A 70,066-nucleotide genomic window follows, 5' to 3' on the forward strand; every position below is an offset into this window, starting at 1 on the left:
CTTGATGAATTTCTCCTTGAAGACAGTGCCAGGAAAATTTTCTCTTTGCAGTTCGATTCCAAAGCCGTTGTACAATGAAAAGTGTATTCGCCAGCACATTCCCCTCTCCTCCAGGAAAAGCAGAGATAAATCCAGCCCTCGACTGCCGTAAACAACTCATCCCAGGTGCCCCACACACTCTGAGCTGTTTTCACTCTAGCTGTTCTTCTAGCCACAGTGCGCCTTTGGTGTTTTCTTAAACTCCTTTGGGAAATAGCGAGGTATAAATTATTTCTGAACAAAACCATGCATAGACACACATATGCTTGGCATGGACGAACAGCTCCTTCTCTTTCTCTTTCTCCTTCTCTTGCTGCTGCTGCTGCTGCTGCTGCTTTCTTTCGTTTTTAATTTTGAGACAGGGTCTCACAATGCATGTACACACAGGCTGGCCTCAAACTCTCAGAGATCTTCCTGCCTCTGCCCCTGAAGCGCTGGGTTTAAGAGATGTGCCACCATGCCCTGCTGTTGCTAACCCTTCTCACAGTCACTGCTACTACAACCATGGCCCAGGCTAAGTGCCAGGCACCAGGTGTGTGCTGAGGAAACATTTCTGGCCATAATGGAATCAGTTGGTCTGTGGAAGGTTCGGGCTGACCTGTTAAGATAGTGCCATGAATCAGACAACGGGGGTGGGAAAGGTGGCATAGCAGGTAAAAGCACTAGCCGCTCTTCTAGAGGACCAGGACTCCGTTCCCAGCTCCCACGTGGAGGGTCACAACCCTCTGTAACTCTAGGTCCAGGTTACTGTACCGCTTTCTTCTGGCTTCCACGGGTACTAGACAATACATAAAAGCAGGCAAAATGCTCCTACCTATAGAAATAAAAATAATCAATTAATTAAAACCAGAGAGCCTCGAAAAGGGCCGTGGAGTCCAATAGAGAGGAGACTGATTCTGCGATGATCTGTCAGAATGGTGATGGCCTCTTGGAGAGAGATTTCAGGATTTGCTAGGAAGGATGGGAAGGATTTCAGCAGCAGAGGTTCTCTGACAGAGAAAACAGTTCAAATGAGGACTTGTCGGGGAACAAAGAATTCGCCCTCTGCATTTGGAAAGAGCATCAGGAGTTGCTTCGGTGCAGTACAGGAAGCATTCACTTGAACAAAGTTTGGGAGATAGGCAGGCTAGCAGGATGACTCCCTTCTTTCAAACAGGTGACCAAGCTGCAGAGCTGTTAAAAAAACAGAAGACCAGGTCTCCCCTGGCCAACTTGTGCTTATTTCGTGACTTTAAGGTTTGGGACTGGAAATACTGGAAATACAGACGAGGTTCTGCAGGGCCTAGTGACTGAAGCTTCCTCTTGGAACTAGGAAGCAAAGTTTGGGATTTCTTTTCTTTTCTTTTTTTTTTCCTTTCTTTTGCTGAATGGGTGGATGAGGGTGTCAGGAGGAGGAAGGGAGGAGCCCCCCAGTACCATTTTAGGCTGTTTCCCTTAACAACCCCACGGATGGATTTCCGCGCAGCCTCATTCCCTTCCCGGTTCCTTTACTGTTTTCCAAGGGGAACAATGAGGGAGTGAGGGATAAGCAATGATGTTTATCTTTCCAGCTCAGACATTTCAACTGCTGAAATCCCCCAGGGCTGGGGAAGGGTGGGTGTAGTCACTTCCCACCGTTGCCAAGGGTGGGAGACCAGCACCTCCCGCTGGGGCAGGGGGTGCGTGGCTTCCTCATAAATAGGAAATGTATCTCCCGAATTGGAGTCATCAAGGACTTATCTCCTGCAGCAGACACCAAAGAGGAGCCCTGCCCTATCCTTTATTCCAAAGAGAGAAGCTTGCCAGAGGGGGAGAGGAGAGGGTCACTCAAGAGAACCAGTCCCAAGAGCTGTGCTGTCATTCAAGTGTCAAAGGAGACATCTTCCTGCCAAACTTCCCACACTGGCCTCTGCCCCTCCTGGAACACTTTACGCAGGAATGGGAGGAGCACGGGTCCCTTGTAGAATTGAGAGTCAAGGGGAATTTTGGTCCATTCCTTGGCATGAGTACAGAATTCTGAGCCGAACGTCTACATGCTTAGAAACTGCTCCTATTTGAGCAGCAAGCACTTTACTGACCCAGCCGCCTTCCCAGCCTGGGCTCTTAATAAAGACGTTGAACATGGCCAGGTATTTATTTCCAGGCTTTAAACTTGCCTTTGTGTATTCCTTAGCTTCCCAATTTTTTTGGCCTTCCCAAAGTCAGCAGTTCCTTTTTTCACTTCCCCAAACAGAGGGGGCAGGTTGAACCAGTCTAAACTACTCAGTCAGTAACTTGATACCAGTTTAATGAGCTCGAGGAAGTAGCTTAGGGAATACTTAGTTCTGTGGGCTTTGTTTTGTATCAGATTGTGCTAATTTTCCCCATGGAACTTCTGATCCATCCAGGTTCCCTGAGGAAGTTAGGCCAGGTTGTGTTCGCAGCCCAAATATCTAACAGTGAGGAGGGAGTGGAGGCAGAGCTGGGTCAGAGGCAGACACATGTACTGTTCTGACAAATATTTAATTTTTAAATTTAATTTTTAAGTAGCACTGATGGTGATGGTGGTGGTGGTGGTGGTGGTGTGAGATCTGGGTGGTCTCAGGGGTGAGGCTGGGGACTCTGGTTAACAGTAACTTGCTAGCACATGGCCATGTATATCCACACACTCCTAAGATCCCTCTGGAGCTGTCCCCTGATCTTTCTCTGTGCCTCTGCTTGTCCTTGCTTCTTCTGGCAGGGATGTGGTGTGATGCTATGAGCAATGGCACCCTCCGAAGCTCAGCATGGAGACAATGACTGGACTTGTTCCAGGAATCTGAAATATGCACCTGACCAACTGACCTCACCATGTTGTTGTAGGCCACACCAAGGCTCCCTTCCTTGGCAAAAGGTTTTGTAGCTCTGCAGGCACACTTGGGGGTGGCAAGTACCATCTGGAATACTGGGGAGAGACTGGCATCCCGTTGCTACTGAGTCTCGCCATGGTCCTGTACTGAGCCAACAAATGACTCTGCCACATGGCTGGAGAAACGTGCCAAGAAGCCCAGGATTACTGAGCACAAGTAGTAATGGGCCTAGGATATTCTTACACAGGGAAAGGATCAGGAAGACTGGCTGTGATCTCCCTGAGTTGATGGGTTAGAACTGGGTCAGAGAAAGTGTTGAGATGCGGCCAAGTTCAGGTTTTCTAGGCCAGTTGCTGTACAGGACCTCTTGCAGGAAACTTAGAGGAAGGCGATCCATACTGTACTATAAAAATCTCAATCAGAAAATTGAGTCCCAGTGATTTGATAGATTTTTTTTTTCTTTCTGATTGCTGTGGATGGGGACAGGATTGTGTCCTTGGTCGGAAAACACAGGGACACTGGCATAGTTTACAGATATCTCAAGACCCAGGACTTAAATGGTAAGAAGGGAGATGGGATCAGAAGTAAAGTTGGCCTTAGATTTGTACAATAGATTGGTAGGGAAGAACTCTGTCATTAAGGTTGAGTACAGTATGGAAATTCTATAAGCACAGAACATCCTGAAGTGGTGGGGCCCCGGAAGATAAAGGAAGGTTAATTAAGGTTTGCTAGGCCCAGGCACTTAGGGATTTGAAAGGTTAAAAGTGTCAACCCCACAGCAGCAAGGTAGCGGGAGGATTGAATCCCAAGGAAGTACATCATGGCGATGAAGGATTGCGCAGATCCACTCAAAGGCTTTAAGGCACTCATGAAGTACATGAGCAAAGTAGATATGCTTACCGTCTCTATTTCCAGGTAAGAAAACAGAAAGATGGAGGAGGAAAAGAAATGTACAAAGCCACCTAGCTAGCAAGTGATAGAGTTGGTTTCCAAATTCCCTTCATCCGGTATCGTACAGGAAGGTTCTTAGAGAAGAAATGGACATTAGATGTTTTAAACGGGAATGGAGCAGTTGCTACCAACATGGAAAACGAAGGTTCCAATCTTTATTGAATGCTAAAAGAGGCATCCACTGGTGGGAGCTTTTAGTCTGCTTTCTTTACAATTCTTTGTTTCCCAGCTAGTGGACGGGAGCTGGTTGGAAACCAGAAATCCATGGTGGGAAGAGCAAGGCAGCAGGGATTGTCTCATAAACCTAACACAGGTCTTGCCGGCTGAGACGGAAGTAATGCGTGATGCCAGCAGAAATGGCAGTTACTTTGAAGACAGCAAGGATTCAGAATCTTTTAGCGGAAGAATCAGTTAAACTGAGATGGAGTTCAATACCCTTGCACACCAAAGTGGCCCCGTCTTTTGTTATGAGTGGGTAGGGATGTGCGTATGATGAAGATAAATTCTGACTTTTCAAGAAGGGGTTTCTGATTGTGGCCTAATATTCTTATCTTTCCCATTTCTGCTGGGCTGCTCCAAATTTCCTCTCAAAGCAGCTATCCTAAGCTCCTTCTGTTAGGGCAGGCAAGGTAGTGGGGGCGGGGGCCGAGATCTAAGAACAGGAAAGATGGAAATACTAGCAGGGAGAACTGGACTGCTGTAATTTCCATTGGTTTGTTTGTTTCTGTGTTTTGTTTGTTTTCTGAGACAGAGTCTCTCTTTGTAGCTGGCTATCCTAGGATTCTCTCTGTGAACCAGGCAGACCTCAACTCAGAGATCTGCCTGCCTCTGACTCCCAAGTGCTGGCTTTAATGCCTCACCACACCCCGCCATTTCCACCATATTTTGTGACAGGGTGTTGATGTGTATTTCCTGTTGAGAACTGATGGGGAAGACACATTCTGAAACCTGGAACTTATGCACAAGTTTTTAAAGAGAGAGAAATGAGACTTCGCTGTGTCATAGGACATCAGAGTCCAGACTTTTCTGGACATTTTGAACATCTTGTCAGCAGGGCAGTGATAGAGTTTTGCCTTGCTCCCAACTGACGTCCATGGCAGGTGGTGCATGAGTCACATGCAGTGAAAAACAATGGGGGCAGGAGATGAGGTCAGATTGCCCTGACTTGAATCATGGAGGGAGAGCCAGGAGCTACGAGGAAGACATTCTTTCCTACAAGTGCAACATTAGCTGTGATGAAGAATGTAATATACCCAAGAGCAGAACAGAGCTCCCTTCTGAGCCTAAGTGAAAGATTCTAGAAGAATGGTTATTGGAGCTCACAACCTGAGGGAAAACATACAAAAAATGTGTTCTAAAATGTCTTGTATGTAACTTCATTTTTTTTTTAAGCCTGGTAAAATTATGGTAAGAATCATTTCACCACATCCAAGAACAGCTGGTAAGGAGTTGATGATGGCTTTCAGGGCTTGGGTTTCAGAGTTGAATTTCAAGAGCACTTGAGATTGTAGACTGGCTGTGAAGAGTAGAAAGCTCAAGTGAATGAAACAGTGGGATTCATGGCCCCTCCAGAGGACAGAAGGACAATAGTGAACAGGTTGAGAGTGAAAGCACTGGGACAGGCATCTTGGCTACTCTGTTTCTTCTGATATTAAATATATCATTATTGCAGCCACAAACCTCACGAGATAGATTCAGTGGAATAGTTTAGGGAAGAACTGACAAGGCAGACTCTGGAGACTTTTGGGACTCCTGACACCCAAACATGGTGTTTCTATTATCTAATCTTTGTAAGAATTATAAATATGTAGCCTATGTGTGTGTTCATATGTATTCTGTGCACGTGTGGGTATGTGTAGAGGAATGTGTTTCCCTAATTGGTTCTTGATTTTGTCAATAAAGGAGGCAGAAGTCAATTGCTGGGCAAAGGGAAAAAGGTGGGACTTACAGGGAGGAAGAAAAGGGACACAGAGAAAGAGACATTCGTATCAGGCTTTGGAGCAAGGAGGAAGCTGCAGACATTTAGGTCTTGGGACCTTGAGAGTTTGTAGCCTTCTCTGTGAGCAAGGGCTGAAGAGAAAGGAAGGAGTTAGTTGACCTGATTAGGGCAGGACAATCTTTGGCCAGTCATTGAGTTATCTGGCTAGTTTTAAAATAATTAAACTGTCTAGTGTTCTCTATCTGTGGCACTAATGTGGACAGAAGGAGAAATAGGGGAAAATGGCCAATTGGCTGTTGGAGGAGCTGAGTGAAACTGGTGGCGGAGCCTAGCTGAGAGTGCAGACAGAGGGCCTGAGAAGGCAGAAGCGTGCTTTTAAAAATTATATGTAACATATATTTGTATGCATTTTATATGCAGGAACATGTGTGGAGGTCAGAGGACAATCTTGATTGCTGGCCCTCAGATATCTTCCACTTCCTTCGAGATAAGATCTTTCACAGGCCTGGATGAACTCTGCCAAGGAGGCCAGGCTGAGGGTCTGCCAGAAGATTCCCAGGAACTGAAGTTGGGGATGGCTATGGATGCTATGAACTAAGCTGAAGAACCTCGGTCCTTAATCAAACCAAAAGCTGTCTCTTCAAAGCCTTCTCTGTCAGTTTCCTCTGCTTATAAAGTATGCATATAAGGAATTAAAAGTTCTTTCTTGCATCTAAGTCTGGCCAGGCCATCTCCTTTCATTGCATCCTATCAGAAGAACAGGTTGCCTGGGGCTGAACCAGTCTGTCTCCTCCACCTCCATATGTTGAAGTCTTTTTCTATGTGTAATAGAATTTGGAGGAAGATGAAGCTTTTGGAAGATAATCAAGCTTATATAAGACTCATTAGAGGCCTGATGGGTGAATGAAGATGCCTACAGCCAATAGCTGGGCAGAAGAGAGGTAGGTGGGGTTTGGGTTCCCAGACTTGGGTTCTGAGGAGAGAGAAGAGGGAGGAGAGATGCCTCGGGGTAGGTGAGTTATGAAAACATGGCCATGAGGGCTGGCCAATCGCATTAAGAGCAGCCCAGATGTAATACAGCTAGTTATAATGATAAAAGGTGGGGAGGAACCCCCCAGTTTGAAATTAAATAATTGGCACAACATGTAACCAAATAAGAAGCAAGGTGAGGTGGGAAGGGCCTGTTCTGACTCATGGTTAGAAAGCTTAGTCCATCGTGGAAGGAAAGCATAGTGCCAGGAGTGGCTCTCCACTGTGGCGCTGTTAGCACTAAGCCGCTTACCCTCATGTGGGTTGGGAGTGGGGTATTCACTTTCTCCTTTCATCCAGTTCAGGACCCTTGTCCATGGGATGCCACTGCTCACACTGAGCAATTATACCCTCAAGTCTTTTCTTTTTTTTCTTTCAAAATGTCATTGGAGGTGTACTCACTAACTCCCTATGCATTCCTTAATTCAGTCCAGGTGACAGTGTAGATTATTGTCACACTAGGGAAGCTGGTTTGCAGAAGCTGAAGGACAGTGATTCATCTGGGACCCACCTGACCCCAAGGCTCATTCTGGGCCTTGCATATGAGGGTGACAGGGAATCCTGTCCCTCAAGCAGTGGTACTGGGGAAATGAAGATTCATTTGCTACCAGCACTCAGGACTTAGGACAGGTATTTGAGGGCTTACTGGGGCCCAGGTAGACAGGGACTCAGAGACAAGAACAGGCAAAAGTTGAAGCCCGTGTTGAAGGCAGCCCCAGTGTTTGGTGGGTGGGTAGCTATGCACCTTCAGTGAACAAGAGCTATGACTGGAGTTGTGGAAGAGAGCATACAGTATACTGCAGTTGGCCCCGGGAAAGCTTCAAAGAAGGATGTTGAGTAATTCTAGGTGTAACATGTGGTTTAAAACACCTGCTGTGGACCATCCACAGCTCTACAAATAGTGTCAATGGGACAGACTGTGTAATTGGGGCTCACAGAAGAGCCCTGCTCACTGCTGAGAAAACATTGCCCAGAATGGGGATTTTTCAGAGAAAATACAAAGTGCCAGGCAATGAATGCAACAAGCTGAATCCAGTCTAGAGAGGTAGAGGGTACTGGACTTTGAAGATGGTTTTGATGAATAAGTTACAGGAAGAAGGGTGTTGAAGTGGTAATTCTAACAGAAGAAACAGTGAGGCTGATGATGGACTCTAAGACTTGGCATCTCATAGAGCATGTCATGAAATGTTTAAAAGAGAGAAACCTAAGACAACTAAACAGTCACTTAGTAAATGTGTGTGTGTGTGTGTGTGTGTGTGTGTGTGTGTGTGTGTGTGGTTTTATTTTGAGACTGGGTCTTGACCTCACTGTATAACGATGACCTTGACTTCTGAGCCTTTTCTGTCCTGGTATTACCAGCATCAACTACCACACCCAGTTTTCTGTGGTGTTGGGGATTATACTCCAGGATCCATGCATGCTAGGCAAATAACCTAACAACGTCTTTGATAAGCAGCTGGCTTTTCATCTCAGTGTTCTTCATGGCAATGGAACATTAGTTCCAGAAGCACCATTTGGAAATAGAGATCCACTTGTAAACTGGAATCTCCTTCTCTTTAGAAATTAGCATAAACTCACCATGCATTAAGCATTATAATGGTTTCATGAGGACATTTCCGTACATGCATGTGTAGTATTGTGCTTATAGTTTTCACCTGTTATTCTTCCATCGCTGATCTCTTCCCTCTTCCCAAGTAGTCCCCATTCTACTCTGATGTCCTCTTCTGGGGATGGAGTGGCCCAATGGTTTTCACTTGGGTTCCTTCCAGGGCCATGCCTATGTATGGATTTATATATAGGAACATGGGCTCCTCTCCCTTCTCCCAGCAACCATTTCTTTTGGGAGAGGATAGGCCTATTGAGTACCACTTCCCTAGCAACCACCAAATGCCTTAGAACCTCAGGGAGGGGAGGGGTCTCATGAGCCCCCTTCAAGTGGGATCCTGCAAACAGAGTCCCAAAGCTATCCTTAGTCCTGCACTGGTGTTTTGGTTAGGGATAACACGCTATATTTATGACTTGCCACAAGAGGGCACAATTGCCCAATTATGAAATTAAATTTATTTCTGAAGACTCAGGAAAGACCTGGTTCTGCCTAGCTGACTTTTGGTTGAGACTGAGTGTCCCACACAGACATTCAGTAGCTGCAAGCATCTCTGAGTGAGGTGCCTGGGAGCTGTGAGGAGAACTCTGACACCTGTGCTTGCTCTGACACCGTGTCTTCATAACAATAAGCAGAAACAGCTGCTGTGCGAGCATGTTTCACAAAACCTCCTGACACACAGATCCCAACAACCACAAGACACAGGTTTTCATACATCTTATTTTACATGTGAGGAAACTGAACCAGAGTTTTCGACTTTACCCAAGATCACAAGACAGGTAAGTTCTGCCCTTTGAGTCAAGGATATCTGACTCAGAGTCAATGATTTAGGTCACAAAACTAGCCATATAGTCTAAATTGTTTTGAATGTCTTGTAGTAATGATACCAGACTGAAAGCTACACACCAATGTGCCCGAGGTCTGTGACTGCTCTGCAAATAGAAAGCCACATTTTCCTGTTTTTTCCCCCACCCCCTTTACTCTCGAGATGAGTTTCATTTCTGGCTCCCATGCTGCCTTGGGCATTTCCCGGAACTTCTCTGTACTTGTCTGTGAAGTAAAAGCAAACCCTAGCTTTTCCTATTAGACTAAGGGAAGAGAAAAAGCAGGCTATTTAGGGAACTGAGTCTCTGACACACCCTTGTTCAGCTACTATCCTAGAGCTCTCTAAGTACCTCACTGCTCTGTAAGTACACGAATGAAGGCCTTGTATGCACAACACCTAGAGATTCTGTTTCTAAATAATAGTGATGATGATGATGATGATGATGATGTAGAGGATGAGAGAATGGAATCAACAGCTTAACTCTGCTACATAGTGAATGTAACCATCTATGTCTGAAAAACTTATATTTTTGTAAAGCCATAAAGACTAGGTTTCTTGATTAGGGAGATGGGCTGAATGGGCTGGTGGGAGACAGAGGAGTGTCTGTGAAGCTGGCGTTTGCTGAGGGAGAAAACCTTGAACTGCTTTCGAGTGGCCCTAGCCTCCATCAGTCATCAGGACAGGCATGTGGCTTTCTGTAGCTCAGTTCTACTGCATGGGTTCCAGAGACTCAGACTGGCCAGTGTATCCATACTGTGCTGCAGGCCCCATGACTCTTTACTGTGACAAGATTGAAGTTTCTGTCTCAACTCATTTGAGTTGAACCGTAGCGCCACCCCCATTTTATTTATCTGCTTGTTGTATGCAATTCAGGTTTGCCTTGCCTCTGCTTGAATAGAGGGAGAAAAGAAGTTTGAAATATGTTTTCAGTGTTTTAGCAGACACAGTTCCTCTGTAGCTCCAGGGCTTCTCTGATCCCAGAAGACAGAGCTTGAAGCTCCACCTTCATGCTGGCTAAAAGCCAGAGTCCTGTCAAGGACATCTGTGAGTCTCCAGCAGGCTTCTAGCCTTAGTTCCACCGCTCTGGGGTTCAGCTGCTTCCACAGAGTTCACCTCCTAAGTGGAAAACATGTTTTTGTCCTGCTCTCCTGGGCAAGGACATTTGTCTCCTCCTAGCCCCTGCTTCCTAATTCAGCTCTGAACCTGCCCTTGGATTTCCAAAGCCACCAGTGTGTTGTGAAAAAGAACAGGCTTCCTTTTCACAGGGCCAACCCAGCTTTGCTGGTAGCGAGGAAGAGGCTGGGCAGCAGGACGTTTCTTCTGAGGTTGAAACTTCAGAGCGTGAAGGAAGGGACATGTGGGTGATGCTTGCTAGATGGCCAGGTTCCAGGTGAAAGAATCCAGGAGAGCGTAGCTGTTCTTGGGGGTGAATGCTAGGTGCGCCTGGCTCGGGAGAGATATATGGTATTCATGTGGTGTTCTCTCCTGTAGGTGTCTAATGAAAACAGGAGGGGAAACCAGATGGAGACATAAAACCTTGGAAGACTTTTCTGCTATGTCAGCGTCATGTGTTCTTTTGTTTAGGGTGGGGCTAGATGCCCTGGTTGGATGAAGAGTGAAAGGAAATTGTCATTCGGTTACAGTAGGACCATTTTTGGTACCTTGCCTTCTGTATCAAAGGACTCTTGAGTGGGAAGTCAACTCCATTTAGTAATGCCCTCCCTCCGTTTGTCTAAGAATTTCATGAAGTCATTGTTTTTAATAGCTGAGTAGTACTTCACTGTGTAAATGTATCACATTTTGTGTATCCATTCCCACCCCTAGTCTGCCATCACTGTGTCGAAGGGCCTCCTCCTCCTGAGTCTATACAAAGACAGACACTAGGAGTCACTTATTTACCTGTGTCCCCAGGGCAAAACATAGGATATCATACGGCATGAGTCTCAGTTAAATTTATGGTTGTCCACAATCTCGAGATGTTAACTGGATTCTTTACTCATTCACTTCTGTGGCTCCGTCCCCACTGCTGATGCTGCTTGAATGTAGCATCCCTTCCTTTTGGTGTCTCCTAACAGCCTTCCTGACACGCCTGCCTTGTATCTGTACAACAGCCCTTAGCCACAGCAGATTTCTACAGCCGGACACTGCCCTTCACCAGCTTCTTTTGAGAAATTTCCCACTGCCTGTAGAAGAGGACCCATAGACCTTGATGCCAAAGGCCTTTTACCCTTACCTCTTTGCACCACCTTTTATTTTATTTATTCCACCCTGAATGGATTTCTGGCCCCTCTTTTCTTCTGGGCCTGCCTTTACTTCTGTGCCTGAAAGAATTTCCTTTTTTCTTTTCTTCTCTTTTCTTTTCTTTCTTCTCCCTTCCTTCCTTCCTTCCTTTTTCTTTTTTGTTCTTCCTGCTTGTGTCCAAATCTTATTCTTTCTATATTATCATGTTTTTTGAGCTTCAAAAACCACTGCATTTGCATTATAATTAGAATGTAAACTGTCCCCTAGTAGGCTTCTGTGCTGAAAGCTTAGTTCCTGGGTTGTGGTGTTATTTTGGAAGGTAGAAGTTAGAGCAGCCCGGTCAGAGGATGCAAGTCACTAGAGAGGTCCCCAGGATAGATAGACCCTGTCTGGGTCCCTGCCCATCTCTGCTTCCCATTTTCCATGAGATGAAGAACTCTGTCTCACCACATCTACAATGTAAACTCTTTATTATTTAACACTTGCGGGTCATCCCATGGGCCAAGTCTCTGTTGTGACTCCAGCAAAGTGAGTCCATTCCTCTCATGCACTGCATCTTTCACCCTAGATGTGTTGGAGTAGCTGGCACTGACCACGGGTTCCACGCACACCTGTATGTACTGTCCCTGTGAGCTGGTCTTGTGCAGCCCTTTGGTGACCACAGTTAGTCTAATGGGCTGCACAGCAACAGTGTTCATGATGGCGTCTCTCTGGCATGAAGCAGCTTTCTTTCTTTGAAATTGTTTCGGGAGGCTAGGCTGAGTGAAATGGGGATACAGCTGCCATCCCAGGCCTTAGGAATTATGCAAGAAGATTTCTTTCTTTTTTTTTTTTTTTCTTTCGGAGCTGGGGACCAAACCCAGGGCCTTGCGCTTCCTAGGCAAGCGCTCTAACCACTGAGCTAAATCCGCAACCCCGCAAGAAGATTTCTAAGCTCCAAGTTGGGGCTTCCCATAGAGCTGCAAGTCACAAAACAAAGTCTGTGGGCTGGGGATTTAGCTCAATTGGTAGAGTGCTTCCCAGCATACACAAAATCCTGTATCCATCCCCCAGCTTTGCACCCCTCATGGGGTGGTGTCTGCCTGGAATCCCAGCACTCTTGAGGTAAAGACACAAGGGTCAGAAGTGCAAAGTCATCCTTGTGTACACCATGATGCTAGCCTAGGTGATTCAAGACTCTGTCTCAAAACAAAACAAAAACAAAACCGAAACCACCCAAAAAACCAGAAAACATTTCAAGTATAGTCAGTGCTTCTCCTCCTCCTCTTCCTCCTCCTCCTCCTCTTCAGAATAAATTTTTATTTTATGTATATGAGTACACTCTAGCTGTCTTCAAACACACCCATTACAGATGGTTGTGAGCTACCATGTGGTTGCTGGGATTTGAACTCAGGACCTCTAGCAGAGCAGTCAGTGCTCTTAACTGCTGAGCCATCTCTCCAGCCCTATTCAGTGCTTCTTAAAATATTGAGTTTACAAGATGGTCCCGAGCAGCAGATTTCATGCTGAAATGAATGTGGGCTGTGTTGCATGCTTTTAGCTTGGTCATGGATTTCCAGGACATGCCTTGCACACAAGACTTTGAGAAGCTCTGTGATTAAGAATCCTACTCATTTCCCACCTTACATTTACTTGTCAACCAACTTCTTTGTTCTTTGTATCTGTTAACACGTTGCAGATTATTTTTGCCCTGCCTTCCAGAGTGCTAGCAGTCTAGTAACCTTCTTCCATTTCTACCAAGAGGAGAATTCTGATGCCCGGAGACAATCGTGCTTGTATAGCAAGTGGGAAAAACGGTCCTACCTGGATTTCTCAGTGTGACACTAGGCTGAGCTACATTCCATCCACATCGAGTAAGGATGTCTTTAATGCCTGTCTCCTGTTTCTCTTTCCAGTGTCTGAACTTTGTCCCACTTCTCTTGCCTGAACATGATTCTTTTCAAGTGTTTCTGTGGCTTTTCTTTCTTTCCTTTTTTTTTTTTCTACCAGATGTTTTACAAGTAAGTAATGAAAGACTCCAATGGAAGTTTCCTATGCTTCATCAAATCGTGAAAAAAAAAAAAAAAACAAATACTTTTTTTAGTATATGACTGCTTTATGTCAAAATCACAGTTGTAAAGCAGAGGGTGCGGGGGCCAGAGACAGATTTAGCCGTTCACACAAGGTCAGCAGTGAGTGAATAAATCAGTTTACATCTTGGTTTTGAGGGTTTTAAAGGAATGTAAATAAACAACTTTTGTAATCATATATACATATTAAATATTTTATAATCTCAAAAAGGGCCTGAGGGGCTTTGTCTTGTCCAAGTGATTGACAAACCCCTTTAGGTGACTGCCACAGGAAGGAGGAATAGTACATCTTTTTTCTTTGTAAGACATCTCCCTGATGTAAAGTAGTCCTGTAAGATTTAAGGGTCCTAGAGTCTGTTTTAAAAAGTTATCCATTGCTGACCTTCTAGGCAGTTATAGTGTCTCATCCCTTCCAGGGCTGGAAATAGCTCTCAGGTACTATTCTTCTGATGAGTAATTAAAGTCCTGCTAGTTTAGTCCTTATTTTTTCGCCGTTGCCTATGAGAGAGGGGTCCAGTTTCAATTCCCTCAGTGTCTCCTTGTTTAACACCCAGTCTTATGGAGAACATGGAAATACTTAAGGGGAACAACATTGACTTTAAAGTCAGAAATCAGCATATAGAGTCTTTGCTTTGGGATAGAGTACAGTGTGTGTGTGTGTGTGTGTGTGTGTGTGTGTGTGTGTTTTGAAACATGGTCTCATTGTATAGCCCTAATTTGCTAAGTAGATCAGGCTGGTGTCCAGCTCATAGAGATCTGTCTGCCTCTACTTCCCAATAGGGATTTTAAAAAGTTTTAAACTATGTGTACAAATGGGTATGTGTGTAGCTATGTGCACACGAGTACAGTGCCTGACAGAGGTCAGAGGCATCAGGTTCCCTGGCACTGGAGTTACAGGCAGATGCCAGTCACTCAATATGGATGCTGAGAACTAAACTCTATTCCTCTGCCAGAATGGTGCTTACTCTAACCACTGAGACATCTCTCTAGCAACCCCCATGCCTTTTGGAGGTAATTTTCACATAGCCCAGGCTAGCCTCAAACTTACTTTGTGTTTAAGGATGACCTTGAACTTCTGATCTTTCTGCCTCTACATGATGAGTGCTGAGCTTACAGGTATGTTCCAGCATACCTGGTGAGAGCAAGGATACCTCTGAGGGCCGGACTCTCAAGTGAATGGCTCATTATGCAAACATCAGTGCTGGGTCTTCCAGCCAAGGTCTTAAAGTGCCTCCATATCTGCTATTGGCCCTCCTCAAATTTCTGTTAGTATTATTGCCTTTAGTGAAGCCAGATCTTAATAGCCAGATTTGAATGGATCTGGACATGATGGACTAGTGAGGAATAACAGTAAATGATTTGTGGTTTTGGGGAAAAAAATCACGTTGAACTTTGTTTACAGGCCAGTCATTGCATGTGACCTCCTCTTCAGCATCTGTATTGACTTTTAACACTTTGGGTGATAGCGTAAGAGCAAATGAGACAGTCCGGAGATGTCCCAGCAGAACTGCAGGAGATTGGTTCCAAGAGAACCACACACACTGCTTTATAGTCCCTGTAATCAGCAGGAGACATACCTTCTTAAATAGGGACAAAATAGCACTCTGTAGTAAGTAATAAGCCAGCCACATAGTCATCTAGTGTCGCCGTGAGCCTAATGTGCCACCCATAATTGTGTGTACCCTGCTTTTGTTCAGTAGATGGCACACAGGGATCACCAAAAGCACGCGAGGGCTGCTCCATGGCTTGATGGCACTGCTGCGACGTCAATAGGCAACAGTTTGCTTTCAGATTATTATGTTCCCATGTGAGCACCTACCCAGGATGTCTGTTGTGCACTGTGTGCTACAAGGCTGGGTTTAGCAGTTTGAATCTAGGGATGCTGCTAGAGTCTGTTTCCAGTTTATTACATATTCTGAGTGACTTGTGTCTGATCCGACACAATCCCTGACTTAGCACCTTTAGGAGTACCGGACAATGTGGTGCTGGAGGGGCGGAGTCAGTGGAGCCACAGAGAACAGAATATTCCTGTTTTTGTGTCCAATGCTTCAGCTCAGGTCCTTCTAGGTCTACAAGGACACCTCTCCCCAAGCCAAGTTTGCCCAATTGTCACTCTCACAATCCCCATGGCAGTAAATGACTCATCCATAAGCTCCCCTAGATTGTCCTTCATCACTTCTTCAGTGGCTTGTGCACTGCAGTCTCCTGAAGCAATCTGTTTTCAGCATCTGGCTTCCCTTGATAGGCTGGGTTTGGCTCTCACCTTCCACTTGTTGCCTGTTTTGGGAGGCGCTGGACACTGGGGGATTGATTAGTGAATGTATTCAGTCAGCAGCCAGCACCAGGTGGTTCTACCTAACTGCCTATTCCTCCCACTCACTACACAATATCCCCTTTAAGTAACGTTGGCTAAAGCTAACTGTTGCTATTTAAAAATTACTATGAGTGCCTGTAAATTGCATGTTTGTCTTTGCATTTGGACATGGGAAGGGAGGGTTGCTATAAAATGTGTGAAAATACAGACTGTCATAGAGGTGTACACATAAACATTTGCTAACAGTAGTTTCTTCCTTTGGAAGCCGTGAAGTTTTAGTAATGCCCCTTCTTTCGTGTTCTGGTTTTCCAGTGTCTACAGTGAAGAGATGCTGTTTTGTGAAGTTGCTGCTGACCAGAATTAGGAAAGTAGGCTGCCGTTGAACCATGCTTCCACAGGAAATCTAGAGACACTCAAGTTCCACAGCACTTTACCTTAGATTCCGATCTCAGAAGCAAACGAAACGAGACAAACAGAAAAACCAAACAAGAAGAAGCAGAAGAAGCAGCAGAAGAGGAGGAAGAAGCAGAGGAAGAGGAAGAAGAAGAAAAAGAAGAAGAAGGAAGGAAGAGGAGAAGGAGAAGAAGAAGAAGGAGAAGGAGAAGGAGAAGGAGAAGGAGAAGAGAGGAGGAAGAGGAGAAGGAGAAGGGGAAGGAGAAAAAGAAGGAGGAGGAAGAGGAGAGGAGGAAGGAGAAGGAGAAGGAGAAGGAGGAAGAGAGGAGAGGAGGAGGAGAAGAGGAGGAGGAGGAGGAGGAGGAGGAGGAGGAGGAGGAGGAGGAGGGAGGAGGAGGAGGAAGCGGGGGAAGGAGAAGAAGGAGGAGGAGGAGAAGGAGAAGGAGAAGGAGAAGGAGAAGATCAGTATTTTATGCCGGTTGTAGGTTGCACAGTTTGTTATTCCAGCATTGGGAGGTAGAGTCAAGATCTCGCACCTCAAGCTCAGACTGTGCTACATCATGAATTCAAGACCAGCCTGGGGTTTGTATCCATACCCTAACCTAAAAACCCAACCCAAGAAAAACAACAGAAAAAAAGTTTCAAGATTTTTTTTCCCTGCCTAGGGAGCATTGGGAACAGTGTCCTCCCTAGGGGTTACCCAGATCTGCTTTGAGTGCTGGTCATCTGAGACAGTGGCAGTGGTGGGAGGGGCAGGGTGAGGTGGAGGGGGCGTGGCAGTCCAAGGCAGGACCAGCAAGTTTAGTATGCTGTCACTTATTGGCCAGCCAAAGAGACCTTGACCAACTGGCAGCTGCCTGGTCGTCATGGCAACGAAGCACGCTAACGCACCACGGAGGTTGGTGCTGGCTTTCAAGAGAGCAAGGGGCAATGGCGCGGAATGTGTATGGTCCTGGAGTGCGGATGGGCAACTGGAACGAAGATGTCTACCAGGAGGAGGTGCTCAGACTCCTCTCGCATCCTTAGGATCCCAGACCCTACCATGCATATTCTTTCTCTGCTGAGCATTCAGCATCCTCTCTCCCAGCCTCTACCCCAAGCACCTTTGCCACCCGCTGTCTCTGAGTACCCAGGCTCACTGGATGTCTCCCTTCATACTTTCTAAACCCAGAGCAAGAGCATCTTGCCGCCTCTTGGGCGCTCTGCCTTCACTAGGTTTGTGGCACTCTTAGGTCCTGGGAAGGTTCTGGATTACAAGCATACGGTGAGGTCTGGACTTTCCACATCCTCCCCACAGTCAGGAGGACCCCTGTAGAGTCTGCTGGTTTCCTATATACCTACTACTTCTGATTGATTCTGGATGAGATACGCAAAGGGGCCCTGTCCTTTTTTTCTTCGTGAGTTTCTCTTCTCATCCCCTTCCCCTCGCTCCCCCATACTCCCCGCCCCCAGATACTACGGTGACATGCTGCTGACATTTCTGCCATCCCTATAGGGATCACGTTTCCTTTTGTGTTCTTAAACTGTCTTTGAACTCGGGGTGCTCCTGAGGGAAATATTCTCAGTATCTGCTCCTCAACAGCTCTGTCCCGGATTCCTGTTCACTCAGTCTTTGCATCCCCAGGAGCGCTTGCGACACTTCTTAGAGAAGAGGGAAAAGGGAGAGCTTCTTATTCAGAAAAACAGAAGACTGAAGAAGCACATTTTGAGACCGGTAATGTTAAATTCCAAACCCAATTTCAAAAAAATTCTGTCTAGTTAAGTGTGAGTTAAGCAAAGAAAATTTCTATAAACAAGTAACCGTTTTGGAAACTGGATTTAAAAAAAAATAATCTGAAAAGTATAGTGTTTAGAACTCCTCTAGATTTTAGAAACATTAAGGGAAGTCTGCCCTTAATTCTGTGTACTTAACTGTGTTCACTTAATTGTTTGCGTTTTCCAATGAAGGGATGGATTAATGCTTTCACAAGTAAAGTGACTTTCAGTTGCTGGGCAAAACACGTTTAACAAATGTTGAATGACTTGGCAGTGGAATGCTATGCAGAGTCCAACAGCTTCGCATGATCTTGTTTGGGGTCGCGGGGAGCTTGAAGGACACTAACCAAGGATCTGAGGAAGGGAAGGCCTTACTGAGATGGCGCTAGTCTGAGAAGGAAAGGAGGTACACCTGGGAGGGGCCTTGGCCTCAGTGGCTAAGGAATTGAGTAGCTTATTGGAAAATTTCTATTAAAATTGCAGTTGCAGCTTTCAATATCTGAAGATGGCTATGTCCACTATGGTGACAAAGTGATCCTTGTGAATCCTGACCATGTCCTGACGGAGGAAGTTGGCATGTACATGAGAGGAGACCTGAGCCTGTGTATGAGCCCAGATGAAATTAAAGCACAACTTAACGATGACTTAGAGATACCATGTGGTGTGACTGGTGTGCCGACCATCGCCCCGATGGGCAGGAACACCTTCACCATTTTGAGGTAGAGACACTCAGATTCAGAGGACTGAACTATATGCTTGGATTTGTAGCTTGAAAACAGTCTGAGATGAGGAGACAGTGGTCAGTAAGTATTTGCCTTGTATGTCTGAGGGTCTCTAGAACCCTAATCAATCATCTACTAAAACTGACTTGAAGTTTTGAAAATGATCAACAGGACCCTTAGAGACATACAATCACAATTCAAAACTACTGATTTCACTTGGTTGATTTTGTGACAATGTTTCAGTGACAAGAATAGAAACTGTTGTCTGCATCTTTCGTTTAATTTTTCTTGAGTACAAAAATGGTTTGTGGTAAAGTTGATGATCATTTTTACTCCCTGGAAAATTATGAGGGAAGATTGTATTCAATGCTGCACAGGTATAACATTGGCTCTGTCTTAAAATGTCAGCGCACATGACCTTGGCTTATGCTAACATGGCATTTTTCGTCCTTTCTGGTCAAAGTCTACAGAGTTGGGAGGCCCTGGGTTTGACCTGTGGGGCAGGGCAGGGAATAGCATGCTAGCTAGATGTTAAGGCTGAAACAAAAAGATTTTTATAGCTGGCTGTGGTGGCTTACACCTGTAACTTCAGCACTCCCAGTAGGCTGAGACAGGAGGTTTCCTGAAAGTTCCATGTCAGTTTGGGCTACAGAGAAAGTTCAAAGCTAGCCTGGGCTTCAATATGAGACTCTCAAAACACCAAAAACCAAATCCATGCACTTTCCAAAATAAAGATACAAGTATAAGGTGGTGCACAAGAATATTTCAATGAATGTTGCACAATTCGATGATGGATTCTAGCCAGTGATTCTCATCGGCTTCTCCTGATGTTTTCTGGGATGACTGAGGTCTTTGCCAGGGTGAACAAAATAGAAGGAAGAGAAGCTTTTGTTAATTTAGTCCTGAATGTGAATATACAGTCAAGAAAAGTGTGGGAATGAGGTAGGCCTCACGCTCTCCTGTTGCTCTCACCCTCTAGTAACAATGCTAACAGCTGCAATATGGGCCAAGTGGTTGTATACGGGCAGGACTTCTGTCTGGGGATACCAGCAGGACTGGAAGGCAAGATGGTGAGTCTTCTCCTGTGTGCCTACTGCCACCTATCAGTCTAGTTTTCCAAGATGGCCAATAGCTACCCATTGAAGGGACCGTGCAGATGAGGGCTCTGTTTCTGCTGGATTCAACCTGTGGGTTCCAGTGGGCATTTTGTACCTGATTTTTTTCCTCTTTGTAAACAACAACAACAACAACAACAACAACAACAACAACAACATCCCCATCCATAAAAGCTAAGGAGTGAAGAGAGAAGTCTTTTTTATGTAATACAGCTGTCAAAAGTAAAAAAAATCTATATACTACTTTAAACATCAAATTAAACGACTGGGTTAACTGACATTTCCCATTTTCCATGAATACTAACAAGGTATATACGTTGCCCAGACTAATCTTGAACTCCTAGACTCAAAGTGACCTTCCTGCCTGTCTTAGTGTCTCAAATATGTGGGACTATAGGCATGGGTCATTGATCCCAGCTCTGGCAATTTAAACTTTTGATTAGCAAATCCTTTTTTTTTCTAATAAGCAATAAGGACAATATTAGTATGTAGAAGCCAGGAGGTTTGAGTTCCTAAAGTCCTCCTATACTTTGGAGATTATGGAGTGTAATAGGCCCGGGCAGTGGTGCACATCTATAGGCCCAGGACTTGAGAGGTTGAGTCTGGAGGATTGACATGGTTTGAGACTCACCTGGGCTACAGAGTGAGACCTATCTCAACAAAACACAGCAGACACCAGAATCAGATAAGCACATGCTTGGGTTTCATGTGGAAGCTGGGTCAAAGGGATTTGTGTAAATTAACCATTTGAGTACTCAAAACTTGAGCACCATGCAGGCAGTGCCGCCATTGCTTCACATTAACTCAATCTCTTTTCACGTGAGTCTCTGACAAGGACACCGGGAACACAGAAGTTAAGCTACTAAACAACAGAGCGGGGATGCATGTACTATTATGGCTTGGATGCAAAATGTGTCCCTATAGGCTCCTCGGTTTGAATACAGAGTTCTCAACTGATAGTGGTCCTGTGAAAGCTGGAGGAAGTGCTTTTCAGGGAAGGAAAGGTCTTATAGGTTACAGCTGCCTTAGGTTCTGGGCCAACCTCTCTGCTCCCCGGTCTATTGAGATGTAATCAGGGGCCTCACATGCACTGCCACAGTGCTAAGCTGTTCCCTCTGCCAAGTTTTCTCCTCAGTGATAGACTCTATAAAGTGTGAGTCCAAATAAGACCCCCTCCAAAACACCAAGAGCTACTTCTTGTGACAATTTGCTGACGTTGAGAAAAATAACACCAACGTATTTCAGTAAATGGGTGATTCTAGTATTGTCTGGTGTGACATTTTATCATCATTTTCTGGTACCACAAAGACAAACCAACAGTGTCAGTCAACTTATGCCACGCATAGGTATCTACCCGCAGCCTGAGTTTAGATGCAAAATCAAAGCACTAAGTCACTGAGACAGGAGTGCTGTACCCAGAGATCAGCACACCAGCGTTTGACTTCTTCTATTTATGGTTTTCTATATGTCTTCTTAAAAATAACAAAACTCGGGTGTGACTATGATGAGCATCGGAGTTCTTTCTACTCCAGCGTTTTCAAAGCACAGCTTCACAATTATGTTCAGGAAGAGCCTAATATACACTCCTGTGTGGCAGTACTATGGCTACCAAGCCTTTATTTTATGTTCAGGAAATCAAATGGACTTGTTTCCCCTCCCCTCCTCTTTCCCCTCTCCCCCTATTTGTCTGACTAATCAGCTAAGGCTGGCCTTGAACTGGTGCTCTTCTTGCCTCAGCCTTCTGAGTACCGAGATTGCAGGTATGTGCCTCCGTACCTAACAGATTGGGATTGTTATACTATTTTTATGTCATATGTAAGGTTCCATATGGATCTATGAGTAAATGCTCAAAGCTTCCCCCCCCCCAGTTAGTGAGTCTATCTTCAGAATAGAAGATTTTTTTTGGCATAGAATTACTGATATCAAAAATGTGATTATAATTAGAAGTATTGAAAGCTGGATATGGTGACACACACCTATTAATTTCAGCACTCAGGGTGCTGAAGCAGGATTGCTGCAAGTTCCAGGCCCATCTACGTTGCAGAGTGAGATCCTGTTTTTATTTTATTTTATTTTATTTTTTATCTTTATTAACTTGAGTATTTCTTATTTACATTTCGATTGTTATTCCCTTTCTTGATTTCCGGGCTAACATCCCCCTAACTCCTCCTCCTCTCCATCCTCCCTCCATTACTGCCCTCCCCCCAACAATCACGTTCACTGGGGATTCAGTCTTGGCAGGACCAAGGGCTTCCCCTTCCACTGGTGCTCTTACTAGGCTATTCATTGTTACCTATGCAGTTGGAGCCCAGGGTCAGTCCATGTATAGTCTTTGGGTAGTGACTTAGTCCCTGGAAGCTCTGGTTGCTTGGCATTGTTGTACATATGGGGTCTCAAGCCCTTCAAGCTCTTCAGTCCTTTCTCTGATTCCTTCAACAGGGTCCCATTCTCAGTTCAGTGGTTTTGCTGCTGGCATTCGCCTATGTATTTGCTGTATTCTGGCTGTGTCTCTCAGGAGAGATCTACATCCGGTTCCTGTCGGCCTGCACTTCTTTGCTTCATCCATCTTGTCTAATTGGGTGGCTGTATATGTATGGGCCACATGTGGGGCAGGCTCTGAATGGGTGTCCCTTCTGCCTCTGTTTTAAACTTTGCCTCCCTATTCCCTGCCAAGGGTATTCTTGTTCCCCTTTTAAAGAAGGAGTGAAGCATTCACATTTTGGTCATCCCTCTTGAGTTTCATGTGTTCTGTGCATCTAGGGTAATTCAAGCATTTGGGCTAATATCCACTTATCAATGAGTGCATACCATGTGTGTTTTTCTGTGATTGGGTTACCTCACTCAGGATGATATTTCCCAGTTCCATCCATTTGCCTATGAATTTCATAAAGTCATTGTTTTTGATAACTGAGTAATATTCCATTGTGTAGACGTACCAAATCTTCTGTATCCCTTCCGCTATGGAAGGGCATCTGGGTTCTTTCCAGCTTCTGGCTATTATAAATAAGGCTCTATGTACATAGTGGAGCATGTGTCTTTGTTATATGTTGGGGCATCTTTTGGGTATATGCCCAAGAGAGGTATAGCTGGGTCCTCAGGCAGTTCAATGTCCAATTTTCTGAGGAACCTCCAGACTGATTTCCAGAATGGTTGTACCAGTCTGCAATCCCACCAACAATGGAGGAGTGTTCCTCTTTCTCCGAATCCTCGCCAGCATTTGTTGTCACCTGAGTTTTTGATCTTAGCCATTCTCACTGGTGTGAGGTGAAATCTCAGGGTTGTATTGAGTTACATTTCCCTTATGACTAACGATGTTGAACATTTCTTTAGGTGTTTCTCAGCCATTCGGCATTCCTCAGCTGTGAATTCTTTGTTTAGCTCTGAACCCCATTTTTAATAGGGTTATTTGTCTCCCTGCGGTCTAATTTCTTGAGTTCTTTGTATATTTTGGATATAAGGCCTCTATCTGTTGTAGGATTGGTAAAGATCTTTTCCCAATCTGTTGGTTGCCATTTTGTCCTAACCACAGTGTCCTTTACCTTAGAGAAGCTTTGCAGTTTTATGAGATCCCACTTCTTGATTCTTGATCTTAGAGCATAAGCCATTGGTGTTTTGTTCAGGAAATTTTCTCCAGTGCCCATGTGTTCGAGTTGCTTCCCCACTTTTTCTTCTATTAGTTTGAGTGTATCTGGTTTGATGTGGAGGTCCTTGATCCACTTGGACTTAAGCTTTGTTCATGGTCATAATCATGGATCGATCTGCATTCTTCTACATGTTGACCTCCAGTTGAACCAGCACCATTTGCTGAAAATGCTATCTTTTTTCCATTGGATGGTTTTGGCTCCTTTGTCAAAAATCAAGTGACCATTGGTGTGTGGGTTCATTTCTGGGTCTTCAATTCTGTTCCATTGGTCTATCTGTCTGTCTCTGTACCAATACCATACAGTTTTTATCACTAGTGCTCTGTAATACTGCTTGAGTTCAGGGATAGTGATTCCCCCTGAAGTCCTTTTTATTGTTGAGGATAGTTTTAGCTATCCTGGGTTTTTTGTTATTCCAGATGAATTTGCAAATTGTTCTGTCTAACTCTTTGAAGAATTGGATTGGTATTTTGATGGGGATTGCATTGAATCTGTAGATCGCTTTTGGTAAAATGGCCATTTTTACTATATTAATCCTGCCAATCCATGAGCATGGGAGATCTTTCCATCTTCTGAGGTCTTCTTCAATTTCTTTCTTCAGAGCTTGAAGTTCTTATTGTACAGATATTTTACTTGCTTGGTTAAGGTCACACCGAGGTATTTTATATTATTTGGGACTATTATGAAGGGTGTCGTTTCCCTAATTTCTTTCTTGGCTTGTTTCTCTTTTGTGTAGAGGAAGGCTACTGATTTATTTGAGTTAATTTTATACCCAGCCACTTTGCTGAAGTTGTTTATCAGCTTTAGTAGTTCTCTGGTAGAACTTTTGGGATCACTTAAATATACTATCATATCATGTGCAAATAGTGATATTTTGACTTCTTCTTTTCCAAACTGTATCCCCTTGATCTCCTTTTGTTGTCTGATTGCTGTGGCTAGAACTTCAAGAACTATATTGAATAAGTAGGGAGAGAGTGGGCAGCCTTGTCTAGTCCCTGATTTTAGAGGGATTGCTTCAAGTTTCTCTCCATTTAGTTTAATGTTAGCAACTGGTTTGCTGTATATGGCTTTTACTATGTTTAGGTATGGGCCTTGAATTCCTATTCTTTCCAGAACTTTTATCATGAAGGGGTGTTGAATTTTGTCAAATGCTTTCTCAGCATCTAATGAAATGATCATGTGGTTTTGTTCTTTCAGTTTGTTTATATAATGGATCACATTGATGGTTTTCCGTATATTAAACCATCCCTGCGTGCCTGGGATGAAGCCTACTTGATCATGGTGGATGATTGTTTTGATGTGCTCTTGGATTCGGTTCGCCAGAATTTTATTGAGTATTTTTGCGTCGATATTCATAAGGGAAATTGGTCTGAAGTTCTCTTTCTTTGTTGGGTCTTTGTGTGGTTTAGGTATAAGAGTAATTGTGGCTTCATAGAAGGAATTCGGTAGTGTCCATCTGTTTCAATTTTGTGAAATAGTTTGGATAGTATTGGTATGAGGTCTTCTATGAAGGTCTGATAGAATTCTGCACTAAACCCATCTGGACCTGGGCTCTTTTTGTTTGGGAGACCTTTAATGACTGCATCTATTTCGTTAGGAGTTAAGGGGTTGTTTAAATAATTTATATGTTCCTGATTTAACTTTGGTACCTGGTATCTGTCTAGGAAATTGTCCATTTCCTGCAGATTTTCAAGTTTTGTTGAATATAGGCTTTTGTAGTAGAATCTGATGATTTTTTGAATTTCCTCTGATTCTGTAGTTATGTCTCCCTTTTCATTTCTGATTTTGTTAATTTGGACACATTCTCTGTGTCCGCACATTAGTCTGGCTAAGGGTTTATTTATCTTGTTGATTTTCTCAAAGAACCAACTTTTGGTTCTGTTGATTCTTTCTATGGTCCTTTTTGTTTCTACTTGGTTGATTTCAGCTCTGAGTTTGATTATTTCCTACCTTCTACTCCTCCTGGGTGTATTTGCTTCTTTTTGTTCTAGGGCTTTTAGGTGTGCTGTCAAGCTGCTGACATATGCTGTCTCCTATTTCTTTTTGGAGGCACTCAGAGGTATGAGTTTTCCTCTTAGCACAGCTTTCATTGTGTCCCATAAGTTTGGGTATGTTGTAACTTCATTTTCATTAAATTCTAAGAAGTCTTTAATTTCTTTCTTTATTTCTTCCTTGACCAGGTTATCATTGAGTATCAACTTCCATGTATATGTGCGCGTTCTTCCCTCATTGTTATTGAAGGCCAGCTTTAGCTCGTGGTGGTCTGATAGGACGTATGGGATTATTTCTATCTTTCTGTATCTGTTGAGGCCTGTTTTATGACCAATTGTAAGGTCAACTTTGGAGAAAGTACCATGAGGTGGTGAGAAGAATGAATATCCTTTTGCTTTAGGATAGAATGTTCTATAAATATCTGTTAAGTCCATTTGGTTCATGACTTCTCTTAGTCTGTCTATGTCTCTATTTAATTTCTGTTTCCATGACCTGTCCATTGATGAGAGTGGGGTGTTGAAATCTCCTACTATTATTGTGTGAGGTGCAATGTTTGTTTTGAGCTTTAGTAAGGTTTCTTTTATGTATTAGGTGCCCTTGTATTTGGAGCATAGATATTTTGGATTGAGAGTTCATCTTGGTGTATTTTTTCTTGATGAATATAAAGTGTCCTTCCTTATCTTTTTTGATGACTTTTAGTTGAAAATTGATTATATTTGATATTAGAATGGCTACTCCAGGTTGCTTCTTCCGACCATTTGCTTGGAAAGTTGTTTTCCAGCCTTTCACTCTGAGTTAGTTTCTGTCTTTATTTCTGAGGTGTGTTTCCTGTAGGCAGCAGAATGCAGGGTCCTCATTGCATATCCAGTTTGTTAATCTATGTCTTTTATTGGGGAGTTGATACCATTGATGTTGAGAGATATTAAGGAATAGTGATTATTGCTTCCTGTTATATTCATATTTGGATGTGAGGTTATATTTATGTGCTTTTCTTCTCTTTGTTTTGTTGCCAAGACAATTAGTTTCTTGCTTTTTCTAGGGTGTAGCTTGCCTCCTTATGTTGGACTTTACCATTTATTATCCTTTGTAGCACTGGATTTGTAGAAAGATATTGTGTAAATTTGGTGGAATATCTTGGTTTCTCCATCTATGTTAATTGAGAGTTTTGCAGGCTACAGTAACCTGGGATGGCATTTGTGTTCTCTTAGGGTTTGTATGACATCTGTCCAGGATCATCTGGCTTTCATAGTCTCTGGCGAGAAGTCTGGTGTGATTCTGATAGGTCTGCCTTTATATGTTACTTGACCTTTTTCCCTTATTGCTTTTAATATTCTTTCTTTATTTTGTGCATTTGGTGTTTTGACTATTATGTGACAGGAGGAGATTCTTTTCTGGTCCAATCTATTTGGAGTTCGGTAGGCTTCTTGTATGTTTATGGGCATCTCTTTCTTTAGGTTAGGGAAGTTTTCTTCTATAATTTTGTTGAAGATATTTACTGGTCCTTTGAGCTGGGTGTCTTCACTCTCTTCTATACCTATTATCCTTAGGTTTGATCTTCTCATTGAGTCCTGGATTTCCTGTATGTTTTGGACAGTAGCTTTTTCCGTTTTACATTATCTTTGACAGTTGTGTCAATGATTTCTATGGAATCTTCTGCTCCTGAGATTCTCTCTTCTATCTCTTGTATTCTGTTGGTGATGCTTGTATCAATGGCTCCTTGTCTCTTCCTTTGGTTTCCTAAATCCAGGGTTGTTTCCTTGTGTTCTTTCTTCATTGCTTCTATTTCCATTTTTAATTCCTTCAACTGTTTGATTGTGTTTTCCTGGAATTCTTTCAGGGATTTTTGTGATTCCTCTCTATAGGCTTCTACTTGTTTATTTATGTTTTCCTGCGTTTCTCTAAGGGAGTTCTTCATGTCTTTCTTGAAGTCCTCCAGCACCATGACCAAATATGATTTTAAATCTAGATCTTGCTTTTCTTGTGTGTTTGGATATTCAGTGTTTGCTTTGGTGTGAGAATTGGGCTCCGATGATGCCATGTAGTCTTGGTTTCTGTTGCTTGGGTTCCTGCGCTTGCCTCTCGCCATCAGATTATCTCTAGTGTTACTTTGTTCTGCTATTTCTGACAGTGGCTAGACTGTCTTATAAGCCTGTGTTTCAGGAGTGCTGTAGACCTGTTTTCCTGTTTCCTTTCAGCCAGTTATGGGGACAGAGTGTTCTGCTTTTGGACTTGTAGTCTTTCCTGTCTACTGGTTTTCAGCTGTTCCTGTGCCTGTGTCCTGAGTCGTCCAGGCAGGTCACTTGGAGCAGAAAAGTTGGTCCTACCTGTGGTCTGGGGGCTTAAGTTGCTAGTGGGGTGCTGCTTTTGAGCTCTCTGTGAGGGCGGCAACCAGGAGGTCCTGTGCTGCCTTTTCCGGGAATCCCAATGCAACGGGGTCCCAGATGGTGTTAGGTGTTTTCCTCTGTGGTCCCGTGGCTCAAGTTGCTCGTGGGGGACTGCTTTTGAGCTCTCCTTGAAAGCAGCAACCTGTGTTTTGTTTTTAAAGATAGTATGTAACTGGTTCTTTTTAAATTGATTGCACCAATCGGTATTCTCAACAGCAGTACATAAAGTGTGACAAATGTCATAGAGTAACCTTTACTAATTTGAACAAAGAGGCAAACAGGAAAGGGTATTTGAATGTTGCAGTACCTGTACCTTTCTCTGTAACTTTGCCCCCACCCCTCCTATATTCTCACTTTTTCTTCCTCTCTCCGCCTTCCTCAATCTTTTGCCCCGAGAACCATATGTTCTTTGCCTCTGTATTGATTTGGGTTTACTTATTTGCCTTTTGAAAGATAATCCAGCTTATCTAGAAGTGCAGGCTGACAGGAACCAGATGTAGATCTCTCCTGAGAGACACAGCCAGAATACAGCAAGTACATAGGCAAATGCCAGCAGCAAACCACTGAAATGAGAACAGGACCCCCGTTGAAGGAAATCAGAGAAAGGACTGAAAGAGCTTGAAGGGGTTTGAGACCCCATATAAACAACAATGCCAACCAACCAGAGCTTCCAGGGACTAAGCCACTATCCAAAGACTATACATGGACTGACCCTGGGCTCCAACTGTGTAGGTAGCAATGAATAGCCTAGTAAGAGCACCAGTGGAAGGGGAAGTCCTTGGTCCTGCCAAGACTGAACCCCCAGTGAATGTGATTGTTTGGGGGAGGGTGGTAATGGGGGGAGGATGGGAACACCCATATAGAAGGGAAGGGAGGAGGTGTTAGGGCGATGTTGGCCCAGAAACCAGGAAAGGGAATAACAATCGAAATGTAAATAAGAAATGCCCAAGTTAATAAAGATGGAGGAAAAAAAAAAGAAAGATAGATTTTATCTTATTGGATATTTTTATTGACATTTAAAATGATATACCTTTCCTGGTTTCCCATCCAGAAGTTCCCTACCCCATTCCCCTGTTTCTATGAAAGTACTCTCCTACCCACCCACCTACTCCCTCCCATTTCCCTGCCTCTGACATTCCCCAACACTGGGGCATCAAGCCTTCACAGGACCAAGAGCCTCTCCTCCCACTGATGCCAGACAAGGCCATCCTCTGCTACATATGTGGCTGGAGCCATGGGTCCATCCCTGTGTACTCTTTAAATGGAGGTTTATTCCCAAAGAGCTCTGGGGGGGTGGGCATCTGGTTGATTGATATTGTTGTTGTTCTTATGGGGTTGCAAACCCTGTTAGCTCCTTCAGTCCTTTCTCTAATTCCTGCATTGGGGACCCTGTTCTACGTTCAGTGGTTGGCTGTGAACATCACCTGTGTATTCGTTAGACTTTGGCAGAGCCTTACAGGAGACAGCTGTATCAGGCTCCTGTCAGCATGCACGTCTTGACGTCTGATTATGATCTGGGTGTGGTGGCTGTGTATGGGATGGATTCCCAGGTAGAGCAGACTCTTGTTGGCCATTTCTTCTGCTCCATATTTTGTCTCCATATTTCCTCCTGTGAGTATTTCAGTCCCCCCTTCCAAGAAGGACTGAAGTATCCAGTTTGGTCTTCCTTCTTTTTGAGGTACATGTGGTCTATGAATTGTATCTTAGGTATTCCGAACTTTTGGGCTAGTATTCACTTATCAGTGAGTGCATACCATCTTTTGTGATTGGGTTACCTTACTCAGGATATTTTCTAGTTCCATCTATTTGCCTAAGAATTTCATGAACTCATTGGTTTTTTTTTCTTTTTTTTTCGGGGCTGGGGACCGAACCCAGGGCCTTGCGCTTCCTAGGCAAGCGCTCTACCACTGAGCTAAATCCCCAACCCCAAACTCATTGTTTTTAATAGCTGAGTAGCACTCAATTGTGTGGAGGTACAACGTTTTCTGTATCCTTCTCTGTTGAAGGGCATCTGGGTTCTTTCCAGCTTCTGGCTATTATAAATAAGGCTAATATGAACATAGAGGAGCATGTGTCCTGTTATATGTTGGAGCATTTTTTAGGTATATGCCCAGGAGTGGTATAGCTTAGTCCTCAGGTAGTACTATGTCTACTTTTCTTATATTTTTGGTTGTGAGCCTAGCCTTTAACGGCTGAGCCATCTCTCCAGCCCGTATGTCTACTTTTCTAAAGAGCCACCAGACTGATTTCCAGAGTGGTTGTACTAGTTTGCAATCCCAGCAGCAATAGAGGAGTATTCCTCTTTCTCCACATCTTCACCAGCATCTGTTGAGTTTTTGATTTCAGACATTCTGACTGGTGTGAGGCAGAATCTCAGAATCGCTTTGATTTGCATTTCCCTGATGACTAAGGATGCTGAACATTTCTTTGGGCATTTCTCAGCCATTTGGTATTCCTCAGTTGAGAATTCTTTGCTTAGCTCTGTAGCCCATTTTTTAAGAGTTATTTGATTCTCTGGAGTTCTTGAGTTCTTTGTATATATTGGATATTAGTTCTCTATCAGATGGAGGATTGGCTAAGATCTTTTTCCAATCTGTCAGTTGCCATTTTGTCCTATTGACAGTGTCCTTTGCCTTACAGAAGCTTTGCAATTTTATGAGGTCCTATTTGTTCATTCTTGATATTAGAACATAAACCATTGGTGTTCTGTTCAGGAAATTTTCCTCTGTGCCCATGTGATCAAGGGTATCCCCCACTTTCTCTTCTATTAGTTTCAGTGTATCTAGTTTTATATGGAGGTCCTTCCTTGATCCACTTGGACTTGAGCTTTGTACAAGGAGATAAGACTGTATCAATTTGCATTCTTCTACATACTGACCTTCAGTTGAACCAGCACCATTTGCTGAAAATGCTGTCTTTTTTCCACTGGATGGTTTTAGTTCCTTTGTCAAAGATCAAGTGATCACAGGTATGTGGGCTCATTTCTGGGCGTTCAATTCTATTCCACTGATCTATCTGCCTGTCTCTGTACCAATACCATACAGTTTTTATCACTATTGCTTTGTAATACTGCTTGAGGTCAGGATTGGTGATTTTCCCAGAAGTTCTTTTATTGTTGAGGATAGTTTTCACTATTCTGGGTTTTTTGTTATTCCAAATCAATCTGCAAATTGTTCTTTCTAACTCTATGGATAATTGAATTAGAATTTTGATGGGGATTGCATTGAATCTGTAGATTGCCTTTGGCAAGATGGCCATTTTTACTGTATTAATCCTGCCAATTCGTGAACATAGGAGATCTTTCCATCTTCTGAGGTCTTCTTCGATTTCTTGCTTCAGAAACTTGAAGTTCTTGTCATACAGATCTTTCACTTTCTTGGTTATAGTCACACCAAAGTATTTTATATTATTTGTGACTATTGTGAAGGGTGTCATTTCCCTAATTTCTTTCTCAGCTTGTTTATCCTTTGAGTAGAGGAAGGCTACTGATTTGCTCGAGTTAATTTTATACCCCGACACTTTGCTGAAGTTTTTCAGGTTTAGGAGTTCTCTGGTGAAATTTTGTGGTCACTTAAGTGTACTATCATATCATCTGCAACTAGTGATATTTTGACTTCTTCCTTTCCCATTTGTATCTCTTTGACTTCCTCTGGCTAGGACTTCCTGTACTATATTGAATAGGTAGGGAGAGAGTGGGCAGCCTTGTCTAGTCCCTGATTTTAGTTGGATTGCTTCAAGTTTCTCTCCATTTAATTTGATGTTGGCTACTGGTTTGCTGTATATTCCTTTTACTATTTTTAGTTATGGGCCTTGAATTCCTGATCTTTCCAAGACTTTTATCATGAAGGGGTGTTGAATTTTGTCAAATGCTTTCTCAACATGTAATGTAGTGGTCATGTGGATTTTTTCTTTGAGTTTGCTTATATAGTTGATTACATTGATAGATTTCCATATATTGAACCATCCCCCACATCCCTGGGATGAAGCCTACTTGAATCGTGATTGATGACCGTTTAGACGTGTTTTTGGATTCAGTTTGTGAGAATTTTTCTTTCTCTTTCTCTTTCTTTTTCTTTTTTCTTTTTTCTTTTTTTTTTCGGAGCTGGGGACCAAACCCAGGGCCTTGTGCTTGCTAGGCAAGTGCTCTACCACTGAGCTAAGTCCCCAAACCCAGTTTGTTTTGCATTGATATTCATAAATGAAATTTTTCAGAAGTTCTCTTTCTTTGTTGGGTCTTTGTGTGGTTTAGGTATGAGCATAATTGTGGCTTCATAGAATGAATTGGGTAGCGCTCAATCTGTTTCTATTTTGTGGAATAGTTTGGACAGTATTGGTACGAGGTCTTCTATGAATGTCTGGTAGAATTCTGCACTAAACCCATCTGGTCCTGGGCTTTTTTGGTTGGGAGACTTTTAATGATTGCTTCTATTTCTTTAGGGGTCATGGGACTGTTTAGATTGCTTATCTGATCCTGATTTAACTTTGTTACCTGGCATCTGTTTAGAAATTGTCCATATCCTTCAGATTTTCCAGTTTTGTTGAGTATAGACTTTTGTAGTAGGATCTGATGCTTTTTTAAAAATTTCCTCAGTTTCTGTTGTTATGTCTCCCTTTTCATTTCTGATTTTGTTAATTAGCATACTGTCTTTGTGCCCTCTGGTTAGTTTGGCTAAGAGTTTATCTATCTTGTTGTTTTTCTCAAAGAATTCACTCCTGGTTTTGTTGATTCTTTGTATAGTTCTTTTTGTTTCTACTTGGTTGATTTCAGACCTGAGTTTGATTATTTCCTGCTATCTACTTGTCTTGGGTGTATTTACTTCTTTTTGTTTTAGGATTTTCAGATGTGCTGTGAAGTTCTAGTGTATGCTCTCCCAAGTTTCTTTATTGAGGCACTCAGAGCTATGAGTTTTCCTCTTATCACTGCTTTCATTGTGCCCTATAAGTTTGGGTATGTTATGCCTTCATTTTCATTAAATTCTAAGAAGTCTTTAATTTCTCTTTTTATTTCTTCCTTGACCAAATTATCATTGAGTAGAGTGTTGTTTAACTTCCATGTATATGTGGGTTTCCTGTCATTTTTGTTGTTACTGAAGACCAGGCTTAATCTGTGGTGATCTGATAGGATGTATGGGATTATTTCTATATTCTTGTATATGTTGAGGCCTGTTTTGTGACCAATTTTATGGTTAATTTTGGAGAAGGTTCCATGAGGTGCTGAGAAGAAGATATATCCTTTTGTTTTAGGATAAAATGTTCTATAGATATCTGTTTAATCCATTTGATTCAGAACTTCTGTTTGTTTCACTGTGTCTTTGTTTAGTTTCTGATGATCTGTCCACTGATGAGTGGGGTGTTGAAGTCTCCCACTATAATTGTGTGAGGTGCAGTGTTTGCTTTGAACTTTAGTAAAGTTTCTTTTATAAATGTGGGTGCCCTTGCATTTGGAGCATAGATAATCAGAATTGAGAGTTCATCTTGGTGGAGTTTCCTTTGAGGAGTATGAACTTTCCTTTCTTATCTTTTTTGATAACTTTTGGTTGAAAGTTGATTTTATTTGATATTAGAATGGCTACTCCTGCTTGTCTGTTGGAACCATTTGCTTGGAAAAATTTTCCCAGCCTTTTTCTCTGAGGTATTATCTGTTTTTGTCACTGAGGTGTGTTTCCTGTATGCAGCAAAGTGCTGGGCCCTGTTTATGTATCCAGTCAGTTAGTCTATGTCTTTTTATTGGGGAATTGAGTCCTTCGATGGTGAGAGATATTAGGGACAAATGATTGTTGTTTACTTTTTTTTTTTAAGAGGTGGAGTTATGTTTGTTTGTGTGGCTCTCTTATTTTGGGTTGGTTGAAAGATTACTTTCTTGCTTTTTATAGGGTGTAGTTTTTCTTCTTGTTTTGGAGTTTTCTATCTATTATCCTTTGTAGGGCTGGACCTGTGGAAATATATTGTGTAAATTTGTTTTTGTCATGGAATATCTTGTTTTCTCTATCTATGTTAATTGAGAGTTTTGCTGCATATAGTAGCCTGGGCTGGCATTTGTGTTCTCTTAGGGTCCATATGACATCTGCCCAGGATCTTCCAGCTTTTATAGTTTCTGTTGAGAAGTCTGGTGTAATTCTGATAGGTCTGCCTTTATATGTTACTTGACATTTCCCCTTACTACTTGTAATATTCTTTCTTTGTTTTGTGCATTTGGTATTTGACTATTATGTGATGGGAAGAATTTTTTTTTCTGATCTAATCTGTTTGGAGTTCTGTAGGCTTCTTACATGTTTATGGGCATCTCTTTCTTTAGGTTAAGGAAGATTTTTTTTTTCTACAATTTTTTTTCTTTTTTCTTTTTTTTCAGAGCTGGGGACCGAACCCAGGGCCTTGCGTTTGCTAGGCAAGCGCTCTACCACTGAGCTAATCCCCAACCCCTTTTTTCTACAATTTTGTTGAAGATATTTACTGGCCCTTTAAGTTGGGAGTGTTCATTGTCTTCTATACCTATTATCCTTAGGTTTGTCCTGATTTCCTGGATGTTTTTGGTTAGGAGCTTTTTGTGTTTTGCATTTTTTGACTGTTGTATTAATTTTTTTTATGGTATCTTCCATCTCTTGTATACGGTTGATGATGCTTGCCTCTATGACTCCTGATCTTTTCCCTAGGTTTTCTATCTCCAGGGTTGTCTCTCTTTGGGATTTCTTTATTGTTTCTATTTCCACTTTTAGATCCTAGATGGTTTTGTTCATTTCCTCACCTGTTTGGTTGTGTTTTCCTGTAATTCTTTAAGGGATTTTTGTGTTTCCTCTTTAAGGACTTCTACTTGTTTACCTATGTTGTCTGTATTTCTTTAAGGGAATTATTTATATCCTTCTTAAAGTCCTCTAACATCATCATGAGATGTGATTTTTAAATCAGAATCTTGCTTTTTCCAGTGTGTTGAGGTATCTAGGACTTGCTGTTGTGGGACAACTGGGTTCTAATGATGCCAAGTGGCCTTGGTTTCTGTTGCTTAGGTTCTTGCACTTGCCTCTCACCATCTGATTATCTTTGGTGTTAGCTGGTCTTGCTGTCTCTGACAGTGGCTTGACCCTCCTGTACACCTCTGTGTCAGCACTCCTGGGAGACCAGTTTTTTCCCAGAGGGATTTGGGCACAGAGAGCCTTGGCACAGGGTTAGGTCCTTGTGAAGACAGAAATGGGAATGATCCTGTTCCAGACTGTTCCTCTGTTCCTCTGTCCTGAGGGCTTGAAGTCACCTTCTTAACCCCCATCCCCACCCCCAACCCCTCTGTGTGTGTGTGTGTGTGTGTGTGTGTGTGTGTGTGTGTGAGAGAGAGAGAGAGAGAGAGAGAGAGAGAGAGAGAGAGAGAGAGAGAGAGTTTGTACAGGACACCATTTAGGAGTCCGTTTTCACCTTCTTCCTAGTTTGAGGAAGGTCTTTCTTGTTTCTGTTATTAAGCTATGTATTCCAGGCTAGCTGGCCCATAAGGTGGCAGGCAATTCTTTACTCTCTGTCTCCCGTTTTCCCACAGGATATCTAGGATTACAGATGTGCACATTACTGCATCTAGCTGTTTTATGTGGGCTCCTCAGGTCCACACACAGGCCAGCAGGCTGTGCAGGAAGAGCTTTTGTTCACTGACTTAATTCCTTAGCTCCTCCATTGCTTTTAAGGTCTAGTCTGTTAGACATCTGATAAAAAGAAAAGCAAGTATTAATTTCTAGATGTTTACAGCTTGATATTTTAACAGAATAGTTTAAATTTGTTCTTTAACACACTTGAGGTTTATTTTGGTAAAAGGTTTTTCCACTTGAGTTTCCCAAGTGACCAATCATCTCGAGTATTACCTGTTGAATAATTCTTCCTTCTGACATGCTATGCTTCCCTAAGCATATATTAACTCATCCTCTGCACTACACGCTCTTCCTGAGTGTTCTATTTTGATCCACTGAAGTCATCTATTTTTACTCTGGGACTACAATGTTGTAATTATACAGCACCCTAATACACTTTGACAGATCTTTGTTTTCCCCCATTATCTTTCTTTGTCTGAATTACATTGGGAATTAATCTTTGAGTTAAGTGGAGTAATTATCTTTCCCTATTCCTCCGCCTTTGCAGAGAAAAAGTCACGTTGTGCTTGCTTGACACTGTAAAGTTGAGTGCTTTTTTATTAATAGCTTTGACGGTTTTACTCTTGTGAAGCGTCTTGACTTCACTTAGGAAGGCGTTTTAGATCTTGGTCAGATTTTATGACTCTCTTCACGTGGCAGTAACACTGGTCTTGATATTGTTATTCTTTCCCGCCCAGAGTCTTTTGAATGTCACTGCAGCAAAGTTCTTCCCCACCCAGGTCCAGCTTATTCTCTTTCTCCACAGCACATACATCATCCATCTTTTTGTTCAGGCCCCATTAGTTGTTCTGGCTTCTGGGGAACACCTCTAAGCATAGACAATCCTCTCATTTAGCCTTGAATCCCAAGTAATGCCACTGTGGGAATCACAGTCACATGGGAGGACAGTGAACATCCAGAGGGTATCGAGATACTTCTCTTATTCACAGACCATCTCCTCTCTTGCTGGGTAGAGAATGTTCAGAGGATTAAAACTCACAACTTCTTCGTCTCACCTCAAACATAGCTTCACAGACAAAAAACATTGATGAGGGGGCCAGGTAGGTAGCTCAGTGACTAAGAGCACTTGTTGCTTTGTAGAAGACCTGAGTTTAATCCCCAGCATCCACACAGTCCTAGGGGTTTGGAATGCCCTTCTTGGCAGGCATCAGGCACACACATGGCACACACATATACATGCTGATAAAATACTCAATACACATAGATGCTTAATACACATAAATAAAATCTAAAAATTCAAACACACTAAAAACTTGTTAAAAGGCAGAGAATCCTCATCCATGTTCAAGGTGAAGATGAACAAGCAAAGAGCTAGCTAGCAAGGAGAACCTTCTGGACTTCTCGCAGGATGGGACAGCTTTGGCAAAGCATAGCCATGCAGATGACATCTGTTCCCAATGGGGACATGGATTCCAGATGGCCAAGGTCACTCACGAGCAAGTGCCAGCTGTGATAGCTCCAGGTTGAAGAGTACCTGATCTCAGGTGCCCAGTTTCAGCAATGTTATTTATAGTGCCTAAGACCCAGACACAGGCCCCGTGCTTTGAAACAGACTGAGAGCAGGAAATGGAGTATGGAAAATGTCTGACCTCTCCATTCCTGTGACAAAACACCATGGCTAAGGTGACCTGGTTCATGGTTCCAGGTTATTACAAGACCATGAGGATGGTGGGGAGAATGGCAGAGACAGTGCTGGTACAGTAGCTGAGAGCTCACACCTGATCTTGAAGCAGGAGACAGAAAGACAGAGAGCTAACAGATGGTGTGGACTTTTAAAATCTCAAATCCCACCCCAGTGACACACCTCCTCCAGCAAGACCACACCTTTTAATCCTTCCCAAACAGTTCCTCCAAACTGGGGACCAAGTATTCAAACATATGAGTTTGGGGGCCATTCTCATTTAAACCATCATAAAAAAGAAAGACAGGCTATGAGGAAGGAAGTAGGAAGGGAAAGATGGGGGAGAGATACTATTCTGACATATTCCTAAGCAAGGGGGGAATTGTGCTTTCTCATAAGATGGGTAGGAACAGGGTTCTAGAAAATGCTTGCAATGCAGTCCATTTGGTCACCCATTCTCCAGCTTTCTGGGTGGCTGTGACTCAAATCATGTCTGTGCTGCTGTTTCTAGCTGTATTTAACAAGCGACCACAGGACCCTTCTGAAGTCTTCTGTGAAGTCCTGGCTCCAGGAGGTGACTCTGACAGATACGGTCACCCATCTGAACTGGTGGCAGGCTGCCTTCCTCGACCCCCAGCTGCGCTTGGAATATGAAGGCTTCCCAGTCCCGGTGAGCTTGGCATATGGGACAATGGGATCTGGGCTCTGCAGGGACAGACTGGCTCACAGCTGCCAGTTAAGCAGAGGCTCGCTGGAGCTCCAATAGCAAATAGACTTCATCTTTTTCCTTCCTTTGTAACTCAAAAGTGGATAGCAGCAGTGTGAGGCAGCCCTTTTCTCTCAACCCTGGTTGCGAGTTAGAATCACCCTCAGGGCTGTGCAAAGGACCTGGACACTTCCAATACAAGCTGCCAGCGATGTATAAAAGCCCAACATGTAATACAACTTCCCAGTCTCGTCCGTACAGTCTTCATTAGGTCAGCCTCTTCCCCCATTTTTCTTCTCTCCTTTTCTTCTGCCCTACCTCCCTTTCCTCCTTTTGTCTCTCCCTTCCCCCTTTCTCCCTTCCCTTCCTCCATCCCTGCCCCTCTTCCTTTTTCTCTTTCTATCCACCTTCTCATCTCTTCCCTTTGTTTTTCTTCTGCTTTCCTTTACCTCCTTCCTTCCCTCCTCCCTTCCCTCCTTTTCTCTCTCCCTTCCTGTTTCTTTCCTCACTCTTTAGCCCAGAGTGAACTGAAACTCTTCATTCTTCCAAGTGCCTGCACCACTTGCTTGATGATTTTTAAGTTCCCATCTTCCAAGATCCTGGGCAGCCTTGGGAAGGGATGGGGACAACAAGCAGGTACTGAGGTAGTCCCTGGTCACTCTTGGTTTAGACTCGGGGCATGACTCTTTTGGGAGGCTCCCACGGGCGCAAAGCAAGCTTTCTGCTACCTCTCAAATTAAAGGAGGCATCTGCTACACCTGGAGGAAGGACTTATCAGAAATCACCGGGAGCATCTGCCATCAGCAGCTTTATAAAACTGGTCAGGAAAGGGCTACAGTCCCAGGCTACTCTGAATCTGCCCCACTCAGTGGGTCTATCTCTTTAAGGCTTTAGCAGGGCACCCTGGCTCCTGGAGGCTCTTCCACAGTTGTACGAGGTGGAGGGTGGTCACCTTATCCACAACAAAGCAAGCTTGGCAGAATCTTCTCTGTAGCTGTCCTTTCCAAGTTTGGCTTTTCTAGGACTGTAGTGGCTATGACCTTCATCCCCTCTAGTCAGTGCCTCTGTAGGCAGAGGTGTTCATGATACTTCCTTAGGGAGTTTTGTGAGGACCCAAAGGTTAAGCCATAGCTCATTGCTGTCTGCAGCCCTGGATGTCCTTCTTTGAAGGAGTAATGTGGTTGCATGAATTCTTTGTCCCAGTGATGATTCACCTCATTGTGGTCCAGGAAGGTCTGATTTTTACTCAGGCAAGCTTGCATGTCTGCCAGAGAGCCCAGGACTCCCTAAGCTACCTCACACATGCTATCGCTGTCTCAGTAGACCTCCACCTGCAGCTATGGCTAAGTGAGTTAAGGACATCAGCTGTGGAGGTGAGACAAATGTGTACTGGGGAAGTGGGGTGCCTCAAGCAAGTGCTGCCAGGAAGGAGCTGAGAGACTTTAGTTAGGTAGGTTTAGAGACAGTTCCAGTAAAGGGGAATGCTGGGGCTTAGGAGCTGACCTGAAGGCAAGGGAGATCTTACAATTGAGCATGTCAACTACTCCTCTCTCAAGGGAGAGCAGACTGGCGCCAGTCTGAGACTGTTGAGGAAGGAAGGAAGGAAGGAAGGAAGGAAGGATGAGAGAGAGAGAGAGAGAGAGAGAGAGAGAGAGAGAGAGACAGAGACAGAGACAGAGAGAGACAGAGACAGAGAGAGACAGAGAGAGAGACAGATGGATATTCCTGTCTGTTGGGGATTTTCTGGCTTGGTCACTACTCATGTTTTGTCGGTTTATAAGAGACTGGGCTGGCCTTGGTCCTGTCCAGACAAATTACGATCGTAGTAGCTTTAACTGATGAAGAGTTCTGTGAAATGGACTCTGCTCACCAGTAAGGCATGGCTTTGGGCACCAGACAGCTCGCATGCCAGGCACAGCTGCTTTCCTTCTGACAGCGCTCATCTTACAAGAGCCAGGGTTATAAGATTTATTTGGCCAATTGTGTTAGTTCACATCTGTAATTCCAACATTCTGGAGGCTGAGGAAAGAGGATCATGAGTCCTAGGCTAGCATGAGGTATACAGCCAAGTCCTAGTCTCCAGGAAATTCTAATTATAAACACATTATCTATTCATTTTCAGCGTCATTAAAGTACAGATATGAAAACCACCAGTATTAGTTCAATCTTCCAGAAGCAACGATTTTATATGCTATTTTCTATGCATATACATGTATATACATATATATATGATATATGACATATATTAATGACATCCTGAGTAGCTATGGAGATGTCTCAGTAGGTAGAGTCCTGTGCACTGCTACGCAAGTTTGAGGACCTGAATTTTGATCTCAGTACCCATATAAAAGGCAGGTAAGGCAGCATGTACCCTGTAATCCTAGTGCTAGGAGGCAGATGCAGGAGTATTCCTGAGGCTCTCTGGACAGCCTATCTAGTTGATCAGCTCCAGGCTTAGTGGGAGATGCTTTCTCAAAGAACAAGGTGGAATGCAATGGGGAGATACCCATTGTCTCCTTTGGTCTTCATGTGCACAAACACACATGTACACAGGCACCCCCCACATGTGTGAAAACACCCACACAAACATGTATGCATACCACACGCATAAATAGGAACTCCTGAATATATGCATGTGTGTATACACTCATGCACACATGTGTGTATTTAATATCATCTGCTATATTTTGCATTGTCAAAAGTCTTCTTCGATATGACTTTGAATGATTATTCTACCATGTAGATATCTACCATGATGCATTCCATCAAACCATCATAGTTCTGTGGCCTTATAAGTTACATATGTGCTACACTGAAATGAATATGTTAATATATTCCTAGACTTTTGCTTCTAGGAAAGTGGACAGAATGCTAATAGCACTTTCTTTTCCTATCCTGTAAAGGCAAATGAAAAGATTGTCATCTATCATCGTCACACAAATCGAGCCCTGGCAGTCCACCGGAATCTCTCCTTAAGGTATGATACTGGCAGGTGCAGGAGAGTGCTCTAATTGGCTCAGGGTCATGCATGTAAAAGCAGAGTTGTTTAACTAAAACTCCTTGTCTAGATGTGCAAGGTAAAGATTTTTAGATGCTCAGTTAAAAGCAACAACATTGATTTATTTTTATCACCAAGGTTTATAAGAAATTATTTAAAAGTAAGGATCAATTTTTAGTTTTCAATGATTAAGACAATCAAAAGACAAAATTTGCTTTAAATTCACAGATGGTCTATATGTTTATTACCTAGAATTTTGATTGGCCGAAATTTAAATGCCAACAGTCTTAATTCTGCCAGTATTTAATTTTAACATTAAATAAACTTAGTGTTTTGTTTTGAGAATTACTTTGAGAGTTCTACACTGCCCACACATTATCTATTGACTGATATTATATCTGATATGTTTAAATATCATAATTATGAATTACAGTGCTGAAAATTTGCTTTGTGTAAAACTTTGATATTGCTATTCACTAAAGTCCTACTCAACAGAGATGTTGGCTATAGAGGGTCCCTATGAGCCTAATCCTCTGCAGACATGGGTGAAACATTTCTTCGCATGTACCATATTTTAGGAGCCTTCTTGGGCTTTGTACAGAGATCTGACCCAACAGGAATTTTTCTAGGAAGGACAATGTCCATGAATCAACAAACATTCATGGAGTGTTACACTCTGTTTCTAACTGGAATCCATTTTTGTTTCGGTTCCAGGACCTACTTTGGGAAGGAAGCTGAGGTTGCCGCTCACACACATTTTGATCCACACAGAGTTGAAAGACCCAAGAACCACTGGATGCTGGTTACTGGAAATCCCAGAAATAAGTCCAACACCATGCTAGACATCTCTAAACCTATTGCAGTGGATACCCGGGCCGTGGAGCAGGCCATGGGCATCAATACATAGTGACGTACCAGGCATACGTGTGGCTCTTGTCAGCTTCAGGTCTTAAAAGAAAGGAACAATCTTCTTGGTTGTACCCCAAGCAGTTTTACAGTAGGTGAAGAATTCTATGAATATGTCATTAAAAGACATACCACATTAAAATGACTGAATTGATGTTGGGAGCCTGGCTCTGGGGAGCAAATAGTGTTTGAAAATGAATTGTATTTGAGATTAAGTCAGCTTTTGTTGATATCCCAATTGTGAAGAACTTAGTGCCCCCCTTCAGAGCCCCTTGCCTACAGGACCAACGAGGCCTGTGCTCCTTTCCAAAACTGGGTTTATGCAATAAAGAGGTCAGAAGTTTGCGGATGTTTTGACACTGCTGTTTCTCCCCTAATTTTCTTCTGTGTAGAACAATGTGTAGCTATGAGATGAAGCTTTGCCTTGGAATTAAAATCCCCCTACCACTGCATTCTTGGTGCTGGGATTAAATGCATGTCCCTGTGGTGCTCTGAAAAACAGCCTACTTTGGTTTTAGCCTCCAACCTGGGATGTCAGATCCTCTGCTCAAGGTGAGGGAGTGGGGAATCTATGATCTTATAATCTTATGAAAATCTATGATTTTCATACTGCAGAATACCTTTACTTCTAGCTGATCTACGAAGCCAACCCAATAATGATGTCATCCATGTGATTATAAAAGTCCCAACAACGGGGCTGGAGAGATGGCTTAGTGGCTAAGCATGCATACTGTCCTCCCAAAGGGTCTGAGATGAGTTCTCAACCACCATGTCAGATGGCTCACAACTGCCTGTCACTCCAGCTCCAGGAGAGCTGGTGCCCTCTTCTGGCCTGCTCGGGCACTGCCCTCACATGTCCTCCCTGACACACAAATATACATAATTAAAAACATAATTAAAAGGAAAAGTCTGACAGAATGAAGTATGTCTTCCTATATCCTTCCATTTATTTATTCAATTACTCATTCTTCCTTTGAAATATTATAACAGAACAAATAGCCCCCAGCCTTTAGGTTTAAAGGCTGCCCCCAAATACATGCACTGAGATACAGGAAGTAGGTTAAAGTGAGTTTTATGTAGACTAACTTGGGCTGGAACACTCTTCAAGAAACAGTCACTACCTCCAAAGTCTGACTAGCCCTGTCACTGTGTTAGAGCCACCTTAGGGAATAATCACTGTAACTAATGTTAGGATGCTAACTAGACCTCTTGTTTCAAAACTGGGGTCAGCCTGAGCATTGAGTTTTGTCAGATGGATCATGGGCTTTGAGAGGAGCCCCATAGATAAGAATCTAGACAAGAACATAGGAGTTCCTTGAGAAGACAAGAGACTCTGTCAGCCTTTGCCAACCCTGATGTGTTCTCTGGCACTGCTGGTGTCTGGCAACACCCAGTGCCCAGGCTATACTTCATACTACCAAACCAGAGGTTCTGGAATAGGCTTTAAAGTATACATGCTTGGGTAGATCTCCAGAGAGCTTCATTTGTTTGACTTTGAATAGAGCCCCAATTTCCATATTATAAATTTTTAAACAATTATTTTTATATGTATGGATGTTTTGCCTACCTATATGTCTGTGGCCCATGTACATGCATTGCCCATGAAGGGCAGAAAGGGGAGTCAGATACTCTGGTACTGGAGTTAAAGATCTTTGTTAGCCACCACATGAATGCTGCGACTTGAACCTCTGGAAGAGCAGAAAGAGCTTGTTAACTCTGAGTCATCTCTGCAGCCTACAGAATGTGAGTTTATTTTAAGACAGAGCCATTGTCTTAGAGGGGATGGTAACACGTGTCTGTGGGTCTCCAAGGGCAAAGCCACACAGGTAGAATTGGACCACCTGTCTATCTAGGGAAGCCATTTTGTAGTAGCCAAAATCACGTAAAAGCATAGCGACCAACTCTGGCCCATTCTCACTTCCACCACAAGGGTATGTCAGTACCAACCATGAGGTCATGTGTGTGTGTGTGTGTGTGTGTGTGTGTGTGTGTGTGTGTGTGTGAGAGAGAGAGAGAGAGAGAGAGAGAGAGAGAGAGAGAGAGAGAGAGAATGAAAATCCGGGGCTTGGAAGTGTTCTCATTAGCAGAACACTTGGCTAGCACACAGAAATCCCTAGGTTTTGGACTGCCAGAATTGGGGTGAGAGACTGTCTCACGAACCCTGCACCTCTCATAAACAGATGCAGTCACCAGAACTGAGCAATTGTCTGCTGTTTGTCAGCCATGTCACCGTGCCTCAGGATTATCTGTCAATTATCTTAGGACATTATAAAGGGCCTTTATGCTATTTAGTATTTCACAGTCACACTCTCTGGTGTTAGATGCATGAAGTTTTATTCACGGCAAGCCCACACAGCTCCAAGGGCAGAGGAGGGCAGATAGGGAAGGAGGGAAGGAAGGGGAGAAGGAAGAGAGGCTCAAGACCAACTGGAGGAGGAGGTCATGTGCGATGCTGGAAAGAAGGCCTGAGATAGGGACAGCACATCTGATTGATGGGTTTCTGCAGACTAGTTTTTATTTTTCTTTCTTCACCAAAGGCAACATTAGAAATATTTTGTTCCCTCCCCCACTAGTAAATTCATCATCTAGAGATTTTTTTTAAAGAAATGATCATCTAGCTCCATTTAAATGTTTGATGATAATGCAATATAAATTCAGTTACTGACCCATGGAAAGCCCTACTGCATTACCAGAGCCTAGTCCTAAGGGGATACCAGTGTACAGCAGACATTGGTCAATAGATAAACTGTTACAAATGAAAAAGGAAACAACATACATCCTGCTTGAAAACTAAGGCGGAAGGCTTCAACTGAATTATTAAAAATACAAACAAAAAGCCACTCAAGGATCAAAGAAGCTTTTCAAAACACACTCCTCAGAAAGTAGCAGCGGGTATCATTCCTGGACTGGCAGGTAGCAGGCAGAATTGTCAGGTGTCAGATCCTGCAGGAGCTAATGGCCTCACCTGGCAATGTCCAGAAAAGGAAACGAGCTCAGTCAGGGAAGGGAGTCACAAGACTTCCGGGGTGAGGGGCGGGCAGAGGCAGGTCCTCTGATGCGGTCCTTGGGGTGGCGCCTGACCAGCTTCATAATTGGCAAGTACTTTGAAGAGAAGAACTGGGGGCATCTGGCAGTCAGGCATCCCTCCTGATTTGGCCTGCAGTTACTTATGGTGGCCACAAGATGTCAACATTAATAACATTAACAAATCAATCCCTCGAACGGACTCGATTAGTTGGGCTTACTTTCAAATTACGTGGAACTTTCCAGCTTCCAAAAGAATGCTTTAAGAGGGAGAGAATCATAAAAATCACCCTGTTAAGAGGAAAATATAAATTTTCTTTTAAAAGTTTTAAATTATAAAAATGTGGTGTCTGACACATAAACACATGTAAACCTGCTGTGAGTGGATTTGGGAGGCTGTGTGCCCTAGCTTCACGTTAATGCTCAGCCTTGGCTCGGCATTTGATGGACATTCATCCGGATCTCAGAGCTGTCCCCATTCACCAACCTGAGCCTCAGGCACGGGACTCCCCAAGATGTGCAATTCCAAAGCCACACCTGCCCCTTGCTAGCCGTGTTCTCCTCAAGGTCCAGCTAGCTCACCCCAGAGCTGTTCAGAAGAGTAAATGACATGTTTTGAGAGGCAAGAGGAGACCAGTGGGCTACCCAAAGGACTCAATGAGGACACTGGTCACCTTCCAGAGGTGTGGCTATGGGAGAACAGGGCACCTCTTTGAACACACCATAGGCTGCAATGTCACCTATGAACACAATCTCTCTGCAGACTGGGAAAGGTTATGCATGCTAGGCTTTCTGCATCCCCTTGTCATTTGTCACCAACAGTTGTCAGTGCCATTTAGCCTCAGGCAGATCTCTGCTTATCCTGCATGCTGCCTTCTGATGTTAACTTTAATTTTTTAAAAGTATTTTTATTTTAGAGTGCTTTGCCTGCGTTTATGCACACCACAAGTGTGCAGTGCCCTTGGAGGCCAGGAGAAAGCATCAAATTCTGTGGAACTGAGTTACAGAGGGTCACTAGCTTCATGGTACTGAGCTGAACCTGTACCCCCTGCAAGAGCTGAGAGTGCTCCTGAGAGCTGAGTCATCTCTCCAGCCCCAGAAAACCCAAGTTTTAGTATTTGTTTCCCTTCTACAACCCTATGAACTCTTTTGGGAAGTTGCCTGTGTGCACGCTTTTGACGTCTGCTGCCCCTGTTTGGACACATTGCTAGGTTCATACTACGACCACTTACCGGTGGTTTTTCAGTATTGCGAGTGGAAGCTTAGGAATATGGGGGCACTAGACTTGCCTGGTACTGCACACGAATTACCTTCTCTATCACCAACTTCCATTGTGAATGAAAATGGTATTTCTTTCCTTTGTTACAGTGCTGAGCAGCAAGCTCTCTGAAGGCAGAGAATGGAGCTCCCAGTCTGTCCCCGGTGTAGAGCACTGTTGCTGTCACCATCACCAACACCAATGTTTCTTGATTGCTTGCTGTGTGCTAGGTCTTTGGTTGTTTCCTTACTCCCATGGCAATCAATTTAATTTTTACAGCCTATGAGATAGGCAAATTCTCGGAGATTTACAGAACAGGAAATCCACAAGCTAGGTTAGCAGAATCTGTGTCACATGATCAGCAACAAGCGTGTCAGGCAGACTGGGCAACTCTCTAACTCTGTTGTCTCTTAGACAGAGATCCTGAGATTGACAGGACTACTAATGCTGAAACTCAGAAATGCTGAGACATTTTCTAACCTTAGATGTGCATTCAAGTTATACACAAGACCTGCTGCAAATATGTCCTGCTACTGACAGAGGATGGAACAGGATGCTGAATGCTTAATGCCCAAAACTGTGCCCAATTTGCACTGTGAAACTATGAGGATGGATGATAACTTTGAATGGGAGCTCAAAGGGATGCTATGGTCTTCCATGATCACATAGGAGGTGACCACTGTCCATAACTGGGCTATTTGAGGGGATCTAGAGCTCTACATCATCAGAGCTTTGTTGGAAGACCCAGGCCTGCAAGCAATGGAACAGGGAGAAGGAGGCAGTGGGAGGGAGGCTTAAGAACAATCCCAGCTCAGGTAAAGTCCATTCTGGGACAGCAGGAACTAATGGTGAGATGGCCACAGAGAAGGGTGGAGCTATGAACACTTGTCATGTCAGGAACCACAGTGGGACCAGAAGCATTTGTGGCAACATAGATAAACCTAGAGCATTGTGCTAAATGAAATGAGAAGGTTGCAGAAGGACAAATTCAGTGAGATCTTCCACACAGAGTCTTGAAGAAGCAGAACACAGAAGGGTGGTTCCCAGAAACTCAGATGCTCTGAGTTAGGACACAAGCTTCTGGTTATACTAAGACCAAGCTTTCTGCAAGCTTCCAAGGCCCATAGTCACTGTTGCAATGATTTGGAAAAGATAGGCATAGCATGGATGATATCAATTTGTATATATACATATACATATGTATATACATATACGTATATATGCACACATGCATATTAGTTATTAATATGTATAGATTAAATGCACATATGTATGTATGCACATATATTTGTATATATACACATGAATATATGTATATAAACATATACATAAGCACACAAAATATGTATATATGCATATATATGCATATAAATGCATATACATGTACATATACATCTCATTGATATCTATATCTATATATATGCACATATAGATATAAATATATGCAAAGATTATAGATATACATATACATGCATACATATACATATACAAATATATGTACATATACATGCATATAATGTAATATACATACCCATCACAGATATAGATGTAGATACATAGAATATATATTTATTATATGTATATGTACATATATATGTTTTATAATTTTTGAGTTTTATATATTTGAAAATGACCTTGATCTGGGAGTGGTGCAATGAAAAGAAAACTGGTTCCTCTGGCTCTTCAGCAGTTACCCCCTGCAGCTAGCAATTTTTTGTACAGCCCTATCATAGCATTTTTTTGAGATGCCTCACAAAAAGAGTTCCAATAGTTATTTTCTAAATGAAAAGGGAAACACGGTACAGGATAGAATTGTAGAATTTTGATCTGTTAAAAATGAGACTCAAAGGTCCCGTTCCTCCTGAGAATGTGCAGTGAAGCAGACCCATTCGTCACGAACGCCGAAAGATCTTGTAAATTTCTGTTAGTGGCTCATTTAGGGCTCCATGATGCCTCACGTGACTTGCTGAGTCTTAAACTGTGAATGGCCGCTTATATAATTCAAAACACTTGGCTGAGCAGCTGATTTAAAAAATGTTAATGGAAAAATTTGGAAATAATGCTGGCAATATTTAATTTTAATTAATCATACAACTCCTTGAATTATAATGAAAGGATGGACTTTCTTTTTTCTTTTAATTATTAACATATGCTAACTGGTTAACTGCCTGAATTAATGGGTTCATCATGAGATTTTCGTACAAGCATTTATCTCATTAAAGCATACATATCGCTTCTCGGCCTTTTGGCTAAGATCAAGTGTAAAGCATACACATGCGCCCACTCCCCCTTGCTATGTGTCCCCCAAGCTCTTCTCAGACCCAGTTTCTTAACATTGAGGTTCCCCCCATATATGAGGAAAGAAACAACGTCTTTTGTGTTTCCCAGATTTCTATTAACATAACGATCTCCAGTTCCACATATCTTCCAATAAATGAAGCAATTCCATTCTACTTGTTTTTGAGACAGGATCTTCTGAAACATCTTAGGCTGACCTTGACCCATGCCTCAGTTTCCCAAGTGCTGGTATGACAGGTAGCGGTCCGCACTCATTCTTCCCAACTAGCAATACTCTGGTAGGTATATAGACTGCATCCTCTTTCTTTTTCCTTCTTCAATTTTAATTTTATGTGTACAGTTGCTTTGCCTGCAGAAATGTCTGTGTATCACATGTGTGTCTGCTACCCTCAGAGTTCAGAGAGGGCGTCAGATGGTTGTGAGCTGCTGGGAATCAAATCTGAGTCCTCTGGAAGAGCAGCCAAGGCTCTAACCACTGGATCATCCCTCCAACATCTTTCCTCCCTCCCTCCCTCCCTCCCTTCCTTCCTCCCCTCCTTTCCTCCCTCCCTCCCCCTGTCAGGTAGTTTTGCCTTCTACCCAGTCTTTGATTCACTCTTGCTGTTTTGCTGAGGCTGGCCTGCAATTTGTTATTATATAGTCAATACTGCCTTTGAGCTTATACTATTCCCCTGTGTTTGTCATCCATCTATTGAAGTTGATCCCATAACCTGGCTACTATGGTGAGTGTGGCAACAGCCACCAGTGTGCAGGAGACTCTGTCATCTGCTCGCTCACTTTCATTTCATCGTGTATATACTTAGAAGTAGTCTAGCCCTGGTCACATGGTGGTCATATTGTTTGAAGGGGACGTTCCATGTTGTTTTGCACAGTGGCTGCACTTACACTCTCACTAGCTGTATATTGAGTACAGACTTTCCTCTACTCCACATCTCCTCTAGCTTATTATTATTTTTTCAAAGTAGCCATTTCTAGCCAGGGTGAGATGGGATTTTTAAAGTTTTGATTTTCATTTTTCTGATCACCAACGATATTGAACATCGCTTTAAATATTTATTGGCCACTCATGTTTCTTCAAAAATAAGAGAGACGGTGAAGACTATATCTATGAAGTTGTGAGAGGGTAAATGTGTTTTTAAAAGGTAAGCTTTCTGAAAGAGTGTTCTACAAGTACCTAGTGTTCAGCCTGAGTGGCCACTCTCAAACTACCACGTTATGCGTCTTATACGAAATATTTGCCAGTTAAGCTTTTTTTTTTTTTCTTTTCTGTTTCATGGTTTTGGGGTTGAATCCTGGCCTCTTGTCTACTGTGAGCAGAACTACATTCATAGCCTCCTGGTTAAGTATCCTATAACCAATCCTGTTTTAATAAGAAGACTATACAAGCTGTATTGCGTTTTCTGGTAACTCAGTTTCCCTTTCGCATTCCTCCAATTTAGGTGGATGGTGGATGGTGTTAGAGGTAGGTGCCTGTGTACTAGTTCTGGACAGCCAGAAGAGGTTCTTTGGGGAAGTATTCAACTCTGGTGGAGAAACCATTCAAGATGCCCTGTGTTTCCAGAAGCAGTCCTTGGGCTGTGCTTTAGGCTACCCAGCCTTACCCTTTTCCACAACGAGTAACTCAGATGCTTGCAACTTTTTCAGACTTTCTGGGCACTAGGGTGTGTATTCTGCTAGAGAAGATGATGAACCAGACTGACCAATACAGGGCTCTACTCCAGAATGCTGGCACTGTGCACACTATGCTGTAAACTCAGCACATGGAGTCACACATGAATGTCCCCTTCTTTCCACCCAGAGGGACAGACATGGTGCCTCCTGTGGCTGTCCTTGTTGCTGGGCAACCGCCTCTTCCCTCCCTCCTTTCATAGTCTCTGCAGTGTATTATTGTTGGCTGATGGGAATAAGGTTGAACATCTGCCAAACATCTGCTCATGTCTCCTGAATGTGCTTCCAAACAGACGGGCAGGAAGGAGCACCACCCTTGCACTGAGCTGCCAGGGTCCATAGCTTGCCTGGCTTGCTTGGGGGCTGTAAGGATTGGGAGGAAGGGGTTCAGATCTGGTCTCTTTCGTAGCAGGATGAGAGAGAGAGGCAGGAGAGGCCCCTGGCTTCCACATCCTTTCATGCCTCCTTGGCTTCCTCTGGAAGGGCAGTGTTATAGACTATAGCCAACAGAAGAGAATGAGTGCCAGTAATGGCCTCAGATAGGGGAGCTGGGGGCCATGAAAACAGGAGAAAGGAACCCTGACCCCTTCCACAGGAGGTGGTCTGAAGCAGAAAGAAAGAAGTTTTTCAAAAAAGTATCTTACTAAGAAGGAGCTGTTGAGGGTGGCTGCAACTCAGTCCTATTGTGAATTCTGAGAGGTAGGATGTACCAACCTGTGGAGAGTCTGCTGCTCCAAGTCCCCACTTGTAGAGCTGCTCTGGATGTCTTGGTTTTTATTCCTTGCTACATGGTTGGATGAAGAAAAAGTCCTCAGGGAGGGAAGCGGTCTCAGGAACTTTCAGGGGGAAGCCACAGTGGGTACCTGTAGGACATGGGCAATTCTCCCCTCCTTGGTTCTTCCTCTCTTATTGTCTTCTATACCTATTAATGCCCCTTCATCTCATCTTCCTTAGCCCAGTGGGGAACAAGGAAGCAGAGAATTTCTAAGAGATTATCTCCTCAGTGAAGTGATGTCTCAGGAAGATGTCTCAGTGCTTGAGAGCACTAGCTGCTCTTCCAGAGGTCCCGAGTTCAATCCCAGCAACCACACGGTGGCTCATAACCATCTGTAATGAGATCTAATGCCCTCTTCTGGCATATAGGTATGTACATGCAGATAGACCACTCATATCCATAAATAAATAGATACATATTTTTAAAAAGCGACCATTGACTATTTATCCTCCTAAGCACTTTAGGCTCAGTCTAGCAATTAAAATATGTTTAGTCTGGTGTTGCAGCTATCAGGAAGCTGGAGCAGGAGGACCACATGCTGAACTCTGCTTGGGATACATAAAATGCAGTCTCAATTTTTTCCCAGGTAGTAATCAAATTCTAAACTTGGTGCTGAGTTTGAGCTTTGGTCTCAGCCTTGGCTGAATCAATACCTGCATCTCGTCTACTCAGTTTCTGATGCTTTAGAGTTGAAGCTTGATGGAAGAATAAGATATTAGGATGCCTAGTAAAGTCTCTGACGATAGCATTTTATAGAAGACCCCGCTTCGGTGTTCTCTGGTCTGGGCAGAGGGCCAAGCAGACTATTTATTTTGAGTGTTTGGGTGAGTTGCACAGGCGCACCTTCCCTATGGACATAACGCGGGGGTTTGCTGTCGAAAGTGACTGTCATGTTCAGCCTTTTGCTCACTCATCTTCTTGTAGCCCGTTCTGCTGTGCTCTTCCCACCCAGGATTGCCTACCTTCCTGAGGCCACTGCCTTGGCTCAGATGAGCCCACAGGGTGGCTTTGCATATTTGATCTGTAGGAAATAGTCAAGGATTCTTTGAACCCCCAAATTACCAAGGCACATAATGCATCACTTCCTTTACTCCCCCCTCCCTCCCTCCCTCTTCCCTTTCTTCCTTTTTTTTACTATCAAAATGGCAACTCGACAGTCCTTTCTTCCTTCCTCCCTCTCTTCCTCCCTCCGTCTCTCCCTCTTTCTCTCTCTAGTTTTTTCCCAGGTGGAAGTGAGCAAAAGCCCTGGGTTTCCTCACATCAGAAACAAGACTAGAGGAGAGGGCAGGCCAATTACTACTTCTAAGTGCTTCTTTGGAGTACTTTTCATGCAGTTTGAGGTAGGGGTACATACCCTACTCTTTCCTTATGGAGGTGGCGTGGGGACATAGACAGTTACCACCAGTGATCTCTAGAAACCTCAGCTCACCTCTAACTGCTGACTTTTGTAAACCCAATTAACAGCACCAAGAATTATTTTTGATCACTTCCTTCCAAATGTTCCTGAGTAGACCATTATGTACAGGTACTAATTTACATGATTCCAGAATGCCTTGCTTATTGTCACACTGCCTGGCATGTCCGAGGCACACATGGCTGCAGCAGCTCCTCTCCTCTTTTAGTTCTTGGTGAATCAGAGAATCTATTCATGAGGCTTCGCCCAAGGTCCACACATTCCCTGGAGCAGCCCTGCAAGGTATTGTTAAATACTTTCCTACAGTTTTCTATTAGACCTTGCCTCTCACTGGGGCTGCCTTCAAGGATCAGCCACATTATCCTTGTAGCAAGGACCTCCTCTAGGAAGCTCTCAGCCAAACCTTCTTTGATAAGCTGGAACATTCCAGGGAATGGAGAGCTACACACTTTGGCGAGCTGCTGGGGGCTGTTCCTAACCTTACTGGAGCTTGGGTTTACTTTAACTGGGCTGCTGGCAGACTGCATAGGCAGGATCCTGCTGACACTGTCTGAGAGGTGGGTCCAGCTTGGACAGCAAGGACAACATATTGCCAGAGTCTTTTCCTTCTTTTCCAAATTCCCTATCCTGCCCATTACCTCATGGGACCAGAGTGAGGCTCAACTCTCTCTGCCTCTGAAACCAAAGGTTTTTTTTTTCTCTAGTTTATGTATTGTATTGTGAAATTGACTATCAAGATCAGTCTTTTTGACAAGCTAGGGAAGAGGGGTCTAAGAAAGTCAGCAGAGAAATGATTTTCTTCCAGTAATCTAGCCTACAGGGCTGTTTAGTTCTCCTGGAAGTGCGAGACTCAGGCTGTCTAGGAAAAGAATGGAAACAGAAAAACAAATACAAAGGAGAAAGGCACACTAGGCTATTCTAAAGTAAGTTACCATATCCAAATGTTGCAAAGAGCAAAAGGGAATGTAAGGTCGGGAAAAGGGAATGTAAGGTCGGGGCTGGGGAGGAGCCTTGGGTGTTGGGGGAACTGTTAAGTTCCAGAGTGGAGGCCACTCAAACAAGAGAAAGACACACACACACGCACATACACACACGATCTAGAAGATCTATCCATTTGGAGAATCCATTTGGGGAGGGTCAAGTACATATGTGCAGAGGTTTCTGGGTCCTTAAACTATACTCAAAGCAACAGAGTTACCTGCTGACTCAGTGCTTGTAGCGTTCTGATAAAGAAGGGATAAACTGTTGCTGTGGAGGGAAATGAGGTCAGCCTTGCTAATTTTCAGTGCTTCTGTATGTTTGATAGGCCACAGCTAGCCACTGCCACATTTAAGCCAGAATTTATATGACTATGCAGTGCTTTGTGTTAAGCCACTGAATGCTGTGATTAATTTCTGATTATTGGGTGAACATGGCCTATATTCCCCAAACTCACATAGAGTTTTTAATTAACTTAAAAAAACAATACAAAAAAGCGAAAATTTGTATTTGTGAGTGTGGTGTTCTTGGAGGCAAAGAGAGGGCGTTGTATCCCCTGCAGCTGGGAGTCACTGATGTGAGCTACTCAGTGTGGGTTCTGGGAATTGAACTTGAGTCCTCTGCAAGAGCAACAAGTCTCTTAACTCTCGAACCACCTAGCCAGTCAGCCCCTCACACTGAAATTTTATTCCCAGTGTAGCAGTGTTGAGTGGCGATGTACCCTTTAAGTGACATCTGGAAACATCACATCTATGTTATAATTAAAAAAAAAACCCAGCTTCTACTTATATAACATTATCTATATTAAATAATACAGTTTCATACTTCTAGTATAAATGTTTTGCCACATATGTAAAATGATCAGAGAAGCTAATTTTAATGGTTTTATAATATTCTGTTGGGTTGACTCATTGCTAGTGCTCCATGCTTTGGAAGGCTTTGTGGGAAAGACAAGCTCACTCACCTCTCCTGGGAAGAAAACAGAGTGTTTTATTTATTTTTGAAATGTATCTTGATATCTTGTTTCTCCCCTTTGATTCAGTTTTGCATTAGAAGATTTATCCTTAGGATGTAATAAAGAAAAAAATTAACAGAAACACTTACTTTATAACTTTAAAATTGGACGTAACGTACATGACGGACAGGTCAGATAAATGACAATGGGTATCAGCCATCGCCTGTTTGGTGATGTGGCTCATTTAGTATCGGTGTCTGGGATCTGAGGGTGAGAACGTGGCTGGGAGAGCGATTCCTCGTTTCCCTGATGACTGACTGCCTCTGATTTTTGATGAGACTGGCCAAGGTTTCTCTCCTCCTAATTTCCTTGGCAGTCTGTGACTCTGGCTGCAAAGAGTGTTCAGATGGCCTCCTGGACATCAAACAGCTAGAGCCCAACATTTGGTTACATAAAGAGCGAATGAATCATGAACACATGGATTATATTTCCGTTCAAATACACAGGGATTTTGAATGATGGGAAATGGACTCTGGGCTGTACAAATTAGGACTAGGTTGGGGACATGGGTGAAGTCACTGAACAGATATATCAACTTATTATGTCCTCTACGCACCCCAAAACATTTCTCTTTAGAACCTTAGAAATGAAAGCCACTTAATTCAACAGGCTGTTGAAAGCTAGTTTTCCTGCCAAAGCAGTTGGGAGGCCAAAGGCGTTTGCCAAAGGTTCTTGAAGCTTATTTTTATTTTTTTTGTCTCAAAGCCCATGAAGACTTAACATGCACAATGGGTTCTCCCCTTTTCTTGGCTTCTGTATTGGAGCTTTACATTTTCTCCCTTTTTCTTTGTTTTGAGGCAGAGTCTTGTGTAACCCAGGATTACTCCTAACTTGCTATATAACTGAGGCTGATTCTTCAGAAGTCTTTGTCCTCCTGCCACCCTCTCCAAGTTCAAGTTCTGGGATTACAGGTGACCAACACCACACTTTCTCCTCTGCCAGATACAATATTGTCTCTTTAAGTGCTGTCCCTTGAGTGTTGGGGTTTCTAAGGCCCCGTATTACCCCTATGTCATTATATATGACATAAGATGTGTATATATATACATATATATACATATATATACATATATATATATATTGATTTTGGGGGGAGGGCAGGGTCTCTCTGTTAGGTAGCTCTGGCTGTCCTGGAACTCATTATGTAGACCAAGCTGGCCTCAAAAATCCTTGAACTTGCAAAGATCCACCTGCCTCTGGCTCCTTATCAAAGGCATGTACCACCATGCTCAGCTTCTCTGATACATGATGCTTAATTTCTAGACATCTCTGGTCTCTTTCCTGACGTCCATTTCCTGCATCTGTATATACATTGGGCATCTTTACTTTCCATGGTCTACAGATTTTCAGAATTCCACTTGTCCAAATGGAAGTAACCATGGTCTTGTTCCAGATATTTTCCCTGTCTTGAGGATCATAGTGACCAGAACCATCAGTCAGCCACTCAGTCATGACACAATATTAGCTCAGAAACAATTGTGTTCTTGCTCTATGACAGACACTGTGTGGTGTAAGAAGACACAAGGATTTGGATCTCCGTCTTGCTCTCACCGTCTTTATAATCCAGAGAAGATGGACATACTTATGAATGGGAGAAACAGCATCAGGAATATGCAGAGTCTTACACAGCAAGGAAAGGGACAGGATCACACTGATAGTGGTAACAATGAAAGGGGGCTTCATGGCAGTGAGCCTTGAGCTGACAGTCTGGTGAGACAAAGTAGAGAAGGAGGCAGCTAATAGAAGCATGAAGAAGGGAGGACAGGATGCTGGGAATAATGAGTCCAGAGCCAACATGGCTTGAGTCATGGAACAGGGACCAGTTAAAGAAGAAGGCTAGCAATTGTACAGATGTGCTTACAAGATACTGATCGCTCTCACCATACCTTCTTTGCTAGCCCTGCCTACTGCACCTTCTCTACAAATCTTTTTATGCTCATGCTAATTAATTTAGTTTTGAACCCACTGAGTTTAACCAGGGCTTGTCTGTGTGAGCATGGGTTCGGGCTATCTGTTGTAGCCTGGTAGGCTAAGCAATAGATACAGATGGATGACAATGGCTCCCCTTTTCTTAGAATCAACCAATAGCTAATTGTTCATCAGTAAGGAGCCTATAAGCTTCTACCCTTCTCCATGATTGATTGTTGCCAGGGCCAACCCCAGTGTAAATAATTGAAAGTGCTGTAAGTTAATGACTGCAATGACTTTATGAGTTGAGAGGATGCTCTTTTGCTATCTTTCATCTATCTTCTGGCTCCTACATGCTTCCTGCCCCCTCCTGTGCATTGCTCCCTGAGCCTTAGAGAGGATGGTGTGATATCTAATTTGGAACTGAGTTCTCAAACCATCACTTATTCTCACTGTCTTGGGTAGCCATGAGTCTCTGAATCCACTGCTATTCACTGAAAAGAGATGTCTCTAAGGCTGAGAACAGCTTTTGAATATAGGTATGAACATCAAGATTTAGGAGGCAGTTTGATGCTGTGCCAGTTTAGTCAAACAGTTCCACACTTGGGCCTATGGCCTCCTAAGACATTGGCTATTAGCAAGGATTACAGTGCCAGACATGGCTTTCTTCCTATGGACCAGGACTCAAATTAAGGCATAGGAGAGTGTGTTGCTTCCGTGATGGTCAGGACATTTTTGTACAGGTAGGCCGGACCTGGCGGGTCTTTTTTGGTTTGTAGGGTTCACAGCTGGGTAATAAATACCATTGATTCCTTTTCTATTTGAGCATCCCAGAGAGCACCTTCCAGCACGTCGAAAGCTATCAAGCAGGAATTTTCCTGCTCAGTTCTAGCTTGTTTTCTCTATGTCTTACAACCGAGGTGTGTGGCTTCTTCAGGGTATAGAATTGTAGTCTCTAGCTCTAGTGGGCAACCTGGAAGGCTAAGAAACCCTGTGTTACCTTGGAGGCCTTTGCAGCCTTCCTGACCAACTCCTGTGAAGGTGTTCCACATCTAGGACTGGGAATTTTGCTGAGTAACCCACTGGGTCTAGGAGCAGCAGTATCTAGCCACAGAGGGTGACTCACTTCACTCTCACGGCGTTTTTTGTTTGTTTGGTTTTTTTTTTTTTAACTTGGGTTATAAAGAGTAAATTTCTATGTGGCTTTTTCATTCACCCTTTGTTTTGGATAATTGTCTCCCAGCACACTTATCTCTCCAATCTTTCTACTTCCCACCTTGCTTAAACATTTCCACTCCCAGTTTCCCCCTCTTACCCATGTTCTGCCATCCCTTTTCTTATAAAACAGCCCTCACCCCTGAAGTCTCCTTTCTCGTTTCCCAGGACTCACCCACAGGTACTCCACATTAAACAAACACAACAAAAGAGACAAAGCTAGGATCCACACATGAGAGACAACATGAGGCATTCGTCCTTCTCGGCCACAGTTACTTCATTCAGTAGGAGTTTTCTAGTTTCCTCTGCATGGTTGCATATTCTGCAGTTTTATTTTTCTTTATAGTCAAATCCAATTCACTTGTATATATGTGCTATGTTTTCATTATCCATTTATCAGCTAGTGGAAATCTAATCTGTTTTATTTCCTACAAAATGTGAATAGAGCAATGAGGAACCTGGATATGCAGGTATTTTTGTAGTACAATCCATAGTCCTTTGGTGCATGTATGTTTAGAATTGTAGTATCTTCTTGATGGTTGTTCCTTTAATGAATATGAAGTGACCTTCCTTGACTCTTCTGACTAGTTTAGATCGAAATCTCTTTTGTCTGATATTAGAATAGACATGCTTTTGTAGTTCTGTTTGCTTCGAATAGCTTTTTCCATCCTTAGATGCCCTAAGGTGGTATCTACCTTGTTGAAAAGGGATGCTTCTTACAGGCAGCAAAAATTTGCATCCTAGTTTATAATTCAGTCTGCTAACCTGTGTCCTTTTACTGAAGAACCAGAATCACTAATATTCAGAGTTATCAAAAGATGTATATTAATTTACATCAATTTGTTGGTTTTGTGGTATTTTCTTAGATAACTTTGAATTAATTTTCCTGGTGTGGTTTAATTTTTTCTATGTACTCTTGCATGCATATCCCACTCTTCAGTCTGAAGTAATCATTCCAAGATCCTCTTTAGACCTAGATTATTGTCCTATATTTCTTTAGTCTGCTTTTATCATGGGATGTTTTGGCTTCTCTTTTAATTATAATAGATAGTTTTGCTGGGTGTAAAAGCCTGGTTTGGTAGTTGTGATCTTTCAGAACTTGGAATACATCTTTCCAAACCTTTGGGACACTGAAAGTTCTCACTGAAAAACCAGCTGTTATTCTGATGGCCCTGCCTTTATTGATTCTCCTCTCTTTCAACTTTTAGTACTTTTTATCTAGCTTATACTTTTAATGTTTTAACTATCATATGTTATGGGAACATTTTTCCCCCTTTCTGGTCTTGTCTATTTTGTATTCTGTGGGCCTCTTTTACCTGGATGGGCATCTCTTTTTCTATGTTTAGAATTTTCTGTAATTTTATTGACAATATTAACTATGCCTTTGTCCAGGAATTCTCCATTTTTCTATTACCATAATGGATTTTTTTTAAGGTGTCATCAAGTTTTCGTTGAATGATCCAGTTTCTCTACTTTGTTTTCCATCCCTCTGTTTTTAACATGGTTCATTTTGTTGGTGAGGCTTTCCCCTGAGCTTTTTATTAGGATTATTAAGCTTTTAATTTCCTGTTTCATTTTAATTTGAGTTTTCTTTTGTAATTCTTTCTATTTATTGAATCCAACATTTATATTCTACATTGTCTTCATGATTTTTTTCATCTATTTGTGTTTTCTTGGACTTGAATTTTATGCCTCTTCTCTTTAAGTTCACTCAAGTATTTAGTTGTGGCTTCCTTGGATGCTTTAAACTCATTAAAAACATTTGTAATTGTTCATTTGAATTCTGACTCTTGAATTTTATCTAAATTGTTTCCTTAGGGAACATTATTGTGGGGTTGGTGATTAAGAGTGGAGACATATTGTTTGGATTTATCATATTTGTATTTTTACAATGGGAACCCAAGTATGTGGGTTATGCATGCTGGTTGTCTTTTTCTATGAATTTTTAGGCTACCAAGCTGTAATCCCAATGTGGGGATGATAGACTGGGTAGCTTGAGGGAAGCCTCAATGGTGTGAAACCAAGGCTAAGAGGCAGAGGACATAGCGAGGGTAAGTAAGATTCTTACATGGGCCAAGGTCAGAGGGACTGATTAGAGTGACTTTGGTGTATTGGACCCAGGGCATTATGGATCATGTATGTGGTCTTTCATAGTGGTAAGCTAAAATATATAGGCCCAATTTCTATGGGTATGATAGAGGCAAAACCTGAAGAATATGGGCAGAAGGTAGAGAAAGTAAGAGATTCTTAGGTTTAGCCTGGATTCATAGTACAAGAACCTTAAGTAGAAAGTAGCAGATGAATGAAGAGAAGTCAGTATCTAAAACATCGGACTAACTCAAGGCTTGAGTTGCATATTGAGACAATTAAGAGGAATTGGGACAGTTTGGAAAAATTGGCTTGGGGTGTTGGGACTATGGATGATGCTAAGGGAAAAAACCTAGAACGACTCGGAAACAGTATTCATTTATCAGATTGCAGTCTCTTGAACCCACTCTGTGTTTCACACATACTGTTTCCTGTACACTCACTTATCCTCAGTACCTTTACCTATCAGCTCACGCAATGACCATCACATAACTCATTCATGTGGAGTTTCTCTGATCTAATGGGTTTCTGCATATTCCAGAGCCGAGCTTCTTATCCAAACTCCTGTATTGTCCCAGTGTGAGAGCTTTCAAAGACAGAACCCCATGCCACTTAGTTGCTTTTTGGCAATACAAGTGCATCTTTTGAATGAATGAAGGTAGCTAGTTTTTTTTCTTGGTGATGGAATCAAAATCCAATATATCTGCTTACTAAGGTCAACACATACGTACCAGAGATTCTGTAGAATGAGTTGCTACCAGTGTGGGCTCAGGGAGATGAGGGATCAGGGAAATGTGCAGAATATTCTGTGGCTGGGAAGTGGTTTGAGAATTTCTCTGCTGTTAAGTGGTGGGAAGGTTCATCTCTGTGGGTGAAAGACTAGAACTTAGGAGGCACAGCACACAGACAATGGAGTGCAGGCACAAGTCTCTTAGGCACCAGCATGGACGAGTGGGTGGTGGAATAGTGGTGGGAATGAAGGAGTAAGGTGGAAGCAGACGACCACAGATGGGAGAGCTTTGTCCTGGGGCTTCAACGATGTTTTCCCCTTGAATCTCCATAGGGCAGGATAAGGGCCAGCTATAACAGAATCATTACAAACTATGAGGACAAGAACAGACTGAGATTCAAGGGCAGAGGGAGAGGAAGGTAGGGGCAAGCCAGTGGAAAAAGAAAAGGTGTTAGAGAAAAATGCTGTTAGAAAATCAGGGCTGTGTGCTTTGTAGACAGGAGAATCATAGAGTCAGGAATCCAGGTGAGGGCCAAGCCTGCTCAGGAACTGTGCATTCATTATCACAGAGACATAGAAATAGAAACCCAGTTGAGGATGAAGCCTAGTGTAAGGCTGATGCTAAGGATCTGGGTCCTCAAATCCACAATGGTGACTTCTCATGGCTCTGCAGGCTGTATAAAAGAATGGAAATGTGTTGGGTGCAGTTGAGCAACTGTCCTGGTGGGATTAGCAATGCTTTAATGCCATCTTTTCCACGAGGTCCAGTCTGCGTTCTCAGGCCTGACCTTAAAGTCATGCAAGCCACCCACTCCCTGTGCTCCTAGATATCTGATTTTGCCCTTTGCATTTGTGATTTGGCTCTGGGGCCTCCCTTGTGAACTGATTATTAAATCTCTGTAGCCTTTATCTATGTTTTTGACTGCCCCAGAAGGACAGAGTGTCTTTCTGGCTGGCATTCTTCCATGTACATCCAGTTCTCCTGGAGAGGTGGGATTCAGACAATAGGTTTTTGTCCCTGGACTCTCCATTCTATGGCTGTCTCCATCCGAACATTCCAGCCATGTTTCTGCCTCCCTCAGCTTTCTTCAGTTGAGCCCACAGAGTCAAATCACAGACCAGGCTGATATTAGGTTGGAAGAACAAGATGACTCTAAACTCCAAATAGTGAGTGGCTATTCTTTAGCCCTTCAAGGAGAGAATAAAGTCATGATGCTCCAGGATAAGCCCTTCACTTTGGTTTTGGTTCTTAAGTTGTTTCTGGATTTCTCTGGATACTCTCTGGTTCCCCAGTTGTTTAGTGTATTTCAATCTGAGTTTGTATGGTGTTATCTCCCTGATATATATGTATACACACACACACACACACACACACACACACACGTGTATATATGTATGTGTATAAATACACACAAACATACATATATATGTATATGTATTAGTGCAGGCCTGTGTTTATGGAGGGGTGTGTGTGTGTGTGTGTGTGTGTGTGTGTGTGCGCGTGTGTGTACAGTCTATCACTGCCAGGTCCAGTCTAGAATATCCTGTCCATCATCATCTAATCATATGGAATTATGGTGAGTGACAGCTTCTGTCTTAAATTGAAAGGATCAGCAGACGTCATCTCTGAAGAAAGAAGGCAAGCTGTTGTGCAGGAAGGAGAGCCAGAGATCCTGCGGTGTGGGAGTCTCCAGTAATGGTCCAAATAGTGGCCAGTCTCATCGCAGAGAAGTTGGAGAGAAAGAGCAAGGATGGAATAGGAGCAGAGGGAGCTTGTGGGGAAGGAACAGGAGTGGGGGGAGACAAATAGCCTTACACTGATCAGCACCCTCTGTGGTGTTCTAGTTTTACCAAGGGCTGACTTAAGCCAGACCCATGAAGATGGGAGAGGCTGCTGAAGCTGGGTGGACATATGGGTGTCCAGCTGGGACACTGAAGCATCATGTCTAGTCTAGAACATGGGCCAAGAAGCCTTTGCCACATTGAATTGACTTCTTGATGACTGGGCACATTTCTCATGGTGACCCATGCTTGCTCTTGGGAACCCGTACACAATTCACAGAGTATTTTGGAATTTTGTGTGTTGGCCATGGATGAATAATGATGAATTTGAATTTATGTACATGCATGTATGTACACACAATGCAAGACATACATAATAAAAAACACTTGCAAGAAAAACAAGAAAGGCTTCTAGAATGGAATGAGGCATAGGTCTTTGAGATTTCAGAAATAGTTTATAAGTTAAATATATAGGACACAGCACATGGAAGGTAAAGTAAGTCATTTGGAAGCATTTCTGCAGCTTGCTGGAAAGTACCTGCCTGGGACCTCTGTAGACAAGGCAGTCCCTGGTCCAAGTGTCTTTGGCTTATGTTGCTTGTGTTTATGGACAGGGCAGTATAGCTAATTCCTCTTAGCCACCGGTGGGGACTGAGTTGGATTTGATATTAGCAGAGAGGTGGGCAGTGGTCTTTAGGACTCGAATTTTTTCTGTGATTCCTTGTCTTAAAGCAAGTCATTTCTCCTCTAGGCCTCAGCATTTCAATGCTTGTATGGCAAAGGCCACAACAGATTGAAAATCTTTGCAGATGCTCAACAGAGTTCTATGGCTTGCTAAGTTAGGGGTGAGGGCAGCAGTCTGATTCCTGCTATTCATCCAACCAGAAAATTCACATTGTTGCATCTCAGCTCTTGCTCCCTATGTATGGGGAGCTTTGAGATAAGAGGTTGGTTCTCTTAAGAGAACCAACATGGCTTAGATCCTCCAGAAATAATGGTCACTGTGGACCAGTCTGGGTACCAGAGATTGTTGGGGACAGAAGTGGGACTTTGTAAGTGGTGCAGATGTTCAGTTCTTGGTTGAGAAGGGGTTGGCACCTCTTGGCTTGTTTTGTATATATACCTAGTGTAAGCTCCGCTTCTGTCTTTCTTAGTTCCGTGGCTCCAGGGTAATTCTCTAAGCCCTCCAAGCATCTATTTCTATAGTTTTGGTGGGGGAAACTGTGAGGCAATAATGATACCTGGGCCGTGTCATTCCTTGTGCTCTGTGAAAGGGGACCACTGATTGACAGCTGAGTAGGTTTTGAGATTTCTAAGACTATCACTGATGACATAACAGAATTTGGAAGTTGTTTCCCTGTGATTTATACCCACAAAATCTCCCAGGTTAGAGAAACAATCTGCATTCTCTCTTCTTTGAATATTGTATGGGACCCAGTTTATATTTGCCATCAATGTTAAAAATGATAAATAACTTCAAGGAATATACTAAATTACTTCTCATTTCCCAGATTAAAAAAATAAATGGTGACGTCTACAATCATTGGAAAAGTAAGAGGTTGGTTGAATACGGCTAATAGTGATGGTTAATCTATGCTGTCAACCAGACAAGGTCTGGGGTCAGCTATGAGGCAATTCTCTAGGTCTGTCAGTGAGGATATTCCCAATACAGTTTAACTGAGGAGGAAAGGTCTTCCTTGACTGTAGACAGCACCATCTACAGGGTAGGGTCCTGCACTGAGTAAAAGGGAGAAAGTAAACTGAGCACAGGCATTCATCTCTCTGCTTTCTGACTGCTGATGCAATTTGAGCAAGCAATCACCTCACACCCCATGCTCTACCCTCACAGTGTGAGCCCAAATACATCCTTCTTTCTTTGAGTTACTTCTCGACAGATATCTTGTTGTAGCCATGAAAAATGTAGCTAATGCAAGCAGGAACATTGGTGTTTTTTTAAAGGTGGATTTTAACATCCTTGAAAGCACATGGTTTAATGTTTATCAGCAGGCCAAAGCTACTTTCCTGGCTTTTCTGAGTCATCTGCAATTCTCCTGGAGTCTTTGTCATGCAGTCTGTTCCCTATCACTACATGTGCAGGCAACTCCGCCTAGAAGAATGCATGGGAAGTGCTGAGGGATGGAAAGTCAATGATGGCATCTTCTGAGGACAGAGCAGGTCACCTGTTGCATAGACCTTTGTGGACAATGAACAGTGCCTTGGCGGTCTGTGTCGTGATGTGACAATGCTAGGGGGAAATACAGCAATCCAGGAAGTGGGCAATGGGGGTGAGGGGGAAGTGGGAGCTCCATCATTGAGCAACATATCCCTCCCAGTGTGTCTAATTAGTTTGGCATGGGTTAAACCAAAGGCTCCTTCCTGAATTCTGGGGTTAAGTCACTGGGCCCTGGAATGTACAGAGGAACATTCATGAAAATAAAAAGCAACTCTGTTTTACTTCTCCAAATTTAATTTCGTGTTATGTAGGTGGATGAACAATACACCCTGTTTTGTAAACCGCTTTACTCACTTAGCACAATCTCTCAGACCTCTCCCTGTGACTGTAAATGTCATCACATCTCCCGTGTTTATTTAGCCTGTTTCCAGGGACACTGCAGTTGGTGACCATGGAAACTCCAGGCAAGGTGGGGCGTTCCTGGTGCATCCCACAGGACCAGCACCTGGGAAGTCCAATACTTAATCAATGTAGAGTAGAACTGACAGCAGGAAGTGTCACTCTAGTTCCTCAACCTCACCCTGGTTGACTCACCAGGAGCTGTTCTGACCTCAGGTTCTGACAGCAGGGTCCTTTCAACCATGAGATTGCCCTGAGAGACAATGATGATCCTATACCAACGGTTCTCAATTAGTGGGTCTCAAACCCCTTGGCAAGCCTCTATCTCCAAAAATATTCACATTACAATTTGTAGCAGCAGCAAAATTACAGTTACGAAGTAGCAACAAAAATAATTTTAGGGTTGAGGGTCACAACAGCAGGAGGAACTGTATTAAAGGGTCACATTATTAGGAAGGTTGAGAACCACTGCTCTAGACCCATCTTCTTCAGTGGTGGGGACCTACAGCATGTGGGGTCACACAACAGAATGTGATGGGTGTGGAAAATGTGCCAAGAGTAAAAGGTTTCTGAACATGTAATATCAAAATCTAATTTAAATCAAACACCTACCAAATTTAAGATTTTTCTGGAAGTTCTGCTTGTGCTCGTGGAGTCTCACAACACAATCAGCCACATAGTGCCAATAATCACTGTCTGAAAAGCCTTGGCTCAGATTGCAGTGCTTTGTACAATACATCCAGAGTTTTCTGTTCCTTTTGTAACGTAATGGGTTCATTACAGATAACGAAGACAAAGTTTTCCTACCATCAAGCCTCAGTGTGCATCAAATTTGTAAACCCGTGGATTGTGTTGTGTTAGAATGCTTGATTTAAAGATGTCTGGGAGACACACGGTTGTCAGGGTGAGAAGGATGAGCCTGTACAGCGTTCAGCCTTAAGTCTGACATCTGCATCACACTCCGAAGGCTCAGGGAACAGTGTGAAAAGAGAGTGAAGGATTGTAAGAGTTGCTGAGTGGCCACAAGGAAACAGTGCTTTCTGGATATAACAGAGCCATTGCACCTACAGACTCACAGAAATTGTGACTATGCACAAAGCTTGCACAATATCAAGGCAAATGACAACACGGACAGGGGACAGTCTGTCCCTAGCTAGGAGCTATTGGTAATTGATACCTGCCAGAGAGGGAGGATTGGTTTTCTTTAAGGGAACGGATGGTTCCTGATTAATCAACCATGATCCAATGTATGTTCAAACACCCAAGGGCACATGGGCAGAGCAAATCTGCCTCAATGGCTTGGAGAGAGGGAGAGAGAGAGTGAATGAGAGAGAGAGAGAGAGAGAGAGAGAGAGAGAGAGAGAGAGAGAGAGAGAATCACAAAATTGGAGGAGAGAAGGGTATTGAATCTGGGAGGAGGAGGGGAAGGAGAGGTGAATATGATCAAATTACATTGTGTGAAATTCTCAATGAATTAATTAAAAAATTGCTGTTTGAATTGCCGATTTGAGTGACATAAAAGTTTATTACATTTGTTTTCTCTTGGGATTAGGACTGAATTTCCAGCCATTTCTGAAGTAGCCCCAAATCTACTCTGGCTACATATTTATGCTAAGCAGTGTTCTCAGCATTGATGACTGTAAAATTAAAAAAAAAAAACCAAACTAAACCATTCAAAAGAGTTGAAGATACTTTCCATTCTCCAACATCAAACACGAATCCAGGATTTAACCCTTTATGTAATAGTGAAGTCACATCCTTCTCATTAGTACGCAGAATTGCTCTCTTCTTTAATACAGAGTAAGATGGTAGATATGCCGAAGAATTGTCTTAAAATAAACGTCTGTGATCTTATGACAAATGTTTGATATAAACATCTATTTTAAATACTTGTATACCCAAGGACATGTATATATTTCTTGGATGAATAAGGATCTCGAGGTGAAAAAGTTTTAAGAAGCCTTGATTTAAGGAATATTTGTGCATGTGAAGGTGCGTCACTATGACCTGGAAGACACTTGAGTTGAGTGTTAGGGGTTCAAAGGGTACATGCAGCCCAATAGGAGCCTGTTCCAGAGAAGCCCACGTTACTTGACAGGTACCTCCAGGACTGTACCAGGGCCTAAGGGTCAGTTTTGCCCTTCCCCACTTTTAGTTCTGCTCACTTACTTACTTACTCTGTGTGTGTGTGTGTGTGTGTGTGTGTTTGTCCTTTTTGTCTTTTAAATGAAGAAACCCAAGCATTTATTTAAGCCAGCAGTCAAGTTGGTCACTTAAAATAACAGTACATCATGTCCAAGTCCCAAAATACTACCCAGTATAAGGAGGCAAGCAGGGGAAATTGGCCAGAGGAGGCTGACGACATTTAACAGTGCACTGGAAACCGGTTTTTTTGATCCTTCCTTTTCTAGACATGGGGCAGGAGCCCAGTGCCTTCTGTTTGTCTTGATTAAAGTCAGCCTCCACCTTCCCCAGAGCCCCTCTGCCCTTCTGGGGACACAGGCTGCATTCAGCACCAGCCGCTCTGCCCAGGCCCTGTGCACATTTTATGAAAGGCGTTTCCCACTTGGATTGAACAGGCGCTGTGTTTGTGTTCGAGGGAGAAAATGAATCACTGTAACATGGGGCTACGATTTGGGGTGTTGTGTTTGTCCCATGCAAGTACGTAAACACAGCAGAACTCACAGTGGAAACACCAGGGGCGGGCACAGAGACAGGAGTGATTCGGTGGCCCCAATAGTGGGGCACATTTTCCACGTGTCGGACTTCTCTGCGTTCTGCCCTCTCTCAGCATTCTCCGAGCCCACGAGAAAGGCTGAGGTTTCTGCATTTTAGTCTGTGGTCCGAGAAGAGGCAAAGGATCTCAGGGCTCCCTTCAGTCCAGTGAAAAACTCAACTCGCTTCACAGGGAGGCTGGAGTTGGAAGCGACCGTTGTGAAACGTTAAAGATTTTCTGGCAGTAGGAAAGGATTTTTTTTTCTTTTCCTCCCTCCCTGCCGAGGAAAAACAGTTCTAAGGAGAGAGTCACTTTGTAGTTGTAACTCCCATTCAAAGACTCCCAGCCCTAGAAGCTGCGGATCCCTGCGCTTCTTGTGCGTGGTCTGTCAGAGACTGTCACCAGCCATACTGCTCATGAGTTTACCCAGGACCATCTTCCCCAGGAGGGAGGCCGGTAAGTGCAGCCTCTTTATATCTGTCTCTGGGGACTTGAAGGGGCCTGATCTTTTTGGACATCTTCCCGGAGGGATGGGAAAGCCGTTTTCCTTACTTGGTGCAGCCTGTGTGCGACTCTGTGCACACGTGTGCTGGGAGTCTGTTTGTCCTTGTAAGGGGTTGGCTGTCTCTCACTCTTCACGCACTTGGCAGAGAGATGAAATGCACATCACAGGGTCTACCCCCTCCCCAAGAGGGTGAGCACACCTGGCCTCCTCTGTGACCGTTGCTGGCAAGAAAGAACAGGGCTATCCGTGTCCACGGCTGAAGCTGTCGGGGTCCCCACAGCAGAGGCAGAATATAAGATGGAAATGTGGAGTGGGATAGGACGGTGGAACAGTTGGGGATCTCTCAAGTCTGGACTCAGAGGGTCTTGGGTACCCTGGCCACAGGCTCTGCCTTCCTTGCAGGTTCAGTTCATGAGATGATGTCATTTCTTATGACAGTGCCCTGCGTGTGCTTCAGAAACAGACGCAAACAGGCTCTGGGCAGACGAGGTTAATCCTTCTGCCCAACTGTGAAAGTTAGTGCTGGTGAAACTTGGGTTCAGCTCTAACTTTGGCAAACAGAATGTACACATGGTTTCCTTTAAAAAGGAGAGTGAGGCGAGTCAAAGGCACAGCCTGACTTTTCCAGCTCCAGGAAGATATGGGTAAAACTCTTGAACTCTTTTGATTAGCTCCTTTAAAAACAAAGCAAAAAAAACAACAAAACTCTGAATTCAGAGGGAAAGGAGGAGGGCAGGGTGTCTGTGGCTCCAAGAGGAGCTGGCCTCCTAATCTTGAAAAGAGTGTTCACCCTTGTGATGGTTCAGTTTTCTCCTTTTAGGACCAGGGATAATCCATTCCTGCCTCACAAGGTGGGAGAAACAAGAACAAAGCTCAAGTCTCTGAATGTCCTGAACAGCGTGGACATAACAGGGTGACCATGTGACACCTCAGGAGTAGCTCTCCTAGGTGGTCCAGCAATTATCACAGATATCCAGGCTCTTGGGTGAAAGCAGTAGTGGTATTCTCTATGTCAGGGAGCAGGCTTCCATTCAAACACCTCTTCTTGGAAAAAGACCTTGTGGATGTATCTTTTTCCTCTGGGAAATCTGCTCCAGCAAGCACTGGCATGGTACTCAGTGTTGTGTAGGAACATCTTCTTAGCTTTTACTCACTTTCTGTCTCTGGCTGTATCTCCTTCACTGAGGTTTCCTTGGCAACAGACTCCGAGGCAGAGCGGTGAGAGTGGGAATTTCCCTGCAGAGTGCTGTAGGTACAGCACCCATGAGGGCAACAGACACAGCAGGGTGGATAGCAGGACAGTGGTGGAGTTTCAGCATTGGCTCTGGTTGGTCCAGCTGTCCCTGGAGAGCTTGGTGCCCTTGCAGGGATAAGGCACTGCCTGTGGGCTGCCTCCATCCTGGACCACCATCATGGGTAAGGCAGCTTCAGGACTCCGAGAAAAGCTAAGAAGAGTTCAGTTGTGGTTTGTCCTGAGAAACCTTTTTGTTGGCTGTAAGAATGGATGTCTTAAACTTGGGGTAAGGAGCTTCAAAGGGTGACAGCTACTCTTGCACATCTGACTGGATGAGTGCTCTTTTCAAGTTCACCTGTCCAAAAGATTGGGTGTTAGCAACATCCAACCTGTCTAGCTGGGTTCTTACAGAGCAGTGTGATCCTGGATAAGTTCTTGTCCATTACAGAGTCCCTGATGGCAAAATGGTTCGATAGCAGCTGGACTAGAGATGACCTGAGGAAACATTCTGGTAGTACCGTAGTAGCAAGTGTAGATGCGAGTGACCATGCTGGTTGCTTGTATCTGTCTGGGTCACAGGACTGCGGATGTCTTAATGTCTTCTGCTAGAAAATAGAATCTCTGGCCCTTGGGGAATCCCTGTGAAGCAGCAGCTGGCAGCAGGGGGTCAGCCTGCAAGGCAAACACCCGGCTCTGCATAAAGCTGGAGGCAGGAGGGGCTGGCACTGGGGACTCCTGCTGTGCACTTTCTCTGCTCCGGGGAAGAACTCCAGCTTATGAGACACTATGTATGTCTTTAATAGCTCAGAGCGTTGCAATGTTTCCTGAGACAAGTGTGGGTGCAGTAGTGTTTTTTGTTTGTTTTTCTTTTTTGTGCACACAGCTTGTAATGTTCATTTTATTGCATTTTAGCTTGCATTACTTAAAAATACTTATCCACTGGAAAATTGTATTAGCAAACCAGAAATTCGTAGATGTGTTGAATAGAATTAATTGGTATGTTAAATAATAAAGTATACATTTAGAATGCCACTATTGAAAGTAAGCAAGAGCGAGTCGAACACAAATTATCAGGAGAAAGTTTCCATTGCAGTTCTTATGAGAGAAATGCATCGCGCTGCAGAGTTTTTTTATATATGTAAATTTTAATTTTCATTAGCTTTTAAAGTTAGTATAAAATGTAATGGGTTTTATTATGCATTTTTGTGCATGT

The 70,066-nt window shown here is 43.3% G+C and overlaps 1 protein-coding gene across 1 annotated transcript; it reads left to right on the forward strand.

The window, feature by feature from the left end:
- Positions 1 to 17,097: 17,097 nt before the first annotated feature.
- Cfap161 (cilia and flagella associated protein 161) lies at positions 17,098 to 42,030 on the forward strand. Its single transcript, XM_032895967.1, has 7 exons — positions 17,098 to 17,210; positions 17,836 to 17,925; positions 18,450 to 18,685; positions 19,668 to 19,758; positions 37,575 to 37,733; positions 40,673 to 40,746; positions 41,482 to 42,030. Exons 1-7 carry the CDS (start codon positions 17,142 to 17,144, stop codon positions 41,672 to 41,674), a joined length of 912 nt encoding a protein of 303 aa, XP_032751858.1. The 5' UTR covers positions 17,098 to 17,141; the 3' UTR covers positions 41,675 to 42,030.
- Positions 42,031 to 70,066: the final 28,036 nt, after the last annotated feature.

This window comes from Rattus rattus, chromosome 2 (assembly GCF_011064425.1).
Source record: "Rattus rattus isolate New Zealand chromosome 2, Rrattus_CSIRO_v1, whole genome shotgun sequence".
NCBI lineage: Eukaryota > Metazoa > Chordata > Mammalia > Rodentia > Muridae > Rattus > Rattus rattus.

Excerpts from the sequence above, each read along its gene's own strand:
- Cfap161 (XM_032895967.1), top strand. The coding sequence starts at position 17,142 with ATGGCGCGGAATGTGTATGGTCCTGGAGTGCGGATGGGCAACTGGAAC. Across the intron at positions 19,759-37,574 it reads CAGGACTGGAAGGCAAGATG|CTGTATTTAACAAGCGACCA; the intron begins GTGAGTCTTCTC and ends TGCTGTTTCTAG. Across the intron at positions 37,734-40,672 it reads ATGAAGGCTTCCCAGTCCCG|GCAAATGAAAAGATTGTCAT; the intron begins GTGAGCTTGGCA and ends TATCCTGTAAAG.